Raw genomic sequence first — 72,089 nt, 5'->3', positions numbered from 1 at the left:
AGATACAAAATCATTTATCTTTTAATTCTAATCTAACCTTTGAAACACTACAAAAGAGTTAAGTTCAATCAAAAGAATCAGAATACCAAACATGATAATCATACAATAGTCAACAAAAATTAGGTGATTTCAGAGGGTATGAGGGAAAGTACTTTATCAAGCATTCCTAATTAATTTTCAAAAATGATTTACCAATAAATATGCTGTTGTTTCACAGATAAGTACACTTTATTCTTTCTTTCTCAGATTTACTAATTTTTCAGTGGCTTCTTAGTGGTAAGAAGGTTAGATAAAAGTAAAATAGCACCTCACAATGAATAACAAAGGAACAGAGTAAAGATATCTCCCTGTCTGTATATCTCAAAAATAAGCTAAAAGGAAGCAATCAAATCAAAGCTTTGCACCTAAATAATAACAAATCATCAAATAAAGCACACTGCTATTTGAAATAAACATTTAATTCAAAGACTGATAATCATCTGGGTGATTTAAAGATGATCTTATCATGGGAGGGGAGATAACAATTTTTTAGGCACTTTGCCTCCTTACTTTGCTGAAATTGGTGGCAGCTCATCAATAGTATAGCAACATTTCAGCCACTAGGTGGCAGGTAAAAAAACAAAACAAGCTAAGTATGCAGGTGCAAATTAAGTTACTGACTAGGGGAAGAGATCAAAGGTACCAAGAGCCCAACTCGTCCAATTCTACAGCTACTGCCTAGGAGTAAATGGAGAACATCCAAAGGACCGGCCTTACCAGGGCTCGGTCTGAAGACAATCTACTTCTCACTACTGACAGCATGCTAAGAAAGCGGAGATTTGGTATGTGATTCACACGATAATCACAAGGGATAGATCGGGGATGGGTCTGGGAAAGAAGGACTACTCCAGGATGAAAGAAGAAAATCTCATTTTTTGAGGTCCAAGAAAAAAGAAGAAAATATCCAAAGATCCTGGAAACCCATTCACCCATTACTACCCTCACATTCTACTACCTTATCCCCAAAATACTATTCCCATAGTCTGAAACTCCACCTAGAAGTACAGGGGATTAACAACATGGTAGCTTTGAATACACAGACAAAAATAAAACTATCTTTTAAGAACGTACCCTAAAATCCAATGACGGTAACTGAACTGTAACATCATGGAGACATGACAGATGTACACTAAATTGAGGCAAGTACATGTTAATAAAAGTATATCTTAACGATAATAATAGGATTCTCTGCATGGTAGCTATAAAGAAAGTTTGGAATTTTGACTCTAGTACACAGGAAGAAAATTCCCCAGCCCACAAACATATCAGATCCATGAAGCCAACAGAGTCTAAAAATGGAGACAGATGTATCAATGCATCATAGTCTATGACATCAGTCATTAAGCTAATGTAACTAATTAACCTGGACTCTGACTCTACGCTTAACAAATTTCTGATACATTGTCTTCCCGTGTATATTAATGCAATGTTTTCAACCTTTCCTCTCCAACATAACTAAAGGGCTCAACACTCCCCACACCAACAGTGATTCACTAGGGCATTTTTAACCAGGAAGCATCCCACATATTTAAATTCCCAAGGGATTGTTTGTTGTTTGAAAAAAACACCTCTATATCCTTGAGATTCTTATGAATTTCTTCCATTGGTTGGGAATTATGGGCCTACATAGAGAATGGATTGACCTAATTCAATGAATCTGATAATTATATTTCTCTCTGCAAATTAAAATTTTTGACATTTTGGTTTTTATATGTTTCTGTGCATTTGGTTACTGTTATGGTATACTGAGAGATAGAGACATTTAATGTGCCAACACACCAGTTATACATATTTAATATGAGTTAGAAGCTATAATATCAAAACCAGAATGGACCTTAAATGAAGGTCACCTAATCCAATCTACTTGAACATTCCCCCAATGAAAGAATCCCTTCTCTATTTCTGACATTGGTTTAATTTGACTACTTTCCACCTACCCCTCAGAAAAATTGCACTGATAGTTGACCCCAGAAATAAGAGGGAGAAAGCATTTTCAGAACACAGGTCTCTCATTCCTAAAGGTAAGCAAACTTGAGTAGAGCACTTTAGTGAAACAGGCCACAAGACATACTTTAGGAGGTTAAAACGCAGGGTGAGGGAACAGAGGATCCAAAGGAAAATGGGTAAAAGGACCTGAAGAGGGGCTTCACAAAAGAAATCCAAATGGCTAATAAATTAGTTAATTAAAGGAGCATAATCTCATTAGCAATAAGGAAAATACAAATTAAAAACATAAAAAAGTTCAAAGTAATGACAAAAATTAGGAAGCTGGACAATACTAAATAAGGCAAAGGGGTGGACTAACGACAGCCTGAGTAGACTACATCATGGGGAGTATAAGCTGGTAAAACTGCTTTGGAAAACAAGCTTCATACACATACCCCACCACCTAGCAATTCTACTTCTTATTCCAAGAGAAACCCTTGCATGTGTATACCAGGATTCATATTCATAACAGGGCTGTTTTTACAGCAACTAAACCAGGAACCACTCAAAAACTGATCAAAGGTATAGAGAATGGACAAATAGGGATATGAACACAACTGAATACCATACGGCAATGAAAATGAGCATGCTATAGCTGCATGCAACAATATAGATAAATTTCACAAACTTACTAAGCGAAAGAAGAGGAAAAGGAATGCCAACAGAAGATATTCATATAACATTAAAAAACAAGCAAAACTAAACTACATTTCTTAGAGATATATTTATGTACATCAAATTCTTTTTAGAAAGTAGGAAAATTATTATCACAAAAATTACTCTGTGTGAGTAATTACCCCTAGCAGAGTTAACACCCTTGGGAAGGAGATATTGTGACTTTCCTGTGTCCTGTGAGACAAACAGGGACTTCTAGAATGAGAGTAATGTTTTACTTCTTGACCTACATGATGGTTATAAAGATGTCAGCCTTCAAATTGCTCTTCAAACTGTACATAGGTTTCATATACTTTCCTATAACTACATAATGTCAATAAAAAATGTTGAAAGAAGCAAATAAATCTATCCATTTAAAAACTCTGCTTAAGGCTAATCCTGCCTTTCCTCCAAGACCAGACTGAAATATCAATTTCTTAAGAAGATGGAGCCTATATGGAAAGGAAGTCCCTTCAGGATTTAGTCCTGGTTTATTCAAAGGATTGGGGTGTGAGTGAGCTGGGTTCCAGACCTAAAGTTAACCATGCTTGGCAAACAGGTATGTGAGAAAATACTTTCAGTTATTCAAAGCCATATATCCTCAAAGTCTGTAGAGCATCTTGCTGGTGATTCCTCCTTGTGTGCATGATTTACATTTTAAATATTCAATTATTATTCCCAGATTCCTCATACTAACAGCTAAACTTTTAAACATATACTTTTTTCCCCAAAAAATCTCTGTCCTCCTCAGACCTAACAAAGTTTCTAGCATGCATTTCCATTTTGAAGATTTCTATATTGCTTTCAATTTTAATTCTTCTTTCTCCAGAAATGAAAATCTTAGCAATCCAATCTCTCTCCTTCATATACATACATTAAAAGTTTGCTGTAAAAAAATGGGATTTAACTATTATTCTCTCTTTCTCATTTGCAATGTAGGACAGAAATTGCTGGGAATTTGAAACTTGTGTCCAGGGTGAAAGTCTGACAAGAATCAAAGTACAAAGAAATGAGACATAAACAACTCTCTCTAAGACAAAAGGCTTGAAAAGTTAAACTAATCAAATTTAGCTATCAGCTGTTTTTGTTTTTCTCATTTATTTGTTTTCAAAATGTAAAAAGCCACTAAAGGAATTTAACTTACAATTTAGATTTTCTGAAACTTGTTAACTAATTTTTTAAAACTTTAAAAATTCTACTTAGATGCAATGAAGTGCATGATCCTAAGTGCATAGCTCAATGAGTGTTTACATATATACACTTTCACGTAACTACTGCCCAAAAGAAGATATAGACTTAAAGTTGTATTTGAAAGTTTTATTAGAAAAGGAAAAACAAACAAAAAACCCAAAAATACAACTGCTTGTCTAAATGAAAAGATTTTTTTTTTACTAAATAGTTAAATTTATTTTCATACCTCAAATTCATCTTGAGTACTTTGAACATTGCACCATCTGGCAACAGGTTCCGGAACCACTTCCCAATCCTCACAGACTTGTTTAAGGACGTTCACAAATGTTGACTTTCCAGCAGCTGTTGTAAGAGGAAAAGTGAAACTGAGGAAGGAAACTTATCAGGAAAAAAAATGCCAAGATGGCCACCAGCTTTTACAAAATTTCTAATAGCAAACCATACAAAAAAGAAAAACACTCAATTTTCTAAACTTTCTCTTTTAGATTTTTTTAAAAAGAAAAGTAAAAGTGTCCCTATCAACTTGTATTAAGCACATTTTTTTTGTTAACTGTTTTTAGTGTACCAAAGCCATGGAACAGAAGAATTTAAAAATCCTAGTCCTAGACTTACTTTCCTTAAGAAAACAGTTGGAGATAACTTTGTAGGAAGTGGTTAAGGCTATGCTCCCACTTAATTAGGTTATGTAATTTTGGGCAAGTCACGGAACCTCCCTGAGCCTGTTTTCTCATAATACAATGGAGACTGTAATAATATCTTCCTCAAGGGAACTGTTGTGATAAACAAGTCAACAAGACCCTTGCATTTTCAAAATTTTCCTTTCTGCTAGCTCTATTTGTTCAGTTTACAAACAAGCTCAGGTCTTTCCTATCTAAAACCAATTTAGAAACAACTAAATTACAAAATTAATATAAAGACACATCCAATGCCTAGAGTTTTAGGATAGGAAATAATATGATTATTATTATGACACTAATTATATGGCACAATGGCTAACAGAAATTATAAAAATATGTTTGTAAAGCAATTCATACAAACAATAGCCATGTTTATTCTGCTTCATTTTCATGGTTCCGTGCACTCTATCCGACTCCTTAAAGAAAAAAAAAAGTTGTATGTACTTTACTTCTCCCTGATCATTTACTAGTTTCTGAGCTATTTAGGAGGAAAAAAAAAAAAAACAGCTCAGGTATAATCAAGACATTATATTCATTACTTTAAAATTACCTGATAATTCACTTAATTTAATAGTAGGAAAAGTCCTGACCTAGAATTTCACAGGGTGTAGCAATAGTCTTAATGACCACCACACCCCTCCACTGAAGTCACCAATGTGATTTAGTCATTGGTCGGTATGCTTTCTCTCTCTCTCCATATGTATAAACAAATGCACACACACATAAACATAAAAAAAGAAAGGTGACACAGGGAAAAGACGACAGTTGAGAAGCAAAACAAAAAAGTCGTATCATCAATGGACAGGAGAAAAACTTTAAAGGATGAACTAGGTGACCATCAGGTTTAATCTTAAAAAAAAACCCAAAAAACCCTGGTAACCATGGATTTCACATGAAGAGGGTAAGCAAAGAAACTGCAAGGCGTTTAGAAGAAGGGTAAGGAAGCATAAGACGCTCACCAGACATTCACTGAGCTAGAAGGAGGAAGGAAAGAAAACCTGATGTTAAGAGCACCCAAGGAACACATTAAAACATCAGCCATGAGCCAGTCTGAAAGACCTTAAGGCCAGAGCATTCAGCTTTCTTCTGACACTGCTTACGAACAGAAGTTCATGTGGTCATACTCTGAAATTTAAAGATTAATAACAGTTACTCTCTAAAATTACTCTTTAGTTTAAGCAGTGTAAAAATCGTTACCTGCAGTTCCCAATCAGACTAATATCCAGTTCCTGAACCTTGGGGGAGGAAGAGGGGGGCTTGAAACAAGCTAATTAATTCATTAATATTCTAAGAAGGCAAAGGAGAACAAGAACCAAGGACACTGATGTTGATGTTAATACTTTAAAAAGTCATGGGACCTAACAAAATTACTAATGCCAGGCAGGCGTTACAATGCCAATAATTATTCTATACAGACCATTAAGATGAGAAGTAGGTAAGGCCTCCAAAACTTAACATAAGGGAGTATTTTAGTAACAGAGAACATGAGAAAACAAGTTACATGAGTATGAAATGAAAATAATCAGTTAAAGTTTACATTCTAGAAAACAGAGGAATCACAAATACCCTTCTACACCCAGATTAGCGATCTGTACATTTCAAGCTTATTTGGGTCTGGCAAATAAGGCAGAGGGCACATGAACAATAGTACAAGAGCATTAATAAACAGCTACTGACAAAGCCTCAGTGCTGGGGAAAACAGTTAAATGGTAAGGAATATATTCCATCCAAACAGCAAACTGTTGTCTTACAAAAACGCAGGCGCAGTGTTGCCAGATCTTCAGATTTTCCAAAGGAAGCTAAGAACCTAGACGTTTATGGGATATCTCAAAAATGTGAAATTCTACCAACGAATTAAAAAAATTTTTTTTCGAATTTGGACAGGCCAATATTGTGTAAATGCAGGCCATCAGTTTTGCAACTCCTTCCAGTGTAGGCAATGGGGAGGTCAGAGAATTCTAAGCAGGGGATAATACAATCACATTTGTATGAAGACTGCTCTGGAAGAATTGAGAGAAACTGGAGATGCGGTGACATATTAGGAAATAATTTCAGGTGCCAAGAAGATTAAAGATGCTTGGAAGGAAGTAAATTTCTTCTATGATATGTTGCTTAACTAGATTTAGGAAAGGGAAGGGATTAATTCATTGTGGTATGGATCTGAGAGGCTGTTCATTCAAATTTACTTTTGAAATGGCTTTGTTCAATTACTTTCTCTGTCTTTATATTTGGTCTTCCATATCCAATAAGTAGCTGTGAGGAGTCATACTAGTAAACATCCACCTTCCAAGAATTTATCCAGATAAGAAGGTGAGAGTCTATTACATGAATCTTTCCCACTGGTGCCTTAATACTGGAGCAATGAAACAAGATGTCCTCTTTGAGGGTGTGTTCAGCTTTTTCTATTCCTTGGAATGCCACTAAAGTACCTGCTTGTCTTGCCTTTTAAAACAGGTATAAGTGCTTTGAATGTGGTAAGAATTAAAACACTTGCTGTACGCATGAATAGCCAATATCTAACTTGGAACTAAAAAAAAATCCTATCAAAACAGGAAGTATCAAGCATAGGTTTCCTGTGGTAGGAATAGAGAAGAACCAGAAGTTCACATATATCCTGTAAAATGACATCTGGGTTAAGAACAGAAATAGTAGTGGTCTTTGAATCATAACACAATGTTTACTTGGATGCTGGGTAGGGGAGTTCGGAACTCTATGCTGCTGAGATCATTAAAAAACTCTTTCCTTGTACTCGAATGTTTATAGCAGTTTTATTCATAATCTGAAAATAGGCAGCAATCCAAATGTCCACAACTGGGGAAGAGAGAAACTGTGGTATATCCACGCAATGGGCTATTACTTAGCAACAAAAAAGAGCAAACCACAGAGACAAGCAACACGAATAAATCTAAAAGCATTATGCTAAATCAGAGAAGCAAGACACAAAAGGCTACATAGTCTAATTCCATTTATATGACATTCTGGAAAAGGCAAAACTGACAGGCAATAGAAATCAGACACTGTTTGCCAGGGGACAGGAATGGAGAGGGGGGTTGACTACTAAGGAGTACGAGGGAACTTTCTGCAGTGATGGGAAGGTTCTGAATCTTGATTTTGGTGGTAATAAAACATTATGTTTGTCAAACCTCATGGAAGAGTACACCTAAAAAGGGACAATGAATCTATGTAAATTGTACTTCAATAACTGACACACAGACATTTCCCTTTTAAAAGCAAACCTTCATTTGCGCGACCCCAACAAAGTGGATGAAAGGGCTCCCAAGCGCGCCTCACCAAGGCCCGCAGGCCAAGGCGCGCAGCTTCCCGCCCAGGAGCCGCCGCCACCCTCGGGGCACCGGAGGGAAGCTGGGGAGGGCAGAGGGATGTTTTCGGCGGAACGGGAATTTGAGTGCTTGCCCGCACCCCCAGGACCAGGATGGGAGGAAAGCCCTCACTGAGGAGCGGCAGAGATGCAGCGAAGGGGCGCTTCAGCCGCAGCCGCCGCCGTCCCTGCCTTGGGACCAACATTTCCCGAGGTGCCTTACCGATGTTTCCTTCGATGGAAATTTTCTTGACGCGGGTCCCCTCAGAGCTGGTTGCCGGAGACGGGCAGCTCCTCTTGGGTGGGGTGGCCATGCGTCGTCTGGTGGCGGCCCGAGCGCGTCGGGCAGCGAGCGCTGGGAGGTGTCCACAGGTGCACGAGCCGGGGCTCGCGGCGCCAAACGTGCCGGGACCTGCAGCCTGAACTTCCGACCGAAGCTCTCCGGCTGGCGGATCTACGAGTTTGATTTTGGCGCGCGGAGGCCGCTGCCGACGGGGGCGGGACTGGGAAGAGGCCGACCGCCCAGCGGGAAGCCACGCCCCCGCCGTCTCCTAAACCTGCGAACCCTCCGCGGCCCCCAAGCCTTCGCCCGCCTCGAGCGGGGCGCCTGCGTGCGCGTAAGCACGGCGGGTCACGGCGCAGCGGAGGGCGGGGCCGCGCGCGCGCCGAGAGGCGTTTCTTCCCGGTACACGGGGGCGTGGGCGTTCCCAGGATCGTCTGGGAACCGCGGGCGGGCGCCCCAGGTCCGAGGGCGTCCGCGGGCAGAGGGCGCTGCCTGACCTCTTCACCTAGAGTGGGCTGGGCTTTGGAGAATTCGCCTGTCCCGTGGGGCGTGTGGGTTCAGAGCGTCTGGACTGAACTGGTTGGACTTGAGACTTTGAACTCTCCAGGGGAGGGGCAGTGAGTAGCAGGAAAATCAAACAGGTATTAATTACCCTGTGTGCTAAGCCTGGAGGACGATCATCAGGCCAGGTGGCGCTGGGCAGCCCAGCTTTCACGGAATGTATGAAATGTATCAGACATTATTTCCAGCGTTATTCCTGGAGTAACTAGCAATCGAATGCCGGAGATCCTACCATTAGCCCTATTTATCCTCTTCCTGTGAGGAAACGGACACTGAGAGGTTACCTGTTGAAAGTCTCAAAGTCAGTGAGTGGAACCGGGATGGGAATTTAGGTATTCAGATGCCACCCCACAGGAAGCCTTTCCTGATCTCTCATATCCTGATTTGGATGCCTTGTTTGTGCTGAAGGGGAGCAGAGTTGGCCGTTCCAAAATATGCCACTTAGGCATATTACTTTGAATAAGGACACCCTGACCCTCTTGTTCCTCCTGAAAGCAGCATATAAATCTCCCAAGTAAAAGGTACCCTGCCTGTATCAGGAAGGTAGAGGGCATCCTTATCACCGGATATTGGGAATTTAAGGCAGAGAAGGCTAGATGAATAAACCTTGTTACTACTTCATCAGTTTACTACAGCAGGCCCAAACCCCTTCGCCTTGTCAATTCGTCACAAATTTATTGCCTCTTTTTCTAAAAGGTATAAAACCTTCCTGCTTTGGTCATTTCATTGAGTCTCCTATTTTTATGGGGCTCCCACAGGTAATTGGTTTTTCTCCTGTTAATCTGTCTGAGGTCGATTTAATTATTAGACGAGTCAAAGATCCTAAGAGGGAAAATTTCTCCACCCCTACCATGCCGTGAAGAAGTTACCATACTGGGTAGGTTTCTGTTCAGCATGACTATAAGCTTAATTAGCTTTGCATGACCTACACTTGGCACATAGTTAACTAATGTATGTTGAATTTTGAATGCCTACTTATGTGCCATATACTCTGCTAGATGACTGTTTTAGGTGCAGACAAATGCAGTGTAGAAACACCTAGAGGAATTCATTTTTAATCATAGTAAAGACTTAGTAAACAGACCACTCCCCAGTCTAGAAGTTCCCAAGTTCAAATTGTCTACAGAAACCAAAGGCCCGGTTCTTCTTTTCTCCCTTAACAACTATCATGAGACCTGAAATGCATCTAAAAGTGAGGTCAGAAAAGGAGGGTAAATGGTGAATCTGCTCTCAGAAATAAAGCGCAGAAGTCAAAATGTGATTCCATGGGGAACTCTAGAATGGAAACTGCAAATATCTTTTTTTTTTTGTAACAGTTCTGTATTACCTTGTTACGCTGTTATTTTATGTGTATTACTTTTTGTTTATCCCTACAGTGATTAGTAGCAAATCCTTGAAATGAAAAGGGCCTGAATACTTGACATCAGGATGGCGAGGAAGCTGGGGAAGCTATGAACCACGAAACAGTAAGGGTGTGGGCAGCTACTGAGAGAGGAATAAGGGAGAGTAAGTCTCTGAGACCTTCAAACAGGAGGAAAGTGGAACTAAGTCCCATATGGATCCGATAAAGATGTTTGGGTTTAAGAAGTAGAAATCTCCAAGTGTGGTCTCCAGCCCCCCAAAACTAAACAAAAACCAAAACCAAAAAAAGTACTTGTATAGTGGAGTGAGTAAGAATTTAAGCACTAGAAACAAATTCCAGCTCTGCCAGTTTCTGGCTGTGAAAACTTGAGTTGTTCCAAATTTAAGAGTGTACATCAAAAATGCAAATGAAGTAAACAGGGAAACAGGGAACCTAACTCTGCTGACATCAAGTTCAGCATAATTTCCCATTACCCTACATAACCTGTGGAGAACACCAGGAAGAGACAAGAGAAAAAGCACTTTCAAAAGCACCTCCCTGATTTTTGTCCACAATCTCTTATCTGAACCCTTGTAAGTCAATTGTTTCAGAATTCTTTAAACTTTGAAATTAGAAAAGAAAGTCATATGCTATATAAATATTATGTAGCCATTCCTCACTCTTCTGCATAAGTGTTAAATACACTAACGTTCTGCAGTGAAAACATTTTTAAATTAAGTGGGATAAAGACTATTAATCTCAGATCAGGTTCAGTTTGCACTGAATTCAAGAAAATACCGGTTTTCTGAACTTTTCAGATTCTAGAATTGCAGATAGAATACAGGGTATTGGAACACTCAACCAGGCTTGACCATTCTACCATCTTAACTCTTCCTTGCCAGAAATTTTCCTACTCCTTCAGTTTGAGAATTCCTTTTCTCTTACGGAAATGCTGGTGTAACTTAAGAATGAAACAGGGTCTCCTGACTGATAACATACAGGTTTATTAAGAAGAAACCAACTGAGAAAACAAGAACAAAGGCAGAAAAAATAGGCTCTGAACATTGATAAGTGGTGGTCACACAGCCCGTGCCTTTGTGTACACGAACCCAACAACATCTGTAAAAGGATGTTTGTCAACTTAATCAGCTTGCTTAATAAATTTCTCCTTGCAACCTTTGTTACTGCCTAGAAAACAGAAGGATGCAGAAGCCATCATAAAAGCAAGAGTGGGAAGTCAGGGTGCTTTCAGCATAGGAAGAAGCCATCAGCCCTATAGAGCAAAGGAACTTATGTTTTGCTGCATGCTTGTAAAGGTGAACTTAAGTCATCAAAAAATATGACACTATAATAATTATGCTGTTTGTAACAGCAGAGTGCAAAATATCTATTAAGCATGGCTGTTCAAGTATTAAAGGAAAAATTATTTAGAACCTTTGTTACCAAAATGCATTATTATCATTCCAGACATTATATAATAAAAGAATTAACTATTTTAATACATTAGAAGCAGATCAACCTAATTATCAGAATAGTTAATGTTTATATGAGTGTGTGTAGACTTCTTTACACAGTAGATGCTTTGTACATACTATATGTGCAGAATAACAAGGTGTTTTTATTAAAGCATGCAGACACGGTCCACATCAGCATGGACTCGCATTTTCTACTCCTAGTCTTTATCTCAAATACCAGTTAGTGACATTGGGCTACTTTGGCAACTACCATCAAAATATTTTCAACTTAATAGTCCAAACACAAATGCCTCTAACCATAAATAACTCTAAATAATGATACTCTAAGAATACTCTAAAATACACATTTCCTTTTGATACTTAGGTATCAGGGTAAAATAAAGATTCTCCCATACTCTTTAATGGTCTATAATGAAGACAAAATATTAAGTAAAATCTTAGCTTGACAGAAAGGTCAAGCTAGTAGAATAGATAAACAAGATTATACTATATAGCACAGGGAAATATATACAAGATCTTATGGTAGCTCACAGAGAAAAAAATGTTGACAATGAATATATATGTTCATGTATAACTGAAAAATTGTGCTCTACACTGGAATTTGACACAACATTGTAAAATGATTATAAATCAATAAAAAATGTTTAAAACAGACTCTAATCAAACTAAAAAAAAAGGTCAAGCTATATATATATATAGAAAATAATTATTTTGCTAACTATTTTCATGGTAATAGTATATTTAAAGAATAAACAAAACACTAGCTTCAAGGTCAAGCATATTTGGGTTTTTAAACCCTAGTCCTAATCAGTGACTCATACAATTTTCTGAACTTTTGTTTTCTAGTACAGAAGACAGAGACACTAACTTCTAGGATTGTTTTCAACATTATAAAAAAATATAATGCCTAACAAATTTTAAATGTTCAACATACTTCGTACACCTTCAATATTTTTCTAGGAACGTTTTCAGTGTGGGGATACCTAAAGCAAAAATAAATAGTAATGCAAAGTCAGGATTCATGGCCAAACATAACTATTTATTATTATTTTTAAATAAACATTCAGTTTCTTCCTTTTAAAAAAACCCTAAAATTTAAATATTTCCAATCCCATCACATACAAGTCTGTATACATTATTTACATCTCTCAGTTAAAACATATTACAGATTCTCTGACATTCAGTATCCTCCTTTAAAACAAAAATGATGAAGCAATTGAAGTTTGATCAATGACGACGACAATTTGAGTAATCTTGGCACAGTTTACAATATGGCGCCCACACTGCATTTCAGGTGTTAGACCATTTTTTCCCCTTCCAGCTACTTTACTACAGAGAGGAACTGTCCATCTCCAGGAGAGCAGGGTCCTGTCCTTACTCATGTTCTACAATACTTGCAGTGTGAGTGCTGCCTCTTGCTTCCATTTCTGGCACTGGCAGTTTTGTCCTCAGAAATGATCCTATTCAAACTTTAAGTGGTCTCATGTTTATTGTACTCTCTCTCAACCTAGATTTCATGACGCTGTTGGTAGATTATTTTAAGTAGTGATGTATAGGAAAAGTTCAAATAAAATAAAAGTTTTCCTCACAAGATTAGTGCCATTACCAACCTACTTATGCATGTACAAAAATAACAAATACAATTTAGTGGTTGTAAAAAACTATTTCCCCTAAAAATAGTTATCTCTGCAGAACAATTTAAGGAGAGAAGTGTTCTTAAAATGAAAATGTGTTCATCTATTTCACAACCTGCACAATTAAGTAAACAAAAAAATGAAAACGTGCAAATCTGTAAGAAACACCCACACATATAAGAATTTAATAATATGTAACAAATTAAATATTAAAATTTTAAAATTATATCACTCATAATCTCAGCTTCTGTGACAGAAAGCAAGCCATCAACCACAACCAAAAATGCTTATGTTAAGTTGTATCTTTCAACACTTCAGCTGCAAACTATGTACTGAAAGCAATTACTTCAGAATCACTAACAATGAGGACCTACACAATCAACCTGTTTTGTTTTTCATGTTTGTGTGTGTGTTGCGGGGGTACGGGGTGGGGGCAGTGTAGAAGATGACAGGTAAACATACAGCTTGGAAAGGCCAGTGAGTTCGCTCTGAGAATTGTAATCCAATGTTCTCTATTGTATAGTATTTTAATAGGAAAAGAAATTTGCATCACACCTGCAAAACTGAGAGTACTCAGTATTTTAATGTTACTTTCTCTCTTTTGTCAAAATTTAAGTTCCAGTTCAGCTACAAGTGGCAGACATGGAGCACAGTTTTATACTTTCAAAAATGAATTTTTCTCCATGATGAGCTCATTATGAAAGCCTCAAAAATTCAAATTGTCTGCAGTCAGAATTGTTATATCTCAAAATTAAACTTTTCCATTAAATCTTGAAATAGCTTTACGTCTAAATAAGTATCTCATACACCATTAAACTGATAGCTTAATTCCTATGGTGAAACTTAATATTATGACAAAACTCTGATACTTAAATTATTTTAGGAGTGGTCCTTCAAGTATAGATCTAGAATAGTGTTTCTAGGAATTGGTATATTCCTTAATATCCCAGGTAAGTTTCAAAATAAGTTTTCCTCTTGGTAGGTAGTGACAAATATACTTCTTGTCCTGTATCTTTAAAAAGATGTTCAAAATGTTAGTTATAAATGACATATAAAATGATTATACAATTTGAAATATTATATCTGTGATACACACTTAAATTCAGCATAATTAATACACAAAATGTATTCCAATTTCTTTGTACAATGATCTCCACTCTTTAAATTGTTCGTTTGAGTGAAAATAAGTTTTAAAAAAAGGGATGGAGGTAAGTTGTTTCCTTAAGCTACTCCTATCTTAAATATTGGATTTTTTTTTTTTTTTTTTTTTACTATCCGTTCAATCAAAACTATCCTACAGTAATCAAGGTATGATCCAAAAGTTATCAGGGAAAGGAACAAAAAATAGAAAATTTTAAAAAGACTTTGATTTTTTAAATTATTATATTTAACTGTAAAATAATTAAATTTTTAAAAATAAAATAAAACTTATACATCCAAATGATACTACTTCAAAGTAGTGACATCAGGAAACTACTCCTTTATTAAACGATGCTACAAATCAATGCTCAAAACATTTTCTTCTGCAAATTCAGAGCCCATGGCAGTCTTTTGAATGTCCTTAACAGTTTAGTTCTAAGAAAACAGCCAAAGTAAAGTTGTTTTGGTGAGTGAGACAGGTCATATTAAGCTTCCAGTAAAGTTTTTGGTTCAACTAAAATGATAAAATAAACTTTCTTGCAAAGTCATAAACCGATTCTCAAGGGATCTCTGAAAGTGTTCCCAAAACATTTATACCTTTGCAGCATTGCTAGAAGTAGACCTGCCAGAGAAACCACTCTGAAGATCAACTCTCACCTGGATGTTTAAGATATGACACTTATTTTAAAAAGAAGTCCTACAACTTAAGAATTGTACCTCATATACTTCACCATTTCAGTGGTTATCAAAACCTCTCTCAGAGAGGGTGTAGACAAAGGTATAAAAGAAATCTGTCATTTTGCTATTTTACCATAAGCAAGAAAAATGCTAATACAGAAAATGGAGTGTGATGATTACATGTAAAATACAGATATCTACATTATCTGTAATTCCTGAATATAAGAGATGCAGTGCTTTCTCTTTCCTGATTAGCCAGGCAGTAACTCACACTGAGACACATTTATTAGACACCAAACATGCCTTCTCCTACCTAATTTTATGCTGACCATTGAGCATTTACAAACGACAAACAATGGTACAAAGAGATAAAAATCTAAAATTTTTCTATTTAAGGTAAACTGACCTCCAAATTCTCTACCAGCTGACGACCATATCCTTACTGTTTAAGTGCAGCCTAATGCCATGGTTTTTATGGAAAACAGAATTAAGCCAGCAAATGAAAACCAGTAGCACCACCTACAGCTAATGAAAAGATTTTCACTCTTTCCTATTAATTTCTTTCCACCACCATTACTCTACCATTTAAAAGAATTCCTAAAAGTTTCTCCATATCAACATTTAAACAAAGCATTGTGACAAATATACTGTGTTAACTTACTACTTTATATTTTATGCTTTCATTAGCAGATGAGAAAACAACTTCTGCTTCATATCTCTGTATGAAGAGTAGGGGGTGGGGCAGAGCATTATCCCAGTTATTTATAAATTATATAAAGAGATCTGGAAAGAATCCAACAGGTGTTTACAAGCAAACTCTATTGTAAAACCAAGATTTGATCCTTATTTTATAAAGGGGAGCTTACTAATGATCATGGGAACCAAATGAATCAAGGCAACTTTTTTTTTTTAAATCAGTTATTTCTCACATGCTGTGGTGTTTCCTTACTTGCACCCACGTTAACACCATGTACAATGCCAGGCCTCTCCCTGGGAGAACGTCTCTACTTTGTTACTGTATATACACATACATTATCTCCTTACTTCCCAATACCTCTGTTTAAAGGAATACTCAGAAGCAGGCACCTGAGATTCTGGCACAGTGACAAGAAACTCATCTACATAGAGTGGAAAAGTAGGTCCTACTACTAAACATTAATTTATCATTAATTTATAATAACATTTGTGTACAGTGTACTACTGTATAAGGCTTAAATGAGCAAAAACAATTTCTCACTTTCCTCTCCACACTTGGCTATTGCAACTCCTTGATTACTAGGTTGATATGAGGTCAGATGCACTATGGAAGACTACTTGAATAATCATGTGGTTCATTTTCCTAATTAGATAGGACCCAAAAATCACTAGATACCAAATTTTATTTGTGAATCAAACCACAGTGGCTGATATTATATATATGCATACTAAAAGATTTGTTTTAAGGAAATCAGCTAGTTCTCACTGAAGTTTATAAGTAAGTATTGCCAATGAATGTCCAGTATTATTTGTTTCTGCCAGGCTTTCCTGTTACTTCTACTGTTGGTAGTTGGAGAATGATTGCTAGAAATGAAATGGAGAAAAAGGCAGTTCCTAGTGATCATAATTGTAATGGCATTAAACTGTATCACTGCTCTACATGTTAATGGTAAAAACAAACTGATTTCATCTTAGATTCTTTTCTACTGTTTTTAGTCTATACAATTTCAGAGCAAGATTTCTATTCTACAAGGAGAAAGGTATATATTTCTAACTGAAGGAAGAGGATATATTTCTAACTGAAGAAAACAGATTTACTAGCAATGACAAAATTAAAACTGGAAGTCTAAAAAGGACATTTCTCAAGAGTAACACCAAAGTGAAAAACATTAATATTTATTTTAAAAACTAAGTTTCTGAACTTTTTACTTACAGGAATAGTTCACTAGAGAGTCATGGCAAAAAAAATGTAAAAGTTAATAACTACTAATTTAGCACTTTGTTTGATATCACTGCAAAGAAAAAGATTTCCTTTCACAGTGGAAAAATCAGAAGTCAGAATACTTCAAATTGGGCCTAAAATAAGCAAAGAAGGTACTGTATCATTTTAAAATGACAGGCAAACACCAGCTCCATTCACTGAATGGAAATGCTGGAAAGTGATCAATTTCCCTAAACAGTCCTTAAATTCCATGTTTATGTCTATACCTAAAATTAATAATTTATTTTTAACTTCTCATGGAAGTCGATTCCTAAAAGGAAGTCTCTAAGACTTTGTTTACAAGGTATTGATTAAAATCTTCATGCCATTCTACTCAAGGGTTCTGAGACAGGGCTTTCTTGAATTTGACTCCTCATATTTAATCCCATCCATAATGTCCCTACAAACTAACCCCCACCTCCCCCCAACCAAACACACACTCCTATCCCCTCCTCTTCAAAGTAGAAGGGGATTCTGCAGACTTATGGCTCATTTGGCAATTGCTAAGAAACCTCACAGTTCAGCATCACCTCTGAAGACGGCAAACCTCTGTATAACCTGAATGTTTACACCTACAGTGCAGTTAACATGTAGAAAGAAGCCAAAATGTAATGGGTATTACATTTCAACATCTTCAAGTTTCAATATCACAGATATCAAGAGATGGAAAAGACCTGCTTGTAGAACTTTAAACATCTGTTGAACAGAATTACCGTAATATCAAAAATAATTAAGAAATACTAATTTTTTTATGCTCTACATGCACACCTTTACAAATTGTGTTTCTTTAATGTAGTAAAAGCTGGAGATCACCAATTTAGGTAAACTATGGCTTTTATCAATAGATATTTTAAAACATGCATCAGTAAGTGCCCTGGGTAGTAATCCTAATATTGTTTCAAGCCCTGTTCAGTTCTGTGTCTGTGCTTTGCACCTCAGAAGTGAGCCTGCCAAGGCACTTAAAAACATAAGTCTTTTGGGGACTTCAAAAATCTGCCACAATTTGCACAATGGAGAACCCCCATCCATCAGCAGTCCAATCAATAAGCATTTTCTTTCAACATACAATATTATCAAAAGTTCCCCAAGTTAAAAAAAAAAATACTGTATGCCACTAAGACAAAATTTATCCCTATCAAATGTATGTTCTTGGCTTCCTCTAGCAATAGAATATGGTTTCATTTATTCAGAATAAGGAAAAAGGAGCCCAAACAAATCCCCCAAACCTAACACAAAAACAACCAAGATAAAAATAAAATACAATAAAATCCAAATACACTCCACACAGCTTCATTTGAGGAACAATTTGCTAGATCTGCATCCTTTTATCTGTCCTTTGAGGTGAGTTTTTCAATCAGTTCTTGGAGTGGTGCAAGTTCTCTTCTATCAATAAGGTTGAATTCCTGTGCATGACAGAGGCAGAAGAAACAGGAAAAACGCATTATTTACAAAACAGATTTCCATTAACATTTGTCAGATGTTTTTTTCAAAAGAATTTTTTTTCTATTCCCTAGCTCTGTGTCAGGCAAATCAATTAACCACTTCTGATATGTTTTACATCTGTAAAAATCTTAGGATAAATCCTCCCACCTAATAAGGTTATTGTAGGAACTAAATGTGATACTGTGTGTTAACCACTTCATGTAATCCCTCACATGAAGTAAACACTCAGTAAATGAGAGTTGCTGCTTCCTGTTAAAAGGAATAACCTAGGCACCATTTGTCAAAGAAACAGGGTCTAAAAAATCTAGCATCTCAGGCAAATTTCAGTACTATATGAAGAGTAAATAAGTTAGTTTATGTCCTAAACGAACATACATGCAAGCTACCATAATATGTGGTATGAGAATAACATGAATAATATGGAGTCCACAAATGATAAATAAAATCCTATAAAGAACAAATAAGAAAGCCTGTGTTTATGTACGTCTTTAGAAGTTCCACTACTGTCATTCTGAAATTCTATTCTGAATAGATTTCCCCTGAACAATAAATTATAAGGCTAATGAATAGAGGCTATCAATACTTCTGATCTTTTGATATTCTGCCATGGTGGGGCTTTCTGAGTTCCAGTTACACTCATTTATTAGCATCCACCATGTGCCAAGCATTACAGTAAGTACTGGAGAGAAGCATTAAGGGGTACTTAATAGCAAGCCTACTCCTAAAATTTGTGGGGTCTGGACCAAGAACACAAATGGATATATATCACATGACTAAGTTATTTTATTTTACATTAAACTAATATATTAATATATTGTTAATATATATTTGATTCTCCTGCATTGACATATATATACCTTCACAGTGGCCAGGAAACAGATTCAAATTTTGAATTCTTAAGATAGTTCAGGATTCTGTACTGGAAAGCAGTGACATAAAGAGCCAGTCCCTGGTCCTCAGCAAACCTCCCTGATCTACCTAACCCCAGTTCCTTCCTGCACTTCAAAGGGCCTCACATGCCCTTTGTGTGGACATCCTGGCGGGCTTATAAAGACAATGTCCATGCAACTTACAACCAACTGCCATCTGGGTATCCCTAAGGTCTAGAGATATGGATATGCATCAGAGATAGGACCTTCCCTCGAAAGAGAGAACCAAAGGAAAAGATCCACACAGACCCTAGAAATACACTTGGGACCATGTGGGCAGGGAATTCTGAATCTCAGAATGCCACATGTTAATCTCTTTCTATTTGCTAGGAGTTATCATACAGTAAGGTAAAACTAAAACTGTCTGGTGGGAGAATATCCTCTCCCAAACCACTAAAACCTCAAGCAGTTATGTTCTGCCTAAACCAAAGCACAGATGCAAACTTTAGGATAACATTTTCTTTGTTTCTATGGGTGTCTGTAGAAGGGATACCATAGTAAAGTAATTGCTCAGAGCAACAGTTTTGGCAAGTTATGATCTCCTAAAATTTGTTTGTATAGGTGAAATTAAAATATGAAATGTGTGCCCTGTGTGTGAGGAGTGTGTATAGAGGGAAAATAGACAAATTTTTCTTTATGGAGATGGGCATAGGGAAGGTATTATCAGTTTATGCCCACAGATATACAAAAACAACACAGATTCAAGCCTTGGACTTCTCCTGCTTACCATCTCCCTTCTCCAACCTCCACCAAAAAACAGCTGGTCAGCTTATGCATTTCTACCTCCTTTTCACTCCTACCTCTTAGTTCTCTAATTATTATAGGAGGGCAAGAATAGCCTCACTCCTCTAAGTCTACATCTCTAAGGCCAGTTCTCTGAGAACTAAAGAGAGAAGAAAGAGGAGGTCAACTAAGGAGGCAGATCAAAGATTAATGGAACTCTGGAATATGAATGCTCTTTGGGACATTTTTCCCCCTTTGGAATAATGGACAGTACCTAACTTAAAAATTACTTGATATATTGTTTCAAAAAGGAAGAAAAAAAGGTGTGATACTTAAGAGTCCATTTCCAGGCCAGAGTATGCTAAAGAAAGTCCAGAGCAGACAGGAACTGAGGGTTAAGAGAAGTAGGACATGTGCTCAGAGACCAAGTTCATGTATATGTCTACCAAACTAGCCAGGTTTCATATTGAGTTGCTCCATTACGGCCTGTGAACTGAAGCAAATCCAAGCTAAGACCTCTCAGATTCACTGTAGACTTGCAATGGAATCAGAAACCAACAGCCAGTCTCTGTCATCATGGCATGTATTAAAGAGGATGGAGACAAGAGAGATACGGCAAATTTTATCCTGACGTTGTGGATTCATTCACCTCATAACTCTGCAGATAACTGCTTTCACTGAGGAAAAACAACCTCCTAATCCAACTTACCTGGACAAAAAAAATAAAGTGCTTGAAAGATGTATTGAGATGTGCTTCCTCCTGAAGCTGGATCACAGGGTCAAAATGCTGATGATAAATGTGAGCATAAACCCTAAAGAGGCGTTTGAGTATAGTTTTTGCCACAGACATGAAATTTTTCGGGAATGGGACACCTAGAAAATAGATACACAATCCCTTCTATTAAAAACAAGAGACAAGAGCAAAGCAATATGAGTTTGTCAGCAAATGGTAACATAAATTACCAAGACAAGGCTGAAAATAAGAAGTATTTGTGAATTACTACTTAATATACCTGTTGTACTTTTCAGATGTTCTCAATATATCATGAATGATAATAAACTTTAACACTTCTATGGAATAAGAACTAGTCTTCAACATAGCCCTTTAGGTCTCTAATGTGTCACCACTTTACCAAAATGAAACTAATAAATGCCTAAGATGGTAATGGAGCTAAAACGCATACTCAGATCTTCAGATTACTTATGCTGAACACAAATAATGTATTAATCATGTTCAGTTTTGTTTAAAATGCCTGTAATATATTTTTTCTATGGAAATGTTTTCATTACTACTCCAGATCTACATTTACCTGAAATTAGCTGCAGTCTCTGCTCAATTAGAGAGATTTCTTTTATGAACTGAGCACTTTTACAGCATTAAACAAATACAAAACTGGAAAAATACAAAATTCCATATCCTTTGTTAAACTGGCTAAATGATCCAGATTGGCAAAACACAACCAAACACCAGTACTTCTGGACTCAATGTCATCACATTGCCTACTGCTCATTTAAAAATAGTATATAGGTCACAAGAAAACGTAAGACAAACCAACATGAAGGAACACTATATAAAATAGTATGCCTACACCCTTCAAAAAATGTCAGTGGTCATGAAAGATCAAAAAAGACTGAAGTATACATATTTCACATAAAAGTAGGCTAAAGAGACATGGCACTAAATGAAAATAAATGTCAAAGATTTTCTTTTGCTATAAAGGTTATGACTAGGAAATACTGAAAGATCTGAATAAGATATTTAAATTGGACAACAGTATTGTATCAGTGTTAATTTCTTGATTTTGATGGTTATACTGTGATTTTCTAAGGAAATACACATTGAAGCACATACAGGTAAAGGGACATCATATATGCAACTTACTCTCAAACAGTTTAGGAAAAAGAGAGAATATGGGGTGGGGAGGGATGGAGAGGGAGAGAGAAATCAAATGTGTTAAAATGTTGGCAACTAAAGAATCTGGAAGAAGGATATATAAAGATTCTTTGCACGAGTCTTACAAATTTTCTAAAAGTCTGAAATTGTGTTAAAATAGAAAGTTAACAAATATATTATGGAAGATAAAAAATAAGATGAGGGCACTTATCCCAAACCATTACTATGTATATAAGAAATGCAGTGTAGAAAAGTAGTAGACCTTTTATTACAAAAGCTTCAAATAGTTAAAGCATTCAATAAATGTGTTTAAAACAACCCATAATAACAGCAAATATTTACACTGCTGTCTCCTCCACCACATACTTCTCCCCAAAACTAAAAAAAGCATAAAATACAGTCAAAAAGTCAAGAAGGGCAAATTCCTAATTTTTTCAGAAAACAAAGTTGTAAAGAGTTTGACATGGTAAAATCATATGAACTCTCTAAATGTAAACAATTTCCACTTGAAAGGTCAGTCCTCCTTAAGAACAAATATTAAAAAAGCAAGTGTCACTCAGTTGATAACAGGCTCACCCCTCAAATCTTCTTGTTTTCTTCTCACCTAGCCTGACTTCACAGTCTGTAAGGTTCACACTGTGGGTCATGAATACAAAAACCCTCTTTGCCATAAAAATAATATATAACTGGTTTAAGGCATATAAACTCCCTTCCCAAACAAAAAAATGGATATGACTGCAGCAGATGATCCAACGTCTAGTCTCTTTTTTTCCTAACACAGGCCAGATTTGTTACCATCCAAGATGCACTGAAGTCCTTACCATTTAAAATTATAGGGAGGTTTACTTTAATGTTCATGACAAACTTGGTGTGAAAAAGATAGGACTCTTTAAAGTTTATAACATTAGGAATATTTTGATAGGTATGGTAATTTAGCATGGTTCCTGGAATAGAGAGCCAATAAGCCCTAGAAATGCGTGAAATTACATAAATCATGATGGATCCCAGTTATACAAAACAGTTATACCAATTTTTGATGGAAATAATGTCTCATCATCCAACTGGTCCTGAACCCAAGTCATCAGGTAATCAATATACTTTGGTGCAGAGCACTTAATAGGCTTCTTTATGTTTGTTCCATCTGCCCAATGATACTCATATCTGTAGTAGAAAGATAAAAAGCACACAGACCATCAGTATATACCTATACATAGTATGTATATTTTTTAAATTACATATGTATGTTTATTATGAATGTATTCAGGATATATTTTAAACAATCTGCTCCTCCAAAAAAAGATTTTTTGCATATGACATTTAAATCTAGCCATTTTTAAATTGGTACTGGACTGTTCTGCATTTATCAGGATGCAACCTAAGCAGATCCCATCAAATTCATTTTTTATGAGCTTTCCTTCATATATAGCATTTGTATTTTAGAATCACACATAGTATAAATTACCATAGTAGAAAACCTTTTTTACCTCCCATCTTTATGATTATTTTTCTTCTTCAAAAATCATTTCTCTTTAGGCAGTACAATTCTTTTTAACTTGGGGCTTTAAATTGTGGGTTAAGGATAGAGAATAACACAGACATGTCAAAGTAAGGTGAATGTAGAAGAGAATGATTTTATTTGAATACATTTGGTTGAGGAGCTAAACATGCCTTTGAGGAAAACTGGCAACCCAAATAAAGATGCCTATAGTATTTGGGTATTAACCTAACACAGTCCTTTGGTATAATAAACATTTAATGTGCACCTACCATGTGAGAAATACTGTGTCAAGGAATACTGTTCTTGAACAAGGGACACTAAGATAAAAGACATTTTCTCTACTCTCAAGGAGAAGAGACAGAGAAGACAAACTTGTAAATAAGCATGTAAAAATAGTACAACAGAATGCTAATAAATTATACACATACATACAAACACACACACACAACCACAACCCAACCTGATTTTTAAGATAAGAAATAAGCATGCAGCTAAAACTCTAAAGTATAAAAATGTCTAAACTGAACTAGCATTTAGTTTTTTAGTTTCTGAAAGGCTCTCTCTCCCACTTCGCTTCTCTCTTTGAAGCAACTGTGTTTTTCTAGCCTCATCCCAGAGTTTGAACTGATATAATGATGGGTGAGTAAGCCTAGTAAAGGAACTGAAAGGAATATAATGGAAAAATATGACAGGGTATTTTGAACAATGAAAATTATCTTGCAATAGGACAAATAAGGATGCTTCCTATTTAATCATAGCTACTTACATTTGAACAGTAAACCTTAAACAGGATATACATGAATAAACTTTCTAACAGCATACCTTATTGCCAACCCTGGGCAACAGGGATGCAAGTCAAATCTACTTTGAAGGTCTCCAAGTGGAGATTCCCTGACATTTCTTGGCATCCTGTTCCACTATTTAATCACTTTCCCAGTCAAGACAATCTTCCTAATATAAAACAAGTCTTGACTGACTTAAGCCCATTCTTGTTTCAATCTCTCAGGAGACAGAAAACATGACTTTTAACTATCATTACTTATTCTTCTCTTTAAGACAGGAACTCACCCATGTCTTCTCCCTTATGTTAAGAAACCTTAATGTCTTTACCTTTCCCTTATAATCATGTTTTCCATTTTATTAATGATCCTCAGGTGTTCCATAGTCATTTTTAAATGCAAAAATCAAAAGCAGACACAGTAATCAAAAAAATCATTTTCAATATCCTGAAGCTTTATAAAAAATACCAATTTTCAATGTCTTAAGGATTTTTGAAAAATAAAACAAAAATATATTGCTTATACTTCTAGAGTTTATAACTGTGATTCCCTGATTCTTTTTCTTTTGTCATGTTTATACTTAAGATGACTTCATCTTGTAACTCTCTTTTGCCCCCATTGACTTTTTAATTCCACCTCTGACAGACTACTGTCTTTGAAATTTATTTCTGTTATCATGGTACGAACTTATAAACTGCAAATTCTAAAATATTCATTTCTTAGTTAATAATAATAAATAGTAACTAGGAAAAAATTCTATGAGCCATCACTCAATACCACTTTGCAAGGAACCAGTGCTAACCAGCTTTTTTAACCAGCTATTGGCAAATACTTCTCCTTGGTACAATCCTGAGCATCTGCTGGTAAAGATGGTAAACCACGGCAACAGCTGCATCTTCTCAGCACTAACAATGGGCAAAAGTTAAGGCTCTCTCCCCCCCCTCAAAAAAAAGGAAGGAAGAAGGGCAGGTAGAAGAAGAGGTGGAGGGAGGAAAGAAAGGAAGTTAGGGAGATGGAAGGAAGGAGATCACTTCTCATTTTTGTAGTATCTATAGAGATCCCGTGCCTGTTACTTCTGAAAATGTAGGTACATTCCTCCTACACCAGCCATTTAGATAACGTTTCTCTGGGGAAAGTGACAAGGGCAGTATTCTAAGTGGCAGTAATTCTTCCTAGTTCACAGGAACAGGATATTGGTGTAATATCAGAAAAACCTCCCAGTAAAATACTAGTCAACTACAAAAGGGGAAAAAATGACAAATTTTAGGTGAAGAAAACTTGCAGACACTAACATGAAAAGGTAGTCAGGATTAACATCAATGGTGATGGGATGGTCCACGTATACGCCTCCTCACATGGTCCCCTGACAAAGAAGGTATCATTTCTGTGGTGTTCCACCAAAAATGCACCGCCTGAATGTGATCATAAGGAAACATCAGATAGACTGTAGCAGGGGTCCTGAAAACCACCTCCAAGTGCAGTGATTTGCAAAGAGGACTTACAGAACTCAGCTTCTGGCTATACTCACAGCTATGATTTATTACAATGAAAGAACACAAACCAAAATCACCAAAAGTGACAAAGCCCAGAGGAAACCAGACACTTGCTTCCAAGAGTCTTCTCCCAGTGGAATCACACAGGCCACACTTTATTCTCTGAAAATTGACACGTGTTAAATACTTCCCACCAGGGAAGCTTATTAGAGACTCGATGTCCGGGTTTTTTACTGGGGGATGGTCAAATAGGCATCTCTGCATAGCACATACTAAAATTCCACACTTCAGAAGGAAAGCATAACCTATACTGTATGTACAAAAATGGCACAGAGAGCCACTCTTAACAGTTAGGGTGATAGGAACTCTTCAAAATTCCAAGTTCCCAGATGCCATCCAAGGGTCAACTTGGTAAATAGGCCTTTAAAGAGATGGCAGTCAGAATTGCAATGTTAACTCTTGTCTGTACAAAAGCCAATATGGGGAAAGACAGAGGAACCCTTCTAGATTGAAGGTACCAGAAGAGATAAGTCAAATAAATGTAGAACATACTCCTAGATAGGATCCTGGACTAGAAAGGAAAAACTGAGATGTTGCTGAGGCTGCTGATGAATGGTGAATGGTGTCTATGGACAGGAGGAAGTGATCCGGAGGGTTCATATTCTGGTTATGTCAAAGTGTATCCCTGTTTTTGGAAAATACAGCTGAAATATGTAGGAGTAAAGGGGCATAATGTATACAACTTGCTCAAAGGGTTCAGAAAAAAATTAATGTTAATGAGTATACATTTAGAGGGAGTAGGTGATGAAGCAGGTATAGTAAATTATGTTTGTAACTGGGGAACCGGGGTGAAAGGGATATGGGAGTTCGTTGAGCTATTCTGGCAACTTTTCTGTACACTTAAAACCATATGAACTTTCAAAGTTTGAAACAGTTTAAAAACAAGTCCTTTTCAAAAGAATTACCTTAGGAAATATTCAAATCATATTATTCTGAACATCACTGATGATGGCAAAAAGTCAATTCTTTTTAAAAAGGACTGGATTCTGAGAAACATCTAAACTCATTTGGAATCAATCTGTGGCATAAGGTTGATTACTCCAACTAGGTAATACTTTGTTCAACATGTGAACTGGTCAAAAAGTAAAGCAGGACTATTAAGTAATAAAACTAAATCTCTTGGGTAGTTATTTGACTCTGACACTACAATTTAAATCTACCAAAAATATTATGAGCAATGAAAACATTAGTACAGTATGTGGTGAGCAATCAAAGTCACTACTTCTAATGGTAACACTCCTAGGCAACAGTAAGTTTGGGCAGTTTATTTTGTTGTTTTGTTTTAATATTTAAATCTTGGATATAACTGCGGTGTGGGGGAGGGAAAATGTACTTTATAAAAAATCAGCACTAAAAATTAAAACTTATTTCCTTACAGGGGTCCCAGAAGGAAAAGAGACAGAAAAGGGGCAAAAGATTTATTAGAAGAAATATAGCTGAAAACCTCCCTAACCTGGGGAAGGAAACAGACATCCAGGTCCAGGAAGCACAGAGTTCCAAACAAGATAAACCCAAAGAGGACCACACAGATGCATTATAATTAAATAGCAAAAATCAAAGATAAAGAAAGAATCCTAAAAGCAGCAAGAGAAAAGCAACTAGTTACATACAAGGGATCTCCCATAGGACTATCAGCCAAATTCTCAGCAGAAACTTTGGTGGCCAGAAGGGAGGAGCATGATATATTCAAAGTCATAAAAGAAAAGGCCTACAACCAAGAATACTTTACGTGGCAAGGTTTACCATTCAGATTTGAAGTAAAGATAAAGAGTTTCACAGACAAGCAAAAGCTAAAAGAGTTCAGGAGCACTAAACTAGCTTTACAAGAAATGTTAAAAGGGTGTCTCTAAATGAAAAGGCAAAGGCCACAACTAGAAATGAAAATCAGGAAAGGGAAAATCTCATTGGTAAAGGTAAACATACAGTAAAGATAGCAAATCAACTACTTATAAAGATAACAGAAAGGTTGAAAGAAAAAAGGAGTAAAATCATCTACATCTACCATAAGTAGTTAAGGGATACACAAAACAAAAAGATATAAAATATGACATCAAAACCATTAAATGCTTAGGAGGCAAGGGAGTAAAAACATAGGGGTGGTTATAATGCATTCAAACTCAAGAGATCATCAACTTAGAGTAATTATATATATATGATTGCAATATATGTTATATATCATATATATTATATATATATAAATATTTGGTTGTTATATATGAACCTCATGATAAGCAAAAATCAAAAATCTATAATAGATACACAAAAAAGAGAAAGGAATCCAAACATACACTAAAGATAGTCATCAAAACACAAGGGAAGAGAGCAAAAGAAGAAAGGAGCAAAAAAGAAATACAAAAACAACCCAAAATCATGAACATGTCAATAAGTACATATATACTGATAATTATTTTAAATGTAAGTGAACTAAATGCTCCAAAAAATAGACACAGAATGGCTAAACAGATACAGAAACAAGACCCATATATATACTGCCTACAAGAGACTCACTTCAGATCTAAAGACACACACAGACTGACATTAAGGATATGGAAAAAGGTTTTCTGTGTAAATGGAATCAACAAGAAAGCTGGGGTAGCAATACTTTTATCAGATAAAACATTTTTTAAAAATTACTGTAATAAGAGACAAAGAAGGACACAGTACATCATGATAAAGGGATCAATCCAACATGAAGATACCACATTATAAATATATATGCATCCACCACAGAAGCACCTAAATACATAAAGCAAATAATCACAGACATAAAGGGAGAAACTGAAAATAATACCTTAATAAGTGACAGTAACATCCCATTTATATCAATGAACAGATCATTCAGACAGAAAATCAGTAAGGAAACACTGGCCTTAAATGACCAGAATATTAGACATCAAAAAACGAGCCAAACAAACATTTAAAAAAAAAAATTCTTGGCTTTTTTTTGAGGGGGAAAGTAGTTACTTATTCATTTATTTATTTTTTTAATGGAGGTACTGGGGCTTGAACACAGGACCTCATGCGTGCTAAGAATGCACTCTACCACTAAGCTATACCCTCACCCAAACAGTCTTTTTTTTTTTTTAACATTTTTTATTGATTTATAATCATTTTACAATGTTGTGTCAAATTCCAGTGTTCAGCACAATTTTTCAGTTATTCGTGGACATGTACACACTCATTGTCACATTTTTTTCTCTGTGAGTTATCATAACATTTTGTGTGTATTTCCCTGTGCTATACAGTGTAGTCTATTCTACAATTTTGAAATCCCAGTCTATCCCAAACAGTCTTTTTTGAGTGTACATGGAACATTCTCCAGAATAGATCACATGCTAGGCCACAACAAAAATCTCAATGTATTTTAAAATACTGAAATCATATCAAGTATCATTTTCAACAAAAATGGTGTAAGACCATACATCAAATACTAGAGAAAAACTGCAAAAAACACTAATAGGTGGAATCTAAACAACATGCTACCCAATAAGCAATGGATCACTGAAGAAATCAAAGAGGAAATTAAAAAAATACCTGGAGATAAATGAAAACAAAAACGTAATGACCCAAAATATAAGGGATGAAGCAAAAGCAGTTCTCAGAGCAAAGTTTATAGCAATACAAGCCTATGTTAAGAAAATAAGAAAATCCTCAAATAATGTATGCTTACACTGAAAGTAACTAGAAAAATAGAACAAACAAAGATAAAGTAAAAATGAGAAGTGATCATGAATCATGTCTTACTTTGGGCCTGCTGACATCACCGGACAACTTTCTTCAGTACAAAAATCTGTGATTGTTCCATACAGCATGTTGATCTGATTGAAGAAATCTACAGCTGCAAAGCAAATATACATAATAAATAAAAATTAAATTTTACTTTTACTCAAGCAGAATCTTTTATCCAAGCAGAATCTTAGATCACTGTTCTTTCCTCAACAAAGAACAGGTGAAAAGCATACAAACAAATATTTGGCTCACAAAACTTAGGAGCTTCTGTTTATTAAGTGACTCCCTTAAGGGAGTAAAAAGGAAAGCACAGAGTGGGAGAAATTATTTGCAACACATATAATCAATAAAAATCTTGAATTCAGAATATATAAAAAACTAATATAGATAACTAAGAAAAAGGCAACCCAGTAAAAAATGTGACAGTTTTGAACTTACATGTCACAAAAGAAGTTTCCAGACGGTCAAAAAGCATATGAAAAGATGTTGGCAATCATGGAACTGAAAATTTAAATGACAGTGGAATGCCATTCTATAGCCATCAAAAAAGCTAAAATTAAAGTGACAATGCAAAGAGCTAAGAATATCCAACGCATTCTTAAAAAAGGACAAGGTGCATACCAAAAATTATAAAGCACAATGAATAAAACAGTGTGGACTTAGTAGACCAATGGAACAAAACTGAGAACAGAAACAGATGTAAACATAGAAGAAACACTTGATTTATAATAAAGCCGTCACTGCAGAACAATAGGCAAAGGACAGTCCTCTCATAAATAGCTATGAATCTACTGGTTATCTCTACAGAAAATAAAACTTGACCCTTCACTCACAGCATACCCAAAAAGCAATTCCAAGTGGATCATACATCTAAATGTGACAAGACAATAAAGTTTAAAAGCAGAGAAAAATATTTCCGTGAACTTTGGCATGGATATATTTCTTAAGAAAAGCACAAAAGCACCAATCATAAAGGAATAGTTTTTCAAATGTTTCACTGGAAAACTGTTATTCCTTGGTTTTTGATATTTTTGATGCTATTCATAATTTTTTATATTGACCTTAGAGCCAACAAGTTTATTAAAATTACCTATTGGTAATATTAATCATGGTGTAGTAATAACAATCTTGGTCTTTTGGTTTTTCAACATTCATTCATATTGGCTATAATAAGCATAAATGTTCTTTCTTCCTTTCCAGTCATCTTTTATTCTTTTTCCTGCCTTACTGCATTGGCTAAGATTCCAGTAGAGTGGTGGTTCCTTAACTTTTTCCTAATCTGAGGAAAAAAACTTCAACATTTCATTACCAAGTATAGTGTTAGCTATACCTTTTTTTGTAAATAGATATGCTTTATCAGAAGAAAGTTCTCAACTATTAACTTGATAAGTTTTTAAATTATGAATTGATTTTGAGTTTTATCAAATGTTTTTCCTCCATATATTGAGATGATCATATGATTTTTTTTCCTTCCTCCTTTATTTTGGTTAAGTGGTGAATTACAATTGATTTTTAAGTGTTAAGCCAACCTTTTCTTCCAGGAATAAGCTCAATTGGGTCATGGTATGTTATACTTTTTAAGTATTGCTATATTCAAATTCCTAATATTTTTATTAGGGTTTTTACATCTAAGTTCGTAAGTTAGATGACCTAGTTTTCTTCCTTGTAATGTCCATGTAAAGTTCGTAACACTAGTATTTTCTCCATTCTGCATAAGATCTTTAGTAAGACTGGGGTTCTTCTTTTTTTTTTTTTTTTTTTTTTTTGGACATTGCTAAGATACTTCATTCTCTTTTTTTCATCAAAGTAAAGTTGATTTACAATATTGTATTAGTTTCAAGTATACAACACAGTGATTCAATACTTTTATAGCCTATACTCTATTTAAAGTTATCATAAAGTACTGGCTGTATTCTGTGTGCCATACAATATATCTCTGTTGTTTATTTATTTATGTAGAAGTTTATACCTCTTAATCCCCTACTCCTATCTTGCCCCTTCCCCTACCCTCTCCCTACTTGTAACCACTAGTTTGTTCTCTGTATCTGTGAGTCTTGTTTTGTTATATTCATTTATTTTTTAGATTCCACATATAAGTGATACCACACAGTATCTGTCTTTCTGTATCTGACTTATTTCACTAAGCATAATACCCCTCAAGCCCATTCATGTTGTTGTAAATGGCAAAATTTTCATTCTTTATTATGCCTGAGCAATATTCCACTGCATTATCCATTCATCTGAAGGACACTTGGGTTGCTTCCATATCTTGACTATTGTAAATAGTGCTGCTGTGAACACTGTGGTGCATGTATCTTTTCAAATCAGTGTTTTCATTTTTTCCAGATATATACCTGGGAGTGCAATTGCTGGATCATATGGTAGTCCTATTTTTGTTTTTGAGGAGTCTCCATACTGTTTTCCATAGTAGCTGCACCAATGTACATTCCCACCAACAGTGTATTACAGTTCCCTTTCCTTCACATCCTCACTAATATTTATTATTTGTGATCTTTTAGATGATAGCCCTTCTGATGGGTATGAGGTAATATCTTGCTGTGATTTTGACTTGCATTTCTTTGGTTAGCGATATTAAGCATCTTTTCATGTACCTGTTGGCCATGTTTATGTTTTCTTTGGGAAAACATCTATTCAGGTCCTCTGCACGTTTTTTAATTAAGCTGTCTGTTTTCTTATTGGGTTGTACAAGCTGTCTATATATTTTGGATATTAACCTCATACCAGTCATATATCATTTGCAAATATTTACTTCATACATTAGGTTATCTTTTCATTTTGTTGATGGCTTCCTTTGCTATGCAAAAGCTTTTACATTTAATTACGTCCCATTTGTTTACTTTTGCTAATAAGATTGGTGTTAACTTCTACCTTAAGTGTTTGGTGGAAGTCTCTATTGTAGGAATGCTTTTAATTAGATCATAATTTTTAAAAATAGTTACCAGACTATTCAGATTTTTAAATTTTTGTGTCACCTTTGCTATGCTAAATTTTTCTTAGAATCTGCCTATTTCAATTAAGTTTTCAAATTTACTGGCATAAACATGAAACCAGTTCATAATATTCTCTTATGACTTTTAATATTGTATAAGATCTCTAGTGATAATTATTTTTCATTCCTGAAATTGGTTACTTGTCCTTCCTCTCACTTTTTCTTGATCAGCCTTAGCAGGGTTATCAGTTTTATTAGATTCTTTTCAAGGAACTATCATTTTTTCTTTTGTTGATTTTCTCTATTATATATGTGTTTTCTATTTTATTAACTTTTGCTCTTATCTTTACCAGTACCTTAACTTTCTTTGCATTTGACTTACTGTTGTTCTAAATTCTGGAAAGTGATTATTGGATCTTTAATTTTTAATACTTTATCTCTTCTAATATATGTATGTAAAGCTCTAAACTTTCCTCTAACACAGTATTAGTCACATCCCACAAGTGTTCACACATAGCATTTTCATTACCATATTTCAGTGAAAAATATTTTCTAATTTCCATTGAGATTATTGTTTCCAAACACATATAGATAGATTTCCCAGCTTTTGTCACTGTTTTCTGTCTAAATTCTATTATGGTCAAAGAACATACATTACACGATTTCAATCCTTTTAATTTTTAAAGACGTGCATGTATATAGTCTGAGGTGCTTAGGTCATGTGTTCCTCAGGTCAAGTCTGTTAATTATGTTGCTCAAATTTGTCTAATTCCTTAATAAAGTTTTTCCTCTATACTTTCTATCCATTGCTGAGAGAGGGATGCTTAAATCTCTCATTATGAGTGTGGATTTGTCTATTTCTTCTTTTAGTTCTGGAAACTGATTTTAATGTATTTTGGGGATCCAATTAAAGATACATTCAGAACTTCATATATTCTTTGTGAATTAAATCATTTTTCATTTTTAAATCTTCCTTATTCATGTTTTTCTGCCTTCAAGCACACTTTATTTTACATTAACATGACTACATCAGTTTTCTTTAGATTAGTGTTCACCTTTTTAGTTTCAACTTGTATCATCTATTTAAAGTATGCCTCTTAGAAACAGAATTTAGATTTGTTTTGTTTTTAACTATCTTAACATAATTGTCTTTTTATTGAAGCATTTTGTCCTTTACATTTAACACAATTACTAATTTTGGGATTTCAATTTACCATATTACTATTCAGTATCTATTTATCCTATTATGTGATTCTTTTCCTTTTCTTTCTTATGTTCTTTAGGATTATTTTTACTGGTCTATTTTTCTCCTCCATTAGCTAGATAATTATACATTCATTTACTATTATTTTAGTCCTACCATAGATCAAGGGTTAGCAAATTATGACCAAAGGGCAAATCTGGCACATTACCTGTTTTAGTAAATAGTTTTATTGGAATGCAACCCTACTTATTTGGATACATACTGTCTATGGCGGCTTTTGCACTATAGCAGTAGAGATGAATAGCAACAGAGTCCATGTGGCCAGTAAAGCCTAAAATGTTTACTATCCGGCCCTTAACAAAAAAATTTGTTAACTCTTGTCCTAGAGTATAACAGAAGCATCCTTGATTTAACTAAGTCCAAACAAAAATAAATATTTTTAGCTCTTTCCAAACAACGTATGATCTTTAGATATGCCAGAAACCATGCTAGTTTCTAAGAATAAGGAACAAAACTGACTCAACTCGTGTCCTCATTGAGTTTACAGGCTAATAGGAAAATATCACTTGAGTTTTTTATAAAGGGAAGTATAAGTTGTGAAAGCAAACAGCTTTCCCTCAGTGTGCCCTTTCTGTTGGTATAAAACAATCAATAAGAACTTGGCACAAATTAACTTAACAAAACTACAAGGAGTGTTCCAAAACCACTGACATCTATCTAGCCAGACTCTAATACCCTATTGTCTATGCTCTCCTGGACAAAAATATATGTTTTTAAGTTTCTCAGGCAAAAAGGGACTATTTAACCATATGTTTAATAATAAATACCACATATGGTGACTTGAGTTACACTTCTGTTCCTTCTTATTTATACAGTCCTATGCCTCTTTCCATCCCATTAATTACCCATAAACAGCACTCTGCTTTTTTAATTCAGACTTTCTAGAGCAGCAGAAGGAAAAAAATTTGACTTAAACGGAGTCAGAATTAATTACAGATGAAAGTAGAGCAGTAATAAGCATTATACTAAATTTAATCCTACGAGTTTTCCTCTGCCCTCTTACCTCTCCATGGGCCTAGATTTACTCAGTAATGACTCTGCAACTTAATGATTCTTAAGTTGTCCTCCAGATGAATAGAGGAAAATCTATGGCTTTGAATCTCAACTTCTATACTAAATGGCTGAGTTACTTAAATTCCCTGAACCTCAGTTTCTTACCTTTAAGATTGGGTTTATTTCAGAGTGCTAAAAAAAAAAAAAAAAAAAAAAAAAAGTGTCTACCATAAAGTAGGCATTTAGTAAATGTTAGTTTCCTTCCACAAAGAAATGGCGTCGAGATTCTGTGTCACATAAATTATTTATAAAGCATCCATCCAGCTTTTTCCAAAATCCTAAACCTTCTATCTTCTTTAAGCTGTCACTATAGCAGCAGAATGTTCAAAACCAGGCTCTGGTTTCTGGCTGTGAGACTAGTTGTTGCATTTGTAAAATTTCCCACCTTCTACCACTTTATCTTCATCTGGTAAGTAAATTGAAGCCAGAAGGCCATTAAGATGCCAATCTTATCAACAAATTCCCTTTACTCTTTCAAGTACCTGAAACTGTCAGTGAACAGAAATATCTGTCTAGCATCAAATCCCACTCACTTCATCAAATGTCATTTGGGAAAATTACTATAAATTAGAAAAAAAATTGTAATCCAATATTTGAGTGAAATGTTATATTTTAAAGGCAGAACTCTATGTTCTACAGGGAATGTTCTAACATTTCAGCTCAAAGTAATTTTCTTCTAGCTATAAATGCAAAATGCCCGTGAAACTTTAGAAGTTCCTGGAGCTCTAGGCATTTCAATAGTACAGATACTCAGTTCTGGTATTTGAGACAAAGAGAATACAGACAGAAAATGATGATCTGCTTTTATACTTAAAAGTCAGAATTTCAGGTAGTACAGAAGCTCTGTGATGCCTTCCTTAGATTTTTTAAATTAGAAAATGAGCTCTCAGATAAATGGTACAAATAGGCACAAACAAGTACCCCCAAAAAGAATGTACACATATACTGGAAACTTACTCTGAATCTTGTCCTTGAGGGGTCATAGAACTATCTATATAGGTAAGATGAGCCTCATCAATAAAACAAACAAACCACTTTATCTCTTTAGTAACTAAACTCCCTAGGTCCAGGAGGATAACTATATTAAATAAATACTGCTCTTATGTAAATGCTGTCACATCGAAGTTTTAAGACATTTCAGTAAAATCCTTTAGGTTCCTGAAAGTTACCAGTGGGTGGCAGCTCAATTTATAAATCCCATGATAGGTTTCAAATTATAATAAGACACCATCAAATACATTAAAAGTACTGTTTTGTTTTTCTTTAGTCAAAGCATAGACATTTAGTGTATATTTTCAATTAAATTTCATTTTATTTTTACTAGTAATATAAATTGCCTCCAATTATAAAATTCTACTAATTTCTTCACCAATGCTGAAAAGCCCTCAATATTAAAAGTACCACTTTTATTTCTCAACTTTCTCTGGCTAAATTTCCAAGAATATATTTATTTTCTATTTATATTTTTTACTTCCCAGAGGTTAAGAATATACCATAAACATATTTTACTGAGATATCACTATATTGTGATATTAGGTTGCTAACTAGATCCTAGAATAGACAGCACCCCAACACTCACCTACAATGAGGCTACTACCCTATGGTAGAGTCTTCTGAGAAACAGAAAGGCTACTTACTGTTCACTGCAACCCACTCATTTAGATCTTCCCCCTCAGGAAGCATGACAGCCATCCGGAGGTTTCCACTGCCAAGTGTGGCCTCTGCATGCTTTAAGAGCTCATACTGGTGAGAACCCTCGGGAATGTTCTTCTTTGGTTTAAAGGTTTTAGAGGAACGGCTACCACTACGAATAGAAAAGAAAAAAGGGCACTTTAGTATTTAAGGCATGACTTTCAAGAGAGTCTACTACACTGTTCCTGGATAAAACAGCAGGGAGGTGATCCTCAAAGTCCACAAATAAACTGTCCTAAATCATACAGGCTACATTAAATCCTGGCATCACTGCTGTAGTTACTGTGTTTGATTACCCAAAACTCCTACAAACCTTATCTACATTCCCTATTGTAACTCCCAAGGAGAAAAAGGATTTTTAGCTAGAACTAACCCAGCTAACTAATCCAACTATAAATTAACAATTCAGGATTATAAACTGTAATCTATAAAAACAAAAAGTACTTCTGTGATAATTTTTAGTCATTGTATTCCTTTTCACCCTTATTCTAAGTCTTTCACCCTAATACAGTTTCCTTTGTATAGAAAGCATAAAGATATAATTTTACATCAATAAAGCACAAAAATCCTAGAGCAAGAAAGAAAAGCTACATCTTCTATCCAATTATAGGAAGCACCAGCAATCTTAACCCAGAGTTGCAGGTATGCAGGTAAGTGACTAGACATTAATATGGTTGCTCAAATTTCTAAATGTGTGTGTATATTTATACACATACAAATATATTTTTTAAACGGATCAAATCAAACTAGTCTTAGAAATGGTTTTTAAGGGTTCTTAAGAGATGGAGTCTTCTGTTAATGCTGACAAATTCTTATCAAACTGTATAATATTCTAGTCATCCATTCTCTATACATCTCCTCTTCTTATGAAAAGGAATAGTTAGGGAAAGACTGAATTAGAAGAGGCTGGGTAAGTGGGAATTATATAAAATTTAATGTTAGTAAATTCATGTCACCATAATATTCAGACATTTGAACACATGAAAATTAAAATAAAATTCCAAAGAGAACAGATAAACAATAATTATACTCTTCAAACTCTCCAAAGCTTTTCATTCATAACCCCTTTTTCCCAAACTTACCCCCAAGATCGTTCCTTTTTTCCCCAAGATAAAGTAGTAGGTCTCATCCCTGGTACATTTTATAATCAGTTGAAAAGCTTTCAAAATGTACTGAGGATCCTAAGATAAACTAAGACTTCACCAGTCAATATGAAAACGAATATATGTATTTATATGTATAACTGAAGCATTATGCTGTACACCAGAAATTGACACAATATTGTAAACTGACTATACTTCAATTAAAAAAAAAGAAGAATCTACCAGTCAACTCAAATATCCAACTCAAGTGACAGGTATTTTCACTCTAAGATAATGACATTCTCCTTTGAATGTAAGTCTCAGGTGATTATTTAGAGTAAAGGATGCTCCTCAGCTCTGACACTGGCCCCTCTCCCTGCCAGATGTCTCTACTCAACAGCCAAGGAATCTTTAAAACACTAATCAGATGATGTTACTCCTCTGCTTACAACCACTCAGTGGCTTTACTCAGAGTAAATCCTAAAGTCAAATATTAGACACAGTCAAGTTCTGGACACACATCAGAGTGTAGAAACTCTTTTTCAGTTTAATCAGATAATGTATCAAACACCAAATTCTCTCACAGCACCTCTAAAATACAAAAACGTAGAAAAGATCATTATGCCTACTGAGCCTGAGGCTTATTTCATTTTCCTGCTTCTTCTCACCCTTTGTTTATTAAAATTTAGTGTGAGAAACAAACATTTTTACAAAAAGACACTTTACTAACTTATGTGTGGCTAATTACAAAATCAGCTCTCCTAACACCAGTCTGGTGCATGCCTCCAGGTCAAGTGTTGAGTACACTCCCTTTAACGGGCCCACTGCTCTTGAGGACGTGACAAGCTGCTTTGAGAAGGGCTGGCAGTCCCTGACAACAAGCACATCAGCTGTGCCTGCACTCGGCAGGGTCAGAGCCTCATCTGCCCCCCAACCATCTACTTACTGAACCACTCTGCTCTGAAACTGTGAGCTCCCAAATGCTCTCTTGATTGATGCCCCACCCAGAACTGGTCATCCACAATGCTCAACAAACCACCTTAGAAGACCTTACACTTGGGTAGAAAGAAAAAAGAAATCTGAATTTGATTTTGTGAAGGCCAGTTTTGACACTTATCAGCAATATTATCTCAGGCAAATTACCAAACTATTTTGTGCCTATTTTTTTAACAGTGAAAGCCTAATAAAAATAATAAAACATCACTACTACCTGTATCATAGGACAGTTAGTTGCAAGATGAGAAAATAATCAATGTGAAAAAACGTCTAAAGCTGTAAAATGCTGTGCAAATGTTAGTACTCTCATTATTATTCTTTTTCCTGAACCAGAATGACCTAAGGTGAAAACAAAAACAAAAACAAAAAAATGGCAGTGCAATGTCCAAAGCCGGATTCAACCCCTATTCCCACTCTCATCTCCTAAGACTGGACGGGAAAAATATATTCTTACTTTGAAACAAGTGCTCTTACATATCAAGTTCCAAATAGAATTTCAAAAGGTGTTTTGTTTTGGTGTTTGGTGCTATTCCCATATCAAGGTTCAGGTGATCTCAGAATAACCCTGGGGCTAGACTGGAAATCAAGAAAACAAGGTCCCGGTCCTCATTTTGCTATTTTCTTCTTATGTTACTTAAGAAACCACAAATTATCATCTTGAGCTTCAATTTCTTAATTTTGTTTTTTGAAAGTCTGGAAAATAACTTTTTACAAAAGGGTATAATTTAGAGATGAGATGATGTTTATAAAGTATTTTTAGTTCTCCGTTCTTCATTTCCACGGACATTCATACTTCCAAACTGCTTTTCAAGTCCTCCATTGAATTCCCTATCCCTATGACCCTTCTGCTTTATTCAGGCGGAATAACTAACAATATTCTGACTTTTTAAAATATTCTTTTTTGAAACTATATTCAGCTTTTTCTTCAACTGCTACCTGAAACTTCAGCCAAGATGCACCCTACCCTGGAAGGGGTAGTCAATACTGGTCCTCATTCACATGTCAAAAGACCAAGACAAGTTCAAAAGCACAAATACCAAAGTATGTACACAGAAGTCCTCAGTAATGACTGCAAGCTTTAATAGTAACAATGTATGACCAAAAGAATATATCTCGCATGGCATGTTAAGATATTTGATGCAAATATTCAAAAACATTTTCAATAACAGAAAGTATGCAGCCCTTCCACCCCACTCTCCTCAGAAGAAAGCTGTATATCAAAGAATCTCAGGAGAAATAGCTTGTGTATCATTCCAGAGAGTCTATGTCCGTATGTCCATACAAGCATTAAATGCTTGTGCCTGTTTCTGTTTGTTTTTACACAATTGTTGCACACTATAGTATACTAAATAATGTTTTTCATTTAATATATCCAGGAGATTGTTGTATATTAAGGTAGAAGTAGTTCTATTTTATTCTTTTTAAAAACTGAACAGTATTTCCTTATACAGATATAAAATATTTTTAATCAATCACCTATTGATAAACACTTAGGTTGTTTCCAGTCATTTCTCACTTCAAACAACACTACAGTAAATATCCTCGTATTATGAAAAATAAATTCTTAGAAGTAAAATTGCTGTGCTAAAGGGCATATACATTTTAAAGTTTTATATAAGGCTTATTTTTCCCCCCAAATAAGTTGTACACTTTTAAAGTCCATTAACAATGTTTGAGAGTAGCTATATACTTTTTAAGTCTTCGAGGACAGGGATTCAACTGCTAGTTTCTCTTGTACAGCTCCCAACACAGCATCATAACTATATGAGAGTTTACAGCTTTCTGATTAGAATGTGATTGTGATCGACATTTCATAGCATTACCCTGAGGTCTTATCTTTCCAAATAAATATCCAGGATTCAAGTTTGTTTACCCCAGTCCTCTTACTCATATTTGAAGGCCATTCAATTTCTAGAGCCAGACAGGATGGTTTGACAAGTAAATAATTGAGCCTTAAGGGAAATATGAATACACATCCTTATAATCAGTCATCCAATTTGATCTACCTTTTGTAAATTTCAAAAGCATAATTTTTTTCCTCTTTGAGACCCTAAAGAATAGATTAGGCCCCATTATGATATCTACATTTATTCCCATAAACCATTTCTTACCATCTCAACATAGCTACACCCATCATTACCCTTAACTTTAACCCTTTATTGTTCAGTCCAACTCTCAACAAACTTGGTATTTTCTAAGTTGGACTCAAGAATTTTAAGGCTGAAGGAATTGGGGTGATTTATAGAGAACTCAAAACAAGGGTACACTAGTAAGGTTAGAATAGATATCTGTATGTTTTGACATAGAAAAACATGTCGATATATTCAAAATTGGAAGCAAACTAACATCCACTTATTTGTGTCAATGATGCCATACCTTCAGTTAAGTGACTTACTCTGATCACCCCACTAATTAAATGTCAGAAGTGGGATTCAACAACAATCCATTATCTTGCACAAGTTACTTAACGTTACCAAGCCTCAGCTTTCTCATCTATAAAGTGGGAATAATACCACCTATTGAACCCTTACTATTGAATTCTGTGGTAAGAACTCCACCAATATTAGTTCTCTTTATTCTACCTCTAGGTACCAATCTGTCATTCACATCAATAGCTCCTTCTATTGGTCTAAGTTCAAAATGAGAGATCAGGTACTTGATAAACACTTGTTAATTGATAGTTCCAGTCAACTTCCGGCTGAGAACTCCTACATTAGGATAGTAATCAAGATGATTAATATTAAGTAACACTTACTGCAGGCCTTGTACTGATGATTATTTTACATGCAATATCTCATTTAACCCCATAACTCTATGATGTACGTGTTATTACTTTATTTTTATGGGTAACAAAACTGAGGCTTAAAGTACTTAAATAATTTGCTCAAGCTGATAAAATTGATAAATCAAGGAGCCAGAATTTAAATCTAGGATTTAAATATTTAAAGCTCATTCTTTTATCCAGTACCCAACACTGCATGATGCTTACCCTTATCTTCTATCCAGTTATTTCTAACAATTTTCTTCCTTTATTATCGCAGTTTAATCAAGCCACTTATGAAACAACACAAGGCTAATTTATACTGAGAGTGTTATTAATAGGCACATTTTAAAAAACAATCTTCAGACTACCTAATACCTCATACCTCTTCTAATTTATATGAATATTTAGTGCTGCCATTGGAAAAAATACAATTTTACCAGAGAGCATTTCCCCCAAAAGGGGGAAAAGCAAAACATGTTAGAAACTGTCAAAATCAACTACAATGTATTCTAGAAATAATAAAGCTAAAGGCTAAAAGCTATGAGTACCAAAAAGACAATCTTGATTCAGAAAGTCAGCAATATGAATAAACGTATCTATTTACATATCTCCCTTACATCCTTTAAAAATCACTATTATTATAGGTGATACAGTTGCTGTTAATGTTAGGAGAGTAAAAAACGTTTAATATTGCTGGAAAGCAAGAAAGAACGCCAAAAGCAGATCAGAAATTGAGGAAATCTGGTTATGATGAAAAAGTTGATGTGATAAAGCGACAGAGAAAGTCTGAAAAAAACCTAGCCTAAAACATGCCCAGCAGAGGACTCGGTGAAGGTAAGAGTGGTTCCCACTGTGCTCCAAGCTCAGAGTCTGGAGCATAGCAGAGGAAAAGGACTCTGAGAGATGCTTCAGGAATTATATGGGACGTTGATTTAGAGTCTTTGCACAAGCGAATCCCGATACCCTGATCTGCCAGTGGCCTTTTTCTGGGAAGTAGGCAAGAGGCAGCAGGTATTCAACATTATGCTAAAGCTCAGAGCTTCGAGGGCAAGGAGGTTCCTCTGTAGGCAGTTTACTAAAATTAAAACTTCTGCTCTGTGAAAGACACTGTAAACCACAGACAAGGAGAAAATCTTTGCAAACCATACATCTGATAAAGGACTTGTATCCAAAATACACAAGAGGTTCTTAGAAGTCAACAATAAGAAAACAATCCAATGAAGAAATGGGCAAAAGATATAAACAAATCTCACTGAAGATATACAGATGGCAAGTAAGTATATGAAAAGATGCTCAACATCACCTGTCATCAGGGAATTGCAAATTTAAACAATGAGATACTACTGCACACCCATTAAAATAGCTACTATCCAAAACAACTGACAATACCAAAAGCTGATGAGGACGCAGAGCAACATTCATGGCTGTTAGGAATGGAAAATGCAAAATGGCACAACCACTTTGGGAGACAGTTCAGCAGTTTGCTACTAAGTTAAACACAATCTTTCTATACAGTCTAGCAATCCCACTGTTAGGTATTTACCCAATTGAGCTGAAAACCTGTGTCCACACAAAAACCTGCCAGTGAATGTTCATAGCAACTTCAATCATAGTTACCAAAACTGGAAGCAACCAAGTTGCCTCTCAATAGGTGAATCAATACACAAACTGTGGTATATCCATAAAATGGAATATTATGTTTAGTGATTAAGAAGAAATGAGCTATGGAGCCACACACAAAAAAAGTGAAAAACAAAAACATGGAAGAAGCTTTAACTGAATGTTGTTAAGTAAAAGAATCCAGACTGAAAAGGCTACATAGTGTATGATTCCAAATACAAGGCACTCTGGAAAAGCTACAGGACAGTAGAATAATCAGTGCTTGCCAGGGGTTTGAGGGGAAGGGAGGACAGATGACTAGGTATATTCCCAAGAAAACTGAAATATGTGTCCACAAAAACGTGTACACTTATGTTCATAGCACCATTATACATAAGAGCCAAAAAGTAGAAGGAGCCCAGAAGTCCATCAACTGATGCGTAGATAAATAAAACATGGTATTATTTATACAGTGAACTATTATTCAGCCCTTAAAAGAATGAAATACTGATACATGCTACAACATGGTGAATCTTGAAAATATTATCCTAAGAGAAAAAACTAAGACACAAAATATGTAGTATCACATATTTTACGACTCCATTTATATGAAATATCCAGAATAGACAACTCCATTGAAACAAAAAGTAGATTAGCAGTTGCCAGGGGCTAGAGAAGGAGAAATGAAAGATGACTACTAATAATACAAAGTTTCTTTTAGGGGTGATAAAATGATCTGGAATTAGATAGTTGTGACGGTTGCCCAACTTTGTGAATATATTAAATACACTGAATTGAACACTTTAAAGAATGAATTCTATGGTATACGAATCACAGCTCAATTTAAAAATTTTTTTAATGTTTACTATTTAAAAAATAAATAGTCTCCCAATAATGTTCCTCACTTCCTCAGTAAGTCAGTTTCTCTCATCCATTTATGCACTCTTGCATTCCTTCACCCAACTACCATATTCTGACTACCTACTATATTCTAAGTAGCACTGCTATAGTGAAAAAAAAAAGAATGATGTGACAGATAATGTGATGTGACAAGGCACTATAGTAGATTATGTGGTTAGAGAAGCTTCCCCAAGGCCAGAAAGACCAGAAGAAGGCATCAGCCATATAACAATCTGGGGAAGAGGGAAGAGCATTCCAGGTTTACAGGATAAACTAGCACAAAAGTGACTTTTTCAGGAAGAGGGGTAAAAAGGTAACTGTGACTAAGGCATCATGAATGATAGTAACAGTGGTATAAGAAATCAGAAAGGCTTGTAGAACCATACTAGGTAAGATTTTAGAGGCCAAAGCATGGAATTTAGATTATCATTTTAAGCATAAATGGGAAGCCACTGGAGATTTCAAAAAAAAAAAAAAAACAGAAACAGAAGTATAATATGACTTAATGTTCTAATCATTCCAGTTGCCATGTAAACAATGGACTGGGAAACAAATTTCTTCTGTATAGCACGGGGAACTATATTCAATATCTTGTAGTAGCCTATAATGAAAAAGAATATGAAAACAAATATATGTATGTATATGTATGACTAAAACATTATGCTGTACACCAGAAACTGACATAACATTGTTAAATGATTATATTTCAATTAAAACAAACAAACAAAAAAGAATGGACTAGGAAGAGGGCAAAAGTGAAAACAGAGAAACCAGTTAGGAAAGTACTACAAAGAAGACAGAATGATGGCTTGGACTAATGGGGATAGAAAGATGAAGCCAGATTCCAATATCTGTGGGAAGAACCAACAGGAGTCAGATTTCAGGATTTGTGGAGAGTGGTGAAGAAGACAGAATCAAGAAGACTTCTAGGTTTTTAGCCTCAGATAGGTAGAAAAGGGCCATTTATTGAGATAGGTTTGGGGAGATGGGTTTTGGACATAACTTGAGATACCTATTAAACACCCAAATGAGTAAGTTAGATAGGCAGTTGTACATATACACCTCAGGCTCAGAGGAAAGGTCAGACTGAGGGTAACTAATAATCTAACCAGTGAGGACTGGTTGGCACAGTGCCAAAAGATGCAGTATATATTATTAAAATGAGTGTTTTATAAACTATGGGAAGTCCTATAGTAAAGAAAATTGTTTATGGTTTAGCTTAGCATTTCCCAAACATCTTTAGGCATGGGAACTTTTCTTCCACTTTTTAACATCTTGTTCTTTAACACAGAGTAGGGACCACCACACTAGTATATTAAAATGCTAACTGAGTTACCTCCCAATTTTACAGCATACTCACAGCACTTCAATTTTATAAAGTGTAACTCAGTGACTTCATACAGGAACAGGTAGAGGGGTTGGTCAATTCACTATTTAATACCCTATAACATTTTATAATCTAATACTTAGAAAATAATAAAGCACTTCACAAGCAAAGGCCAATTAGTTTCTACCTCTGTGAAGTTATGTTAGGTATTATCTCATCTAGAGATGAAGACACTAAAGTTTTATCACTTATCTCTGGTCACCCTTTGAGATTCTGAGTTGTATACAGGCTGCAGTTTCCTTTGCTCAGCACTAAATTCATTATTCCCGTCAGTACATAGGTACTAGACCAAAGGAGATTTTAGGAAGTGACCATAGTCGAATGTCTAGGTGATTTCCATGCAACAGCAGTAACTACACTTTCTGAATACTATACAATGGGGACTGTCAGAAGGAAGAAACCAAAACTTGCACATATAGAGCTCAGAATGAGCATCAACCTACAACTGAGTTGGCAGTAATTTCAAATATACTGGTATTTCAACCAAGAAATACCTAGGGAGCTTAAACATCACTTCTTTTATAAAAACATTTCCTGACCTTCCCATGAAAAACTGCCCATTCTCTAGTGTCTCACTGTAGCTTAAAGAACCTATAACATATATACATATACGTGTGTGTGTTCTTTTACATAGCTGTTGAACATGAAAGACTGTGTCCTCTTCATTTTTGTAACTATACTGACTAATATGATATCTGGCATACAGCAGAGGAAAGGGCAAAGGATTTGGAGTAAAGACCCAGTTTCATATCCTGTCTTTTAACTTATTAGCTGTGAAATCTTGGATAAATTATACAACTTCTTTAAGCTTAAAACTAAAAAACTAGACATGGTATCACCAATTTTACAGGACCATTATGACAATTAAATGAATGAATACATTTAAAGCACCTTAGTTTTGAGGTAGCTATCACATAGCAAATGTGCAATATAGGAAATGACAGCTTAAAAATGTTCAATGAATACTCATGTATATGTGCATACGCACACACATACACACACACATATATATAGATCCTGTCTTAGCCCATTCAGGCTGCTGTCACAAAATACCACAGACTAGGTGGCTTATAAACAATAACAATTTATTTCTCCTTGTTTGGCGGACTGGAAGTCCAAGATCAGAGTGCCAGCACTGTCAGGTACAGTGAAGGCCCTCTTCCAGGTTTCTGAATGCCCACTTTTCAATGCATCCTCATATGGTGGAAGAGGCTAGGGAGCTCTGTGGGGTCTTTTTCACAAGGGCACTAATTCAAATAATGACGGTAGAGCCCTCATACCCTAATGACCTTCCAAAGGCCTCAACTCCTAATACCATCACATTGGGCATTAAGATTTCAACTTATGGATTTGGGCAGACACATTCAGACCACAGCAATCCTCCTGCCAGACTTCTCACTAACCCATAAAGGGTCAGCTTAAAACATTACCTCCTCATGCTTACAGGATTATATTTTTCTTTCTCTCTCACTAGATTGTGGATTACTCAAGAATATGGATCATATGTCATCCTTGAATCCCCAGTACCTAACACAGAACCTGGGACATAGCAGACATCTAATAAATATTTACTATCTTTTTTTTTTAAAATATTTACTATCTTAAATAATGATACTGAAAATAGAGAAGTCTTTTTTTAAGCCTCTTTGTGTATATATATATATTTTTTTTAATTGAAGTTGAGTTGATTTACAATGTTTTGTTAGTTTCTGGTGCACAGCATAGTGATCCAATTATATATATTCTTTTTCATATTATTTTTCATTGTCATTTATTACAAGCTATTTAATATAGTTCCCTGTGCTATACACAGCAGGACTTTGTTACCTATTTTGTATATAGTAGTTTCTATCTGCCAATCCCAAACTCCTAATTTATCCCTCCCACTTCCTTTTGTAACCATAAGTTTTCCAAATCTGTGAGTGTTTCTGTTTTGTAAGTAAGTTCATTTGTGTAATTTTTTTAGATTCCACATATAAATGATACATATTTATCTTTCTCTATCTGACTTACTTCACTTAGTATGATAATCTCTAGGCCTACCCATGTTGCTGCAAATGGCATTATTTCATTATTTTTTATGGCTAAGTAGTAGTCCACATATCTTCTTTACCCAATCATCTGTCGATGGACATTTAGGTTGCTTCAGGGTTTTGGCTATTGTAAAACAGGGCTGCTATTAACACTGGGATGGATGTATCTTTTTGAATTAGATTTTTCTCCAGACATATGCCCAGGAGTGGGATTGCTGGATCATATGGTAAGTCTATTTGTAGTTTTTTAAGGAATCTCCCTACTGATTTCCATAGTGGCTGCACCAAATCACATTCTCACCAACAGTATAGGAGGGTTCCCTTTTTTCCATACTCTCTGTAGCAATTATTTTTGACACTTTAATTATGTCTTGGTGTGTTCTTCTTTGTGTTAATCCTGTATGGGACCCTCTGTGCTTCCTGGACTTGGGTGACTTTTCTTCCCCAGGTTAGGGAAGTTTTCTGCTATTATCTCTTCAAATATTTTCTGGAGCCCTTTCTCTCCTTCTTCTATAATGTGAATGTTGGTGCACTTTATACTGTCCCAGAGGTCTCTCAAACTGTCTGTCTTCATTTCTCCTCATTCTGTTTTCTGTTCTGCAGTAGTGATTTCCACTACTCTGTCTTCTAACTCACTGACCCGTTCTTCTGCCTCATTTAGTCTATTCTTGGTTCCCTCTAGTGTATTATTCATTTCAGTAATTGTATTCTTCTACTCTGTTTGTTCTGTATACTTTCTAATTCCTTGCTATAAACTTCCCTCTGTGCATCTATTCTCTGATCATCTTCACAATCATTACCCTGAACTCTTTCTTAGGTATATTGCCTATCTCCTCATCACTTATTTCTTCTTCCAGGATTTTATCTTGTGCCTTTGCCTGGAACATACTCCTCTGCTGCCTCATTTTGTCTAATTTCTATTTGCATCTTTATGTACATTAGTTATGTTTCTCAAACTTGGAGAAGTGGCCCTCTGTAGGAGATGTACTATGTATCCTAGCAATGTACTCCCTGCTCGTCATCCAGGGGCCTGTGGCCAGCTGGTCCCAGGGTGGATTCTGGCCTATGTTTGAAGACTTGTTTTGCAGGTTGCAAGATCAAAGTTTAATAGCTTCTGATGTCTGCCCCCTGGTGGGTGAGGCTGGTCTAAAGGCTGATGCAAGCTTCCTGGTGGGAGGGGCTGGTGCCTGTCCACTGATGGGTGGAGCTGGCCTTCTGGTGGGCAGGGCTGTCTAAGGGCATGTCTAGAGGCTGCTGTGGCGTCAGTCTTAGGCAGTGTCTGCTGATGGGTGGGGATATGTCCCCACCTAGTTAGTTGTTTGGCTTGAGGCATCCCAGCTCTGGAGCCCAAAGGTTGTTGGGTGGGGGCAAGTATCGATGCTAATGTCCAAGCAAGATGTCAGCCTCCTTGAAGGAGAGTTCATTCAGATGAACACTCTTGAATGTCCACCACAGTGTCCATGCTCCCAGGATGAGCCACAGCCAACTCACGCCTCCCCAGGAGACCCCCAAGCCCAGCAGATAGGTCTGGCCCAGGCTCCTATGAAATTACTGCTTTTGTCCTTGGTCTCAGCAAGCGTGAGATTTTCTGTGTGATCCTTAGGCATACAGCCTCTGATTCCCCCAGTCCTACAGAGCTCCTGTAATCCAGCCCCACTGGCCTTCAAAGCTCAATACTCTGGGCACTCCTCTTCCTGGTGCCAGATTCCCAGGCTGGGGAGCCTGATATGGGACTCATATCTCTCATTCCTGTGGGAGAACCTCTATGATATAATTATTCTCCAGTTTGTGGGTCACCCACCCAGGGGAAATGGGGTATATTGCAAGTCCTCCCTCCTACCAGTCTTGTTGTGGTTTCTTATGTTTTTAGCTACAGAAGATCCTTTCTGGTAGTTTCCAGTCTTTATTGCTGGTTGTTCTGCAGTGAGTGTGGTCTTGGTGTGCCTGTGAGAGGAGGTGAACTCCAGCTCCTTCTACTCCACCATCCTGAAAGCAAGCCTCAGCCTGCTTCCTCTCCAGCATTTATTATTTGTAGACTTTTTAATGATGGCCATTCTACCTTATTGTCATTTTGATTTGCATTTCTCTGATAATTAGTGATACTAAGCACCTTTTCATGTGCCTACTGACCATTTGTTTGTCTTCACTGGAGAAATGTCTGTCTAGTCTTCTGCCCATTTTTTAATTGGGTTTTGTTTTTTTGTTACTGAGTTGTATGAGCTGTTTGTATATTCTGGAAGTTAAGCCCTTGTCAGTGGCATCATTTGCAAATATTTTCTCCTAGTCTGTAGGTTGTCTTTTCACTTTGTTTACGGTTTCCTTTGCTGTGCAAAAGCTTCTGAGTTTAATTAGGTCCCATTTGAAGGAGAGAAAAATCTTGTTCTTATTGCAAGAAGCAGTTGTTTACCAGAATTAAAGAAAAGGATTTATCCATTATCTTTATTTGGTGCAACAAATCTAAAAGATTTTTAACTACAGCAAGAGAAGTAACAGATGGATTGGGAATATTTCCTAAGCCTGACACCAAAATTTCATTTTCCATCTTAGGCCCTTTAGAGTCCTGCCCTATTTACACCTTGGCTAAAAAATGGGTCATTCAAAGGAAGACATTTCACTTTAAGCAACTCTCCAATTGGGGGAGGGGAAGAATAGAGAGAATGTAGATCTTATTTTTCATTTTATTTAGTTATTTTTAATAGGTTGCAGTTTCCTCCCATAGTTTAGAGTAATTTAACTATACTTTAAAAATAGGCACTTCCGTGTAGTAATAGGACTTTTTCCCCCAAAGTAAAAGAACAGAATTTCCCCTGGCATTTAATTCAAAATCGCAGCTCATTATAAAGGGTGTAACAAAAGGTCAAGTCTATAGTCTTGGTGGTAATGGTAACAGTACAATCTTCATATCAGATACAAATCTCAAGTTAACACTAGAGCAAAAGTTCACCTAAAATTCCTGGAGTCCATCATTTGCCTTCAAGTTTGAAGCAGTAACATGATAGATATCAATGCAATCATGACACAGCAGTTTTATGGTCTAAATGCTCTGAAATTAAATTCTTAAAATAAAGCCAGCCTGACTAAGGAAAAAAAAACTAAAGTTAAAATCAGATGTAGCCTATTTCTCTTTATCTCATATACTTTTAAGTGAACTTTCTTTTTTCATTGGATGCCTAGTCATCCCTAGAGAATTAATTCAGGGGTCATTTTTTCCTCAGGAAGCTTCACTGACATTCTAAGCCATGTTGAGGACATCTTCTCTGTGTTCATATGTAACACTATAATGTGTCTCTATTTCATAGGCACCACAAGAGTCTCAAAGGCAAGGACTGAATCAAGTCATCACTTCATCTCCAGAACCTAGCAGAGGTCTAGGTCAGAACAGATCCCTAATAAATGTTTGTTAAGATAAACTGATAAAGGATTCCAGGTCAAAAATATAAAGGTAAAGCAAATATTTTGACATTTGCTAAATTTACATTTTCAGCTTATACAAACATGCCCAGTCATAATAGATACAGAAGCACCGCACATACTACAGATGCATAGTAGTACATGCATTATGTTTTAAACTAACATTACGGTACTTCAGTTGAACAAATGGAATCATCTAAGCACAAAATTACAGCACAAGACTGTATAAGGATTTACATGACACTGTCAGTTTAAACTTCAAGGACCCCCTATAGCAGGGTCCCTTCCAAGGTACTGGAATCAGTGCTGATAATGTGTTCCCATGGTTGTGTGCTTTCACAAAAAATTGCAGAAGTAAGCTTGTTTTCACGAAAATTGCAAAAGTAAGCTAAATGCAGTTGGTTAAGACTGCTGTCTCTGACTCCCCTCCAGCACACTTCTTCCTTGGTCAGTGAGGTATTCTGGGTATTTGGCTAAAGGGAATTGAACTGAGGATATATTTAGTTTAGATTTCAGAGGACACACGCAGTTCACAATCACTTCCATGTATGATTAGATGATTGCCAGTCTCAGTATAGGAATTACTTCCAGGAGTATCACTACCACCCAAGCATTGCCTTATCTGGTATCATTTATACTAATGCGCAGGACCAGCATCACCTGGATATGAGCTCCACAGGGTATTGGCACAGATGTAAGAACAGTGTTTCATATATGGAAGAAACTTAATGAAAATTTCTCCAGATTTGACAACAACCTTAAAATATTACATGACATTATCAGTAAAATGAGCTGGGAATGTGAAATATGTCTACTATCAGTAATAATAAACACATTTTGATCAGCCAAGCTAGAGGAAAAAGTAAATAATCTTTCTATTCTATTAAAAACTATAATCCCATTTTACAAATTTTTGACATAGGAAGTGGACAAAAAGTATGGAGCTAAAAATATAAATTAAAAAATATTAAGGGATATCAGGCTTAATTGCATATTATTATTAATTTAATAATAAAAATATTATTTTTCTATATTTTGTGATGTTCATTGACTTTACATTATTGTAATCTATTGTAATTTTTTCTCATTCTAAAGTTTACTTTGTTACCTAATTTTATACTCATAACTTTTTATTCATTTTCTCAAGAAAGGTCCTGCAAAAATTGGATTAGTCTCTACCCACTTGAAAGCTCACTAAAGGTACTGGCAGATGGAAAGTTAGAAGCTACAGCCTGATACAACTGATTCTCTCAGTTATCTACACACAAACCTGTTAGGTACCTTCTCAGAGGAAGTACTCTCGACCCTCCCCTACAGAATTAACCATGCTCTCCTCCAGGTACTGCTAACTCTGTACAGTCTCCTATCATCATATTGCCAAACTAACTCATCTGTCTCCCCTATTAACGTGTGCAGTTTAGGAGCCAGTCCTACATATGTCTTATTTGTGTGGGTATTTTTTCAGAAGCTATTTTGTAATGCTTAAAATAAGTGATCAAAAATTCTTGATCTTTTTAGAAGTTGCTATTCCTTGATGTTTAGGAAAGTTTATTCAGTAAGGCTCTTTCACTATCTTACATGTTGATTCATCACTATGGGTATGAACAGGATTAACTCTAAGAATTGACGCAACGACCTAGAGTTGAAGTACTGTGTCATCCCAGTGTTTTGCTCACCTAAAGGATCATTATAGTTGAAAAAGCTGTGTTGTCCAATGGGGGAAAATAAGCAGCAAGTGCAAATAACAGGCAGTAGTAAACTACCTGTTCCTCCTCCGTAAAAGCTGAGCTACTCATTTAGCTAATGGGATCTCTAAAACTTCATGAAGTGAAATGGAAGTATGCCCTTATATCAAACACCCACTTTATTTTTAAGTTTTACTTTTAAAAATTAAGGGAGCTTTTGGGGTGATGAAAATATTCTGGGACTTCAAAGGGGTGTGGGTTACACAAGGGTACACATTTGTCTAAATAATCAAACTATAAACTTAAGACTTGAGCATTTTCACTATTTGTAAATCATACTTCAATAAAACAAAAATAAAAATAAACTTAAAGCAATGAACTTGAGCCTACTCATACATATCTCTGAGCTACATAATAGGGAAATACCTCCCATAATGTTCCTAAATATTTATACAATAGTTTTTTTTTACTGACATTTTTGCCTCCAATTCTTAATCTAGTTTGAGCCTCTGATAATATGAAAGACATTATGAGACTTCTTTCATAGAAACATAATATTTTGCACACACAAATTCAGGGAGGTGCTAAAACCTGTTCATAAACCCAGAAAAAGAACTCCTGCCCTAGTCTGTTCTCATTTCTCTCAGGCTATCGAGAGAACATTCATTTTCTCCTGAAACCTTCTAAGAGCTCCAACTTATTTTCTAGTCCTTTAGATGTATTCTGAATAAAACCAAGCAGATGTTTAAGATAAGTCTTTTACTCAATGAAAAAAAAATCTACAGTCTATATTCTATGGTTTATTCTTTTTCTATTCAATAGTGACTCTAACAGAAAGCTTTGCTCATATTTGTAAAACAATTTATACTAAAGTTCAAAATCACAGCATTTATACGAAATTCAATGCATTAAATTAATATTCGTAAGAAAGTAAAGAAGCCCATGTTGATGTCTATAAAAACTGATAAAGTGTCCTGGGAAATGGAAAAAGCCTTTATTTCTTTTAAGGACTGGAACTAGAGGAAGATATTGGAAACATGAATACAGAAGTTATAAATAATTTTTCTCCTGTAAGTCTGATGTCAAATGCAGCTGACTGGTTTTTGCTTGCTGCTTTGTTTTATTTTGTTTTTTTTTTAATAAAACCAAACATTATTCTTGATTTGGAGATAAATTTTAACCAATGGATAATTAAAGTCAAAGACATTAAAGTTTAAATGAGATTTGCTAAAGCATACTTTAGAAGTATAACATGAATAATCTGGAATATCAGTGAAGACTAATAATAAATAATAAATAAATAAAAGGTAGCTCCTCACAACTCAAATCTAGATTAACCCACTTTTTTTTTTGTTAAAGTGAGTTATGTAACGCAGTTAGAAAAAGGACTTTTAGACTCACTACCTACTAATACATTGCAATAACAAAGAACTCAAAAAACATTAAGTAGTTTAACACAATAACATAATTTCTTTTCATTTAGAGACAGCATACAACTGTGGATGCTTAGCAGAGAACATGGCAATAAATGGATCAGTACCCATAAGAAGACTATCTTGAAAAACAATGTAAAGTTGGTGGGCTGAAAATACACATAGTTTCCACTCCATATTCAAAGTGATAAAGTGAATTTTCAAAATAGTCAATCCCATAAAGACAAAAAAAGAGTGAAAGAGGAAACAACAACAAAATTTTAGGAACTAGAAAGCAGATGAATAAATAACCAAATTAACATACCTAAAAACCTAACCCTAAACTTAAAAGCAACTCAATTTATGCCACAGATCCCATAAAAGGCTCAGGAATTAGTATAAGTAGGTTATTCTGAAAGTAGGAGTGAAGATGGAACAAGACTTTCACAGTTCATTTAAGGAGTTACACACTCAGGACCCCCTCTGCAATCTACACAGTGGACTTCTATACTACCCTCATCCTGAGAAAAGACTAGAAGCTAAAGGTTTATTCTATGGGAGGGTACAGCTTAGTGGTAGAGTATGTGCCTAGCATGCACAAGGTCCTGGGTTCAATACCCAGTGGCTCCATTAAAGATAAATAAATAAAAACCTAATTACCCCCCCCAAATTAATTAATTAACTTAAAAAAAAAACGTACTGAGTACACAGAAAATAAAACAAAAAATTTCCAGAAACAGCATAAAGATGTTCAAGAAAGGAGAAATAAAATTACAGGGTATACTTGGCTCAACTATCAACAGAGTTTATATAGTACTAATTATAATGAGAAGCTGGTAGGATATGAAGTATGTATATATATATATGGTATGGGGAGGGGGGAGTGACATCCTCTCCTTCCATAAGAATTCAATAGTTAATGCCTAGAAATGAAAAATTAATATGTAACCATATAAATAAGTTAGAGATAAGAAATTAAAAGTGAAAATAATCAGGTAAAAGAGTTCAAGTATCTGTATCTAGAAGCAGAAAAAGGAGGGGTTGTTTTTATGACGAGTCTTACAGAACCATTTGATGCTAAATTAAATCATGGACATGATAATACTGACAAAAAATTAAGACTAAATTTTAAAAAATTTGAAATCTTAAAGTCTGAACACTTATCAAAACATGGCAATAAAATGGGTTATGTACAGAAATGTTAATAAACTTGGTCTAGCTCTAAAATCTAAGCATACTGCACAATAATGTATGTATGACCCCAGCATATTTACATAGACTATAGATGAGTAAGCCAAAATCACCTATATCTATGCAGACTTCTCCTCCATTAGGTTTATTAGCTGGTGGCTACTGCCATCATCCTTAGCTCTACTATCAAAAATTGTTTCAAAAGCATTCATTCATCTTAGAAACTTTGCCAGATTCAATCAATCTGATATGCCAATGGCCCCTGAGGAAACCAAAAGCCATCGGTTAGATACACATCAAGCTGCAATTTGTAAAAGCAGCACAGGGTAGTGGAAAGTGACTGCTGACTGAACCTACGGCCCTGGAATCAGAGAGCACTTCCCCACTTAGTAAGAGACCTTGACTTAGTTACTTACTACTTAGCCTCTCTGGAGCCTTATTTCCCTCATCTAAAAATGAAGAAAGCATTGTGCTGCAGAGTTGTTTCAAACATTGGAAACCAGTAAGTAAAATAATAATGCAATGCGTGGCACAAAGATCAATGAAAGCCATGTACTATTATTTCACTCAAGCATTATCTTCTCCATATGGAATAGTAGAAATCTTGTTTGTGCAATTAGGTATTCCTGGGTTAGAATCCCTAATTCGCCTTATACTAGTTAGGTGACCTTAGGTAAGCTACTTTATCGCTCTTGAAAATGACTTTTCCCCCTTTTGCCTCTTTTCTGTTCCCCTATAACCTCAAAAGAACCTAATAATAGGAATGAGATCACTAGGCAACTTAAAATAACTCCAGATTTATGCTCTCCTGAATGCACACATCTTGCCTAACCTGTTGATTCTTTTCCTAGATGAAAAGAAGAATGAAGAATGAAGAATGAAGTAAAGAATGATTAGCCCTCTACCCCCAACAGCTCTCTCAGCAATCCTGCAGGCAGATCACGTGGCAAGATAACATATGAAGAGAGAGTCAGCCAGTCTGCAAAGCAATAGAGAAAGATGTAGAAACCAACTTCTTGTCTCAATGATTCACTGAGATTCTTTACCCACCCTACTCCCGACATTTCCCTTGAAAATCTGTCATGGCTGAGCAGAATCTTCAGAGTTGATCTCTGGACATGAGTCCACCTTCTCCCCAGATTGCTGGATTTTCTGATTAAAGAACCTTCCCTTTCTATGGACACTTGCCTCTTGTTCATTGGCTTTTGAGTGGCAAGCAGCCAAACCTCAGTTCAGTAACACTTTGAATGCAAAAAAAAGAGAAATTGTATCACCTACCATGTAGGATGGTTCTGAAACCAAATGATATGTACAGAAATATAAAGCACCACCAGGTGCAGAGTCAGTGCTCAATAATTGATATCAGTTAAAAATATCTGTACCATCTCTTTATCCTTTGTAGTGAAGGCCCATCATAGAAATAAGCTACATTATATCTAATTTTGTACTTTTTAAATAAGCAACTGTAAAAAGTGGGAAGTCATGTCATGTCAAAAAATACAACTAAAATAGCAAGACACTTGGAATTCTTGGTATAATTGAGATTAGTGTCATTAGAATTTGTTTATGTAATTGACTAAGTATAGCCTTGGAAAAATCAAAGATCTCAGGATCTCAACTGGTTCATCTAAAAATAAAGAGGCTGGAACAAAATCATTTCCATTCCTAAAAATCACTAAATGTAAATTATTTATCCAGAGATTTGATCTCATCCCACAAGTTACCATAAACCTTTTCAAACACCATTAGGAAGAAACACTGAATGTTGTCAAATATAAAACTGTCCTTTTAGAAATAAGAAAATGAGGCACAAAAGGACCATGATTTTGCCCAACTTACATACTGCAGATCACAAGAATAACTGAATTCTTCTATAAAGGAACTGAGGGAAAATATTTCTTTTATTCAAGATTGTTTCATTCTCCCTTTCTGTTCAGAAGCAAGGATTTCCATCCTTCAGATCACTAACAGTTTCAGCATGAGCATACGGTACCCAAGTACAGGACAATCATGAGTCCTCCAAACAAAGGCTAAAAACAAGAATGGTTCATGGTTATCAGTGTGATGTCAGAAAGGTCCCTGTGAAATAAATACACAGATGCAGCCAAACCTGGGAACACAAGGCAGAGAAAGGGCTGTATAAAACTCCAGGAAAGGTATAATTTTTCAAAAGCCCCTTTAATCCTAATACAGCCAACTGCAAAAGTGACATTTTACATTATCTGGGATTCAGCAAAGCTCCCCATTTCTTGGAAAGGGCTTCAGCTGTGGCCATTTAAAACTAAGAGAATAACAGGAGTAAAAGCCATCAAACAGGGGAAAAAAAGAAAGGGAAAAAATGCATAAAACATAATGCAAAAATCTTCCCCTCTTCTCCCCAGCTTCTTTTTGAACTAAGTAAAATGTAAATATCAGAACTGCCATTAAAAAAGGAACAAATTCATTAAGGCTAGCAGGGTTTCTCACACATACAATTATGCAAAGTATTTACTGATAAAATGATAGTGTTCTGAATTGTCGTAACTATAACTTACTCATACTCATAACAGTTTGACCTGTAAGTGCTCAGAAACAATAAGCATATCATAAAGGCATATTCTTCAGATTAACTAACAACTGGACACTACCATTCACTTATAGTTTGGGAGAAAGACTTTCCACTCTGAACTTACCCAGAAAGAAAAAGCCTGGCAGAGCTCTCTATCAGACCCCATGAGAAAAGCAACACATGCATCAAGAGTAGTAAGTGAAAAGCAATTTTTAGATCTACCTCCAGAATCTATAGGTCATTTTTACAGCTTTAAGTATGCCATCTGCCTTCCAAACACGTTTATTACTTGCATTAAATTATCAGCTTCTTACATTTGCATTAAAATATATGGAAGATAACTAAGAAACAAGAAATCCAATTGCAGTTAAAGATTTCATTTTGTAAAATCCACCTTTACAGGTGATCCATGCTTATCTTGGAGAAAAGTAGTATTTTCCTAGCAAGATTTTAAAATTATGTTCTACCGTTACTTTTCACATGACTATTAATTTTTAAATTTCACTTATTAAAAAAGGCTTACATTCTAAATGTTAACATAAGAGGTATTTATTTTCCCCTTTTAAAATAAAGGTTAATGGCATTAAGAGCAAGCACCCTAACCATGCTGTTAGAAATAAAGAGGACAAATTCTTTGGAAGAATCTTTACTATTAACTTCTTTATTTGGTTATATCTGAATATATATAAATATAAAAAGCCCAAGAAGCCAAGAAACCCTCATGATTATTATTCTTAGTGCACAATGGTGGTGGGGACGCAGGGATATGAGCACTCTATTCACTACTACTGAACACAATTTACAGTGGCAGGTAGGGAACGTGCCGGCATATGTCAATCTTTGAAAGAAGGGTAAGACAACAATGTCTCTACAAAACTGCAAGATAAAGATCCAATAAAAAAGTGTTCCAAATCTTTCTGTGCACATTAGCCATCTATTTCTATTTTCTCAGAAGTCTTTGGAAGGGGAAAATTAGAGCAGAATGAAGGGACTCACTCATACTTCCACCTACCACCATGAAAATACTTGAAAATGTTATTGATATGTTAAAAAAATTTTTGTTACCAATATATAACAGGCACTATGCTAGATGGTAGAGATTTAAAAATAGTTTTTGAAACTGCTGCATCTTCAAAGAGGTCACATACTCTGATGAGGAAGAAAGGCTTGAAAACTGACAAGTACGGTATCTTTTGCCACAGGCTAAAATAAGGACTATGGAGGACACTGAAATGATATCTAACAAACTGGGAAGAGGGCACAATTCAGGGAAAAAGAGTTGGCTCCAGAACTAAGAAATGAGAGTAGGATGGAGAAGGCAGTCCAACCAGAACAACAGGAATAGCATTTACAAAGGCAGCGTGGGAGAAATGCATGTTGAAAGAAATGCAAATAAAATGGCTAAGTTCTGTGCAGGAGAACAGGGCGGAAGGAGCAGATGAGGCTGGAGTGGTAGGCAAACACCATATCACGAGGGGCCCTCAATGCCTTGGGACTTTGCCAACCACTTCCAGCCCATTCCCATCTCTACCTGAAAAGCCCAAGGTAACTGCAGGAAGACAGAGGGCCAAAGGAGTCCAGCCACCTCCTTTCCTTATTAAAAAAGCGATGCTGGAGTGGAGCAATAGAGACAGCAGCACCAAAATCAAGCAGAGCAGGCCTCCAAATCCACCCAAACAGAAACAGCCTTTGCCAAAAAATACAGAAGCACATAACTGCAAAATTCCTGCTATTCTGAATACATGAACATACCAGACATATCCTATAACTTTCATAAATACCGAATGCAACCATTTCACACCTATACCCAAAGAAGTTTGTATATTCAATGCAACATCAATCATCTTTAACCTTCATCAGCCATGGACTTAAAACCAATGAGTTGAACACAACTGTTGAAGAGCACATTCATGTAACATGCTGGTCTCCAATTTTTGGTATGGTTTGGCTCTAACTATAATCTGAAAAAAAATTTTTTAATTTCATTTTTTGATAACTTGCCATTTCCCAAATTAAAAATTGACAAGGTTAACAAAGGAATGATTAAAAAGTTGAACAGCCTGACAGATAAGACCCGTTTGGGAGTCCTTAACAATAGAGTGGAGACATAAGCATCAGTCCTCAAAACAATGCTGTGCTCTGGTTGACTGACTTCAATTTTGACAAATTGGCTTGTTGTTCACTGACTCAAAAGTGCAATTGCTAAGACCTGAAAGTAACAGAACCAGCTGAACATTTGGCAGGGTGTGGGGAAGGGTTAGAGAGAATGCAATCAGGCGTATGTGAGGAAAACCTATAACCAACAGGGAGTTTTTAAACAAAGAGTTATTTCAGTAGTTAAGTCTATGCTGCAGGGCACCAGCAAACAGATTCTCTAAAGAGAAGGTCATGCCGCTGCCCATCTGTCTGGAACATGATCTGAGCACCGAGATACCAGAAAAGCTGCCATAAAAGACTTTTATCCCTACTGCTTCCACTTTATATCTTCACCGAATACTGTACAGAAAGTATTTACATTAAACCATTAACTATTTCTACAAAGAAACATAAATATTAATACTCAATACTGTAACGACTGAACTATTCCCATCAAATTTCAGCTTGAGAACAACAAAAGAACTTCAACAGATAAAACAACAGTAGCAGTAAAAGAAGACTCAAATTTTTCATTACAAATAACAACAACAAGGCTACTTGGCTATGAGGTACATAGACTATAACCCAGATAATGTTTGTTTACCTTCAAACTCCTGCTTTTAAGTCCTAACCTCAGAAAATCAAAGTAGCACTGATATATATGACAATAAACCAACAGAAACTGGCTATAATTTATTAATCAGAAATAAGTATGTTTATAAAAAATAATAACAGCAACAAGCAACCATCACACTTAAGATACTGACAATGAACTAGACATCACTGTTGCATATAACTACAATTTACTGAGCTAGGCCTTTTACGTTCAGTATCCCTAATGCTCCCCACATCTCTGAGGCACTGGTCCTAAAACAGAATTCATGGCAGGAAAAACTAGATTACTATCACCCTCATACCATACACAGTGGAGTTTCAGAATGCTTTCATCTTTAATATGGCCAAAGCAGGGGCTCACACATGCTCAGGAGAGGAGTAATGGTGGCTGATGACAGCTGCAGCCCAAGCCACAAGGGAAGGTGGTCAGGTTAGGAGAATAGGTATATATAGAGGTCTCAACAAAAAGTATATTGAGGACATTGGAGCCAGGTTCTCACCAACAAAGAAGGAAGTGACAAATACGTAAAGGGATAAGTCTACAATGAAACTTGTGCTCAGAATTGCAGGTATTAGTGTGAACTCATTCAATATATATGGATAGATACAGAAAAAATAAGTGGATGTAAATATGTGTGTGTATGTATTTTCTAGCATTGTCCAATGAGAGGGCCTGGGAGCAGCAAAACATCTGTACTAATGAGCACATTTCCTGCAAAATTCTGGTTTCCAAATACTATTCTCCACTGGCCAAAACCAAGACCCTTAGAGAAACAGCCAGTTCCAGGACTGGGACAGAGAAAGTATAAGATAAACCTGGAACATCTGGTTGTGCCAGAAAGTAAGGAAATGCTCAGAGAAAGACAGGATCAAATCAAAGAGACACCAAAGCTAGACTGAATAGGGCTCCCACAAGCCAAAACCAAGACAATTTGAGCACCAAAATAAATAATGGTAGTTACAGATTATAACTCATTAAATAAAATAGGCCCACAGTAACATTAAAAGAATAAATAAATGGGAAGAATAAGTGCTCCCTTACAGTAAAAATGTCAAATAAATGTAAAGGCAATGATAGAATTAGAGCATTGCAAGCATCACATTAATAATATAGAGAAGAAACGTCAATGGACACTAAAACTGGTAGGTGAAAATGGAATAAGGAATGGGATGGTTATACAGCCTCAAAATACCTCCTGACAAAATATTAATTACAAAGAGGAAAAATACATATAATAACTTTACAATGGGGAATCTCTGTAAACACTTTAATCAAAGAAATCACTTCCAATAATGGACACACACACACACACACTATATTCACCTGATATGATGATGTAAGAAAAGCATACACCACTTCTGTGATATTTCTGCCCCAAATGCATACCCAGGTCAACCACAAGGAAACATCAGACAAATTCAAACTGAGGGATGTTCTACAAAATGACTGGCCTATAATCCTCAAAAATGTAAAAACCCTGAAAGTCAAGGAAAAACTAAGGAAACATTTCCATTTAAAGAAGGCTGCACACACAAAACTGGGTGCAATACATGATTCCTGACTGGTTCCTTTTGCTGAGGATGACAGTATTACAGAAGCTAATGAAACTAAATACGTTCTCTGGATAAGGAATATATAAGAGTTCTTTGTGCTATTCTTTCCTAAAAACTTGAAAATGTTTCAAAATAAAATTTAAAAATCACTTCTGCAAATGAACAGTTTCAGAGCTACACTTTTAATTAAACATACTGTAAAAGATGGCCTTAAGTTAGTTAACTGATATAAAACAAAAATGGAAGTTACACACCTGACACTAATACAATGTTATAGGTCAATTATATCTCAATCTTAAAAAAAACGGAAATGTTGAAAGAAAGGAGATTTTAAAAGTTCTCTTTAGGACTTAATTTAACATTTCTAACAGGTATTATTTTTCTCATATTTTTCAAGAAGTAACAAGTATTCTGCTTCAATATTATAATCAACTATCAATTATATCTGATCTGCATCAAATACACAATTGAAGAGAAGTACTACATGTGCTTTCATGTATCAAAAACTCCAAAGGTACAAAAATTCTTCAACTACATCAAGGAAAAAAGTCATTAATGGTAAAAGTAATCACACAGTAATTATTCTGCACTCAGAAATGTAAAACAAAAGCAAGCCTGTATCAGATGGTAAAAGTAAACTAAGGCCAGCCAAGTATTTGCAATTTCCAAAACTACAGTTCTGAAAAGATGATCATACTTACTTCCATTCCTTCTCCCCACCAAAAAGCATAACATATTAAATAAGGTTGTCAGATAACACAACTGTTAAGATAATACTTGGTCAACAGCCATTCAAAGTGATGGTTCAGAGTATATTTACTGACATAAATTTATTGACTTAAAAAATTCACAAGTGAAAAGCCTGGTCTATGTATAGTAGGGACCCATTTGTATGTTTTAAAATATGTACAAACAAAATGTGACAGAAAAGATTAGGAAGTAATATCACAAAATACAACAATTATCTCTGAAGATGTGATTATGAGTAATTTTTCTTTTCTTTTCTTATCAGTATTTCATGATTACTCCACATGTGTATGACACCAAAAATGAAAGTATTACTTAAATTTAAAGGTTTCTATTTTCTCTTCCACCATTATATTCTTGGTTACCCTTATAAAATTGTCCTAGCAGTACGAGGACTATCATAATATAGTTAATATCTGGTAACAAAAGACTTCTCTTAAATACAAGGTCTATCGGAATACCACCTTTTAATATCATTTTATCAATTATAGATAAGGCAATATGAGGCAGGTTCTTTGGATCTAGACTGCCAAGATTCATATCTCAGCTACCCTACTGACTGGCTACATAATTTTGAGCAAATTATTTAACCAGTTCTTTGTCAGTTTCTAAGTAGAAAAGTTTGGCAGTTTCTTCATCTGTAAAAATGGTATTCCTGCTAGTTATTAAACTGAGTTACTGATTTAAAGCATTTAGTGCCTGGCACAGAGTAAACGCTTAGCAAGCTATTTTTACTATTATTATTTTTATTATTAACTTCTTTTACAGGTGAGGATACTGAAGCACTAAAACCAGGTCATCTGCCTGAAAACAAAGATGCTGGGATTGGGGGGGGGGCGCTGGGGAGCAGGGTTTGAAGGAGAGAAGAGAGAAGTACAAGAGGGAGAGAGACAGAAAGAGACACATGAACACAGCGAAAACCCTGGGTCTTCTTTCCTAAACTGCTATTCTTTTGAAAACACAAATGGAAGTTATCTGGCATAAGGCTCAATAAATAGTTCCTTCCTTTCTTCCTTCCTTTCCTAACCTTCTCTTTGTTTCTTTCCATACAGAAATAGACCCGGTTTATACTCATTCACATTCCTAAACCACCTTTCCTACAGACTTCCATTTTAAAGTTAACTATACTTGTTTTAACTCTGTTCCAACTAAGTAGCCTTACATTAGGAAATTATACCTTGGTCTTTTCCAAGTCAAATGTTTCTGTGGAATTCCATCACTCAGAAGAGATCTGCAATCTAAAAATGCTAGAAACTTAGATAACACTCAATAAATCTTTAGAGTGATTGTTAAGAACTCACTCAGATCCTAAATTTCTCTGAATTTTATATGCATAAAATGTCAGAAGAAAAACCGTACATCAAGAGACCTGTGTTTCAATTCTACCCAGACCATTGATTAGGCCAGTAACCTGAAGTTCGTGATTTTGCCAATTTAGCAAAAAAGAGGGGAGTAAGCTGTATTACTGACAGATCCTATCTAGCTACCAAATTCTACAGCATCTTGAACAAATCTGAAAATGGCCAATTCACAGGCAATTTCATGCCTCTATGACATTTCCTCTGACTGAAATCTCTCATGTCCTCTTACCCTTTCAGAGAACTCTTGTTACATCTTTCATTAACTATCCATCACTTCTTCAATGAGACCCTCCTCCTGCTCAAACAGAACAAACTGCTTTGTATTCTTTGGACCCCAGTGCTTGTATAGCATCTACTATAGATGACTATTTATAAACTGTCTACCATTTCTGGAGTCTCACATCTTGCACAATGCCTAGCACACAAGAGGTGCTAAGGATGTGTTTAAAGATTTGAGTCTACGAAGTTAAATTAGGTTCCTGTAAAGTTTTTGCATGCACCACCTGGGAGTTTAGCTTAAGTTCAAGATATGCATAGACCAATTTGCAGCACAACCAAAGCTTTGTCCCTGTCAGATTTACATGTGCAGTGCAAATTTATTCTGAGCCATTTGTACAAAAGTGACACAAAGGCATCACTGCTGTAGATTATCTAAACACTCTGAATATTACCTAGCTACCTCACCTTCTTATCCAAAACCTCTTAATCCTGCTCTACTTTGTTCCATGGCACTTATCGACCTCCTACCATACTATATGATGTACTGATCTTCAGTGTTTAATGGTCATTTACCAGAACATAAGTTCCACCAATGCAGGAATTTTTGTCTGTTTTGTTCATAAATGATACTCAGTGCCTACATCAGTGCCTGCAAAATGATTTTTTTAAATCAATCTTTCCTTCTTTCTTAAAGTCCTCAAGAGTTATGAGTCATCACCTTCATAACCCTATCTCACAATGCCCTTATTTCCTCAGCTTCAACCACTTATAGTAGCCTTACAAGTAAGCTTCCAAGAACTGGAGGAAAATATTTGTATTTAACTTTTAAACTGCAACTCTTAACTTCTCTGCTTAATTTGTGGTATAGAAATATTCAAGAAACTATACCAAATAACAAATAGACTGAATAACCAAAACTGTTCTTTCACTTCTGATAATAATTATTTCTATTTATGAGGTCTTCACGTCAGATTTTAAACTACTGGTGGACAAAAATCAAAACCAAAAATGTTAGGTTTAACTTTTTGGGACTGTCAAACACATGGGCAAAACAAGTTGAGAATTTATCAACTGCTACAATGTAACCTCACTGGAAAACTGTGTTCCAAATAGTGCAAAATAGTTTCAAAGAGTAACAGTGCTATCTATATACATTAGTTAGGGCAAGATTTTTCTTATGTAGCTAATAATATACTTAAGGAAAAATGAATTTATCCTCTGCATGTCTGTAATTATTAAATACTGAGCCATGGAAAAATAGAATACTATTGTATTTATATTCAGGAAATACCACCAAAACCTTCTCTATCCCCTAGTTTCAGCCAAATATGGTTCTCTTCCCTTCTTCAACCAATTTTAGCCATGAGTTCCCAAAGACACAGGCCCATCAAAAGCAGTCAAGACATCATCTACATTGCTATTTCAAAGACAGCTTTTAAATTCTTGAAGAAATCAAACATCAGCAATGGAAAAAACACTCAAGAGAAGAAGCTTCAAGCCGAGATGCTTGGATATCTTGATTCAAAATAGGCAACAAAGACTTTGATGAGGTCACTCAGTCCTCTCATCTAGCACTACTTATCTGACAAACTCAGTATCAACTTCTAGAATCAGCCTAAGAAAAACGTTTCACAAGCTCAAACATGTTAGGCAGGCTGACACAAGCCAGGCACCCCCTGTACATATCATAAATATTAGCAAGTCCGCCTGCCGTTTAGCCTTCTGAGATCGCTCAGTTTTGCTTAAACACCCTAAAAAGGATTAATATTCTAGATATGGACATGTGAAAAGAAGGGTCAATTAAATACTCAGGTTTCAGGTGTCAATGAGATGACTAAATATTATAGGAGATGGGGAAAGAAGAGTATTAGAACAAAAACAAATAATCTTTAAATACTGATTTTCTCCACAACAGTAAAGGAGCATTTGGGATAAGTTTCAGTCTCTGAGTTTTTATTAGCTTTCCAACCACAGATTAAACATAGGTAAATCACAACGAAGCCTTCAAAAGAGGAATTCCCCCGCTGTAAGGTCCTGTTTACCGAGGACCTGAGCCTTGTCTACTGCCACCATACTCCCGCCGGCCATCCTAGCCTTCTGCCCATCCCCCTCAACTCGTCTGCAATGAACGATAAGGGAAATAATGACCAGCACTAAATGTGACGTTGAGTTGGCATTTACAAATGATTTGCAAAACAACTCCCTAATCAACCTAGGGCACACTACCTAGACCCTATTTGGCGGTTGTCTAAGAAGATAAAGTGGGCACTCTTCAGGGGAGCATGCTGGGAGGAGGGGCACCTTGGGGAAGCAAGACCCCAGACGGTCACCTGGGGGTCCTGACCCGCAAGCAGCCTCGTTAACTGTTACGTCCACAGGACTTGTCACTCCAACTTCCCACTCCTAAAACCTACGTGGGGAGTAGTAAAAAAGGTCCTGGGTGACGGGAGAAAGTAGGGGCTCTATCTTCTGTGCTTGGGACCCCCCCCCAAAAAAAGCAATGAACAGGAGAGACGGAGACAAGCGACGAGGCACACGCCGGATACGCGTCTTGCGGGAGAGTGAGATCTCTGTAGAGCGTGCAAACAAACGCAGGAGAGCGAGAGGTGGGGTGATGGAGAAATGCGGCGCGGCATATGCTGAGGTTGGGGGTCCGGGGAGAGAGAGCCTCCCTGGGAGCTGGGGGGTTCCCCGCGTGCTCGAAGCGGGCCGGGGAGGCGGTGGCCCTCAGGCAGCGCGAACGCTCAGGGCCGGTTCCCGGAGACCTCGGGGGGAACGCCCGGCGCGGGCAGCGCGAGAGGCCGGGCGGGGGCCCGAGGCCCAGGTCGCCCAAACAAAGCCGGCGCGCGCGGGCCTTGACTACTCACAACAAGAAGCTCATGTCGGCCGCGGTGCAGGCTGCGGGCGCGGCGGTCGCGAGGCCTTGGGGCGGCGGCGGCCAGGCAAGGAGAAGGAGGAGGAGGAGAGGATGGGGAGGAGGCGCGGAGCGCCGGCTGTTCGGCCGCCGCAACTTGTTCGGCTTTGCTAGTTCCAATGGCAGGCAGAGGGGGCGGAAGTGGGAAGCGCACGGCTTGAATCACTCAATGGGAGGGGAAGGAAAGGGAGGCGTGGAAAAGGCCGCTAGCCTGCTCCCGGGAGAACAGCCGCCGCGGATCCACCTCCAGTCCCCTGTCCCTTGCTACTCCCACCTCGCGAGCTCTCGCGAGAGCGGCGCGCGCCCACCCCTGCCCCTCCCGCTGCGGCCCCAGTCCTCACATTCCGAGCACCTTTGCAGCCGCGGACCGCGCCCCGCGAGGACCCTGGGGCCGTCCGGCCGGTGGAGACCAGGCCACCCGATTGGGGGTCGTGGCCGAGCGCTCCGAGCTGCTTAGCTGGGTTTCCGCGGTCAGGAAGGAAGTGGGCTTCAACTCTGGGGTGGCTCAGTCCTGCAGTGAGGGATGAATTGCCGCCAGAGTTCTGCCCACTGTGAGGGCTGAAGTTGAAAGGTTATGGAGTCTCCCTGCTAGGTGTATAAAAACAGGAGGGAATTTCATCTGTTTGGAATGGTTTGGGTGTGGTTCCCCCAGAACAGAGGAAAGGATCTAAATGGGTTTTCAAGGTCTCTGTCGTGTTATGGGCATATTTTAAAACCCTGAACTAGGAGATGGTCGGGGTCCATCACTGTCTCTACAGGCAAGCCAGGCTGTCGTCAGCAGCTGGGAAAACTGCTGTGGTGACATATTCAAGGTATGTGGAGCATTTTAAAATAGTCTAAAGCCTTGCCCTGGGCGCCTTAGCTATGAAATGCAAGTCCCTCTATGACGGGGACTGAATCCTTTCTAGCTTCTAGAATGTCTTGTCCATCAGAGTGCTGGATGGCTGTAATGGACTTGAGCCTCACAAATGCTTAATTAGCGTTGTCACTGATGACCAGGCTACCACAGCATTGTCAGTTTGGGTACCCATTAATTTACAAAGAGATGTCCATCTTCTTTACTCACAACACCCATCAAATCCACAAATCAGTTTTCAAAGAATCTGAACAAAACTTAAAATATGTGCTGCTAGTAACCCACTTTGGGCTAATAGAATGCCAATATGAAATGTACTCTGCTGAGTTTATGCACTATTAGTTTGGCATGTTGGTAAATCAAACCATTTTTAAAAACAGAAGAAATTATTGAAGATTTGATGCTATCTCAGGAACAGCAGAGGTCACTGGAGTAATTTGAAAAGACCAAAGTTTCCAAAGATGCTGTGAAGGAGAGGAAAGGAAGAGTTATCTTACTATAATGAAAAGAATGGATTTATGGCATAAAAGCCCTGTGTTCCAGATCTTGGTATGGTACTACCTTACTCTATAATTCCTTAAGGGTTTTCTGAAAGTAAGACTTGAATTACCAGATTAGGATATTATCTTTTACTTTGGGAAGAGTAAGTCAGTTAACCTATTGGAACAACAGTTTCGCCCCTTTAAAATGAGGGCCTTAGTATTACACAATCCAAAGATATCTTACAGTTCTAAAATTCTGTCATGCCAGGGGCTTCCTTCACATGACTGGCAGTCAACTTCCATCTGCTCCCTGACTTGGTAGGCTGGCTTATGTACTGGTGCTTTTGGTTTAACACAGTTTAAATGAATCCTGTGACTCTGAGTCAGCACAATGATTGGCAGAGAACAGACTCTGCAAAAACACCTGCTGAGTTCTTCTTTATCATACCATTAGGAGAATTGTCTGAAATTAACAGCTGATAAAACTTAAATATATTGGTCCTAAAAACATGAGAAGTGTCATGTTAATAATAGAGAATATAATTCCAGAGGTTAGACATTTAAATCAAACAATGGGCTATCACTTAAAATTATTCAACACTTCAAAACTTTGGGGCAATTTAGAATCAAAGAGAGAGTATATTCAAATAGAGATTTCTAATTCCGATTTCTGCTTCACCAGTCAGTATTTCATGCCGCTCTTTTCCTAAAATTTCAATTTCAAGAAGTTACTCTCCTGATCAAACTCTTATTTTGTTGATAAATCTTTGCTTATGAAGCAAGATTATTAAAGTTTGTATTCTAACCACGTTTTCAAACAATTGGAATTATAACACAAATAGAATGAATATTCTTCACTTTCTTCAGATATTCACTTAAGTTACTTTCTTGTAATAATAAACAAGTAAGTATATTTACATATAAATATAAACAAACAAGATAATTATAAATTGTGGTGTGATACAATATAATGAGACTCACAGGCCTAAGCCAGAGATCTGGATTTTATCTGAAGAACATCGAGAAGTCAGTTGGGAAGTAAAATAGTAAGGTAAAATAAATAATCTGAATAACATTTTATTTTTTTAATGTGGAAAATTTCAAACATATACAAAGGGGAAGAAATTAGCATAACAAATCCATCACACAGCTTCAACAATTATCAGCTCATGATCCTTGGCTAACATTTTAGACAGATCACTCCCCTTGTGGAAAATGGACTAGAGGGGCCAACATGTCAGCAGGGAAGCCAGAAGACTGTTGTAACAGTTCAGTTGTTTCTCAACAATTGTGACTTGGTTTAGGGTGGTGTCATTAATAATAGAAGAAAATAATCTCCAGGTAAAACCAACAGCACTTGGTGACTGATTGATTGATTGATTATGGGGATTGGAGAAAAGACTTCAAAGATTACTCCTGTTTTTTGGCTTTAGTAACAGGTGGGTGGTGCTGCCATTTATTGAAGTAGGGAAAATCTGAGTCACAATTTTGAGGTGAAACTAAAAGTTCCATTTTAGATATGTTAACACTTAAATGTCTTTTAGACATCAAAATAGCCATGTCAGGTAGAGTTTTGACTACTGTGACTACTAAGCCTGGGGAGAGATCTGAACTGGAAGGATGAATGCAGGACTCCTAAGTAAATAAGTAGAATTCAGAGCCATAAGGTGGGCTTCCAAATAGGAATTTATATGCCAGATAAGAACAGGCATAGCAAAGTGTTACGTTTAAGCATCTGTGTTCTGTCTTCTTTTCTCAGATATTTCAAATTTCTGATCACCATTTACTTCCTCTCCCTTGGCTGTATTTATATTCTCCTTTTCTCTCAGGGTGAGGGTTTCTACAACCTTAAGGAAAATGATTCATCATACTTTGTTACAGCATAAATTAATCACTTCCAATGTGTTAATTAACATGTTACCCTTCCCCAAGAAGACACCGTTAGAGCCAAGTTTCCAAACAGATGAAAGGAAATTTCTCCTTATAGAAATATTTCAGTTTTAAAGAAAAGAAATAGGAATGATTGAATTATTATTAGAATATCACCATTTTTGCAACCCCTACTGGATTAATGGCTCTAGACACTGATCACCAACAGCTGAGAGAGACAAGCACATTGTATGTGCATCCTGATGGAAGAATATATCATCACCTGTAAAGAAGTCTTGACAACAAAATAGAACCTGAATCTGGTCAAGCCTTTAAATCAAATTTATCAACTTACAGAAATACAGGGAACAGAAGAATATGGTAAAGAACATGTGAAATGACACCACCTGGATGCAGTCAGCAAAATCCAAACTGGGGAAACTGTGCAGGATCTAATTTCTTCACTAAATGGATTGCAGGGAAAAGTAGAGCTGAAGGAGAAACTTAGAGGTCGAAAGAAATATGAGACATATCAACCAACGGTAATGTGTAGATTAATTTGCATCCTGATTCAAACAAGCAATCTGAAAAAGAATAACAACAAATAGTTATTTGTTATAAATGTCATTTATAGACAATTGAAAAATTTAAACACTGGATATTTGATGTTACTAAGGAGTGATTATTAATTGCGGTGATGATGTTGTGGCTACGTTTTTATAAGAGCCCTTATTTTTTAGAAATATGTACTGAAATATTTACAGATGAAATAATACGGGATTTGCTTCAGAATAATGTGTGAGAGGAAAGGAAGTAGGAGTGTAGAGGAAGCAAGATTGGCTGTGAGTAATAATTGTTGAAGCCAGGTGATGAGCACGTTAGGATCATTATACTGTGCTGTCTGCTTTTGTTTAGTTTTGAAATTTTCTATAAGGAAAAGAAAGTGAGCAAATAACAGGTCTCATTCTGAAAAGGCCGAGGAAAAGTGTTATTATTAATAAGAATTCAAATATTCAAATGTTGATATAGAAGATGAATTTTGAGACTAAAGAGTTCTTTCCTTGCCCTCACATTCTCCGGCTTTTTCTGCCTGTATCTAAAAAGGTGTTCTTTTATCTGTAAAACTCAAAGCAAATGCTCCGAATGCCAGAGAGAAGAAATGCTGGATTCAAACCCTGTGGCTAAATCTGAGCCTCAGTTATTTCTTGGGTAGCTGTTCTTTTCTGATTCAGAAATGTGATCTGACTCTGAAAGAATAGATACCTGAACAACAAACACTAGATAAAGTATACCTGGGCAGCAGATCCTTAGTAACCTGATAAAACGCGTTCTGTTGTGCAGGACTGTTTTGGTTATGTAATATCTAGATTGATGTGGTAATTGGTCCTTCTAATTAGTTTATTACATAATAGTATTTTCATTTTTTTAGCTATCATTAACTGAATATTTGTTTTTAGCTATCATGGACTGAATTTTTTAGCTATCATTGACTGAATATGGGTCAGTCACTCTGCTAGGCTTTTCGTATATTTTACCCCTTTCATTTATTCCTTGCACTGCCCCTGAGGTATTGATATCAGGTGTTATTTCCCTCTTGTATAGACAGGGAAGCTAGTGATGAGAGGTTATGTACGTAACTTGCTCAAGATCACATAGCTAGTAAGTACAATCTGAATTCAGTACAGCCCATTTCCTTCCCCTCTTCCCAGGATGACCTAAATTAGAATGAATATATTCTAAATGAATTTTGGCATGCTACACAATTCCACTTCACATAGCTAGCAATTCATCTTGATCCTTAATCAGTGCTCTTTAGATTTTAATTCTGTATCTTCATTAACTACAAACAAATGAATAATTATAAATGCTCCTCAAGGACATATTA

At 36.2% G+C, this 72,089-nt stretch overlaps 2 protein-coding genes across 4 annotated transcripts in view; both read right to left on the bottom strand.

Annotated features, from left to right (window-relative positions):
- Positions 1-8,481, bottom strand: part of DCK (deoxycytidine kinase) — a 24,668-nt gene extending 16,187 nt beyond the window's left edge. Inside the window, exons 1-2 of the mRNA XM_010982638.3 lie at positions 8,090-8,481; positions 4,097-4,212 (exon numbers count right to left, since the gene is read on the bottom strand). Of these exons, the coding sequence (XP_010980940.1) occupies positions 4,097-4,212; positions 8,090-8,180 (207 nt within the window). The 5' untranslated portion in view covers positions 8,181-8,481. The remainder of the gene's footprint in view (positions 1-4,096; positions 4,213-8,089) is intronic.
- Positions 8,482-12,545: 4,064 nt separating this feature from the next.
- Positions 12,546-67,298, bottom strand: MOB1B (MOB kinase activator 1B). Of its 3 annotated transcripts, none has more exons than XM_031470258.2 (6): positions 66,951-67,294; positions 36,389-36,555; positions 29,500-29,593; positions 22,953-23,086; positions 20,741-20,904; positions 12,546-18,339 (listed from the first exon to the last, which is right to left on the bottom strand). In XM_031470258.2, exons 1-6 carry the CDS (start codon positions 66,962-66,964, stop codon positions 18,262-18,264), a joined length of 651 nt encoding a protein of 216 aa, XP_031326118.1. In that variant the 5' UTR covers positions 66,965-67,294; the 3' UTR covers positions 12,546-18,261. The 3 variants fall into 3 exon arrangements, with proteins under 3 accessions (XP_031326118.1, XP_064341295.1, XP_064341306.1); XM_064485225.1 differs by lacking the exon at positions 66,951-67,294 and adding an exon at positions 66,414-66,556; XM_064485236.1 differs by lacking the exon at positions 20,741-20,904 and having other exon boundaries at positions 66,951-67,298.
- Between the last annotated feature and the right edge of the window lie 4,791 nt (positions 67,299-72,089).

The sequence above is a fragment of the Camelus dromedarius genome, chromosome 1 (genome assembly GCF_036321535.1).
Source record: "Camelus dromedarius isolate mCamDro1 chromosome 1, mCamDro1.pat, whole genome shotgun sequence".
Classification (NCBI taxonomy): Eukaryota; Metazoa; Chordata; class Mammalia; order Artiodactyla; family Camelidae; genus Camelus; species Camelus dromedarius.
The sequence above is the reverse complement of the archived record's forward strand: the minus strand, read 5'-3'. Positions and strand labels throughout refer to the sequence as shown.

What these genes read in the sequence shown, in the direction of transcription:
- MOB1B (XM_031470258.2), bottom strand. An exon ending in GTGATGTCAGCAGGCCCAAA is followed by an intron (nt 23,087 to 29,499) that starts GTAAGACATGAT and finishes TTTCTACTACAG; the next exon opens with ATATGAGTATCATTGGGCAG. An exon ending in ATTATTTCCATCAAAAATTG is followed by an intron (nt 20,905 to 22,952) that starts GTATAACTGTTT and finishes TCTATTTTCTAG; the next exon opens with GTGTCCCATTCCCGAAAAAT.